General features: G+C 45.2%; 1 protein-coding gene and 1 non-coding gene across 3 annotated transcripts; one reads left to right on the forward strand and one right to left on the reverse strand.

Annotated features, from left to right (window-relative positions):
- Positions 1 to 18,567: 18,567 nt before the first annotated feature.
- Derl1 (derlin 1) lies at positions 18,568 to 48,416 on the reverse strand. 2 transcript variants are annotated; one of them, XM_004661360.3, is made up of 8 exons: positions 48,138 to 48,416; positions 34,517 to 34,628; positions 28,882 to 28,946; positions 27,547 to 27,573; positions 26,929 to 27,024; positions 25,823 to 25,875; positions 24,132 to 24,242; positions 18,568 to 20,759 (listed from the first exon to the last, which is right to left on the reverse strand). In XM_004661360.3, exons 1-8 carry the CDS (start codon positions 48,288 to 48,290, stop codon positions 20,621 to 20,623), a joined length of 756 nt encoding a protein of 251 aa, XP_004661417.1. In that variant the 5' UTR covers positions 48,291 to 48,416; the 3' UTR covers positions 18,568 to 20,620. The 2 variants fall into 2 exon arrangements, with proteins under 2 accessions (XP_004661417.1, XP_045000188.1); XM_045144253.1 differs by lacking the exon at positions 48,138 to 48,416 and adding an exon at positions 45,523 to 45,542.
- A 9,918-nt stretch (positions 48,417 to 58,334) lies between these two features.
- On the forward strand, positions 58,335 to 58,443 carry LOC123459038. The gene has a single exon (XR_006635968.1). It is a non-coding gene; the product is annotated as a U6 spliceosomal RNA (small nuclear RNA).
- Positions 58,444 to 72,089: the final 13,646 nt, after the last annotated feature.

Below are 72,089 nucleotides of genomic sequence, written 5' to 3' on the forward strand. Positions count from 1 at the left end.
TGGCACCAGGAGCCTGTAAATCAGTCTGGAGCTGGGCATGGGGCCAGCTACGTCTCTCTGGGGGGCAGAGAAAGTGCCCTCCACAACAGCCTTGTCGCTCTTCCCTTCCCTTATCGACACTTGCCTCCAGCTCCCTGAAAGTACCCCACAGCTTTTTTTAAAAATTAATTATTTATTCATTTGAGAGTGACAGAGAGAGAGAATGGGCGCGCCAGGGCCTCTCCAGCCACTGCAAAGAACTCCAGACACGTGCACCCCCATGCGCATCTGGCTAACGTGGGTCCTGGGGAATCAAGCCTTGAACCGGGGTCCTTAGGCTTCACAGGAAAGTGCTTAACCGCTAAGCCATCTCTCCAGCACCTCCCACACACACACACAGCTTTTTATTTCCAGACCTTTGCACACCACCCGAGTCACTTTTCCATCCTTGTGCCTTTACCTGGTTAACGTTTGCTCCTCTTTCAGGTCTCAGCCTAGAGACCTCAGCTTCCAGAAGTTTCCAGTTCCACCCAAAGTCCCAAATGAGTTCCTTCCTTCCAACTGCCACTGCTTCCTGTACTCCCCTCCAATGTCCCTGTAACACTAGACTGTAACCCCTCAACATACCCTGCATCTCCCACTAGGCCACATCTGTTTGTGACCTGTGTATACATGTGTGTATGTGTGTGTGCATGTGTGTGCATATACATGTAGGTGTACATGGTTGCACACACATGTGGCAGTCATAGGTTGACATCAGGTGTCTTCAACACTCTTTCCCTTTATTTACTGAGGCAGAAGCTGGGCATGGTGGCGCACGCCTTTAATCCCAGCACTTGGGAGGCAGAGGTAGGCGGATCACCATGAGTTCGAGGCTACTCTGAGACTACACAGTGAATTCCAGGTCAGCCTGGACTAGAGAGAGAAGCTACCTCAAAACAAAACAAAACAACAAATAAAAAACCTTCCTTTTTAGCCGGTTGTGGTGGCTCATGCCAGTAGGAAATTGTTGAAGAGGCAAAGGCAGGAGGATCGGGAGTTCAAGGCCAGCCTGGGCTACTAAGGCCGAGTCTCTCACTTGAACTCAGAGTTCACAGATTTGTCTAGTCTAGCTAGCCAGCTTTTCCCAGTGATGCCCGTCTAGCTCCTGAGTGCTGGTACTACAGGCAGGCTGCCACATCTTCCCCAGTGTTTGTATGGGTGCTGGGGGTCCAAACTCTGTTCCTTATGTTTGTGAAGCAAGTCCTTTAAAAAAAAAAAAAAGAAATATTTATTTATTTAAGAGAGAGAAGGAGAATGCACCAGGGCCTCTTGCCATTACCAATGAACTCCAGCTGCATGGGCCACTTTATGCATCTGGCTTCATGTGGGTGCTGGGGAATTAAACCTGGGCTGCAGATTATACAAGCAAGTGCCTTTAACTGCTGAGCCATCTCCCCAGCTCCAGGCCACATCTGTTCTTTTGTTTTGTTTTGTCTTATCTATATCTCTGGCACATAATCCAGAGCCATGCCTAAATAAGTGTGAAAAAGTGGGCTGGAGAGATGGCTTAGCGGTTAAGCGCTTGCCTGTGAAGCCTAAGGACCCCGGTTCGAGGCTCGGTTCCCCAGGTCCCACGTTAGCCAGATGCACAAGGGGGCGCACGCGTCTGGAGTTCGTTTGCAGTGGCTGGAAGCCCTGGCGCGCCCATTCTCTCTCTCTCCCTCTGTCTGTCTTTCTCTCTGTGTCTGTCACTCTCAAATAAATAAATAAAAAATGAACAAAAAATATTTTAAAAAAAAGTGTGAACAAGTGACTGCTCTCCCTCTCATAATCTACCCACTTTACAGATGAGGAAATTGAGAGCCAGAGAGGAAAAAAAATTACTTGAGAACGCATCCTAGGTCTACGGCCACACCACCCTGAACGTGCCTGATCCTGCCTGATCTGGGAAGCTAAGCACGGTTGGTTAGTACTTGGACGGGAGAATGCACGCTAGGAGGCAGTGGATGGGACTCCAGAGCTGTCTGACCCCAAGTTCAGCGTGTCTGCCAGCTCCCTTGCTCCTCCATCACATACTTAGGCCTCTGGCATCACTGAGTTGAGCCTGCCAGGCTCTGACCTGGGTGAGCTGTCACTGTTCGCAGCCTTCCAGTGACCTGCAAACCAAACCACGAGTGATCTTTGGGGATCGCCTGATCCTCCTCCTCCCCTGTGTGGGGTGACTGAACATGCTCCTGGTGTCAGTGTGTGCCCATCAGGAAAATAGGGAAGGGGTGATTAGGTGGTGCCAATGGAAGTGTCAGCCAAGACACATGCTCCTGAGCCCCAGTGACACTGCCACCAGAGGATGACTGCTCCCTGCTTCTGCCCTCTGGTCTCCTCTCACACCTGTGCTTGCTGTTTCCAAAACTCTACAGGCATATAGCTGACAAGGGAGTCTAGGAAATACACTTTCTTAACCATAGTGACAGAAAAAAATGTTTAGAGCCAGGCATGGTGGCAACATACCTTCAATCCCAGCACTCTGGAGGCAGAGGTAGGAGGATGGCCATGAGTCTGAGGTCATCTTGAGACTACATAGTGAATTCCAGGTCAGCCTGAACTAGAGTAAGACCCTACCTTGAAAAACCAAAAGTAAAAAATAAATAAAGAGAGAGAGAGAAAGAAAGAAAGAAGGAAAAGAAAAGATGTTTAGGGGCTAGAGAGATGGCTGAGCACTTAGGACACTTACCTGCAAAACCAAAGGAGCCAGATGCACAAAGTGGCATCTGGAGTTCATTTTCAGTGGTGGGAGGCACTGGTGTGCCCATTCCTTCTCCTATTCTCTCTCTGCTTACACATAAAAGTTTTTTTTTAAGTATACAAATCATGGGTGGGAGAGATGGTTAAAGCACTTGCCTTCAAAGCCTAACAACTGAGGTTCTATTCCCCAGAACCTACCTAAAGCCAGATGCACAATGTGGCGCATGCGCCTGGAGTTCATTTGCAGTGGCTGGAGGCCCTGGCACACCCATTCTCTCTCCCCGCCCCCTCCTTGCAAATAAGTAAATAAAATATTAATAAGTATACAAATCAGGAATATACAGTTCAATAAAGCTCCACAGAATGAGGCATCACACATATGAAAAACAGACCATTAAAGCCGGGAGTGGTGGCGCACGCCTTTAATCCCAGCACTTGGGAGGCAGAGGTAGGAGGATCGCTGTGAATTCGAGGCCACTGTGAGACTACATAGTGAATTCCAGGTCATCCTGGGCTAGAGTGAGATCCTACCTCGAAAAACAAAACAAAACAAAAAAACAGATCATTACCAGCACTCCTAATGGATGCCTATTGAAACTGTCCTTCTCTCTAAATATAATCACTAACTTGATTTCTAATGCCATAGATCCATTGTGCCTAGCCTCAAGTTTACGTCAGTGGAATCACACCATATGCATTCATTTGCATGTGGCCCCTTCTGCTCCATGTTGTCCCCGAGCTTTTCCAATGCTGCTACCTGTGGCAGCACTCTGATCATATTCCTAGATGTATGGGACTCCATTGTGTTTGTGTAAACAGGAATTTCATCGTTCTAGTATTGGTGGACACTGGGTTATTTCTAGTTTGGCATCATTGCAAGATGCCGCTGTCAGCGCTCTGATCCATGTCCCGTGTGCGTGTGCACATGCATACATACAGGTGCGTGTTCATGTGTGGTATGTATGTTGGGGTACATGTGCATGTGCCTGTATGTGAAGGACAGAGGACAACCTCAGGTGTTGTTCTTGAGGCACAATCTTTTTTTTTTTTTTTTTTTTTTTGGTTTTTCAAGGTAGGGTCTCACTCTAGCCCAGGCTGACCTGGAATTCACTATGGAGTCTCAGGGTGGCCTTGAACTCACGGTGATCCCCGTACCTCTGCCTCCCGAGTGCTGGGATTAAAAGCGTGCACCACCACGCCCAGCTACAATCGTTTTTAAGACAGGGTTTCTCAGAGGCCTGGAACTCGCCAATTAAGCCAGCAGTGGCTAGCCAGCAAGCCCCAGGGATCCACTTGCCTCAACCTCTCCAGCCCTGGTATTATAAATGCATGCCACCATCCTTGACTTTTTTTTTAATTACAATATTTTTTATTTGAGGGAAAGAAATAGAATGGGCACAGCAGGGCCTCCAGCCACTGCAAATGAACTCCAGATGCATGTGCCATCTTGTGCATCTGGCTTACATGAGTACTGGGGAATCAAACCTGGGTCCTTAGGCTTTGCAGGCAAGGGTCTTAACCAGTGAATTATCTCTCCAGCCCCCATTCTTGCCTTTTTAACATGGGCTGAGGATCAAACTCAGTTCCTTATGCTTGCAAAGCAAACATTTTACCAACTGAGCTGTCTCTCCAGTCTGTATACATCCTTTCTGATCACTGGAATGTGAAGAGGTCTTATGAAGAAAGGCAGAACCAGAGTTACCTTGATTCTTCTATCAAAAAAAAAGGATATTTTTTAAAATTTATTTTTATTTTTATTTAGTTATTAGAGACCGAGAGAGGGAGAAGGAGAGAGAATGGGTGCGTCAGGGCCTCTAGCCACTGCATACGAACTCCAGACACATGCGCCACCGTGTCCATCTGGCTTACATGGGACTTGGAGAATTGAACCTGGATCCTTAGGCTTTGCAAGCATGCACCTTAATTGCTAAGCATCTCTCCAGCCAACACCACCCGGCCCCGCCACAAAAAGATAATTTTTGAACAAATGTTCCCCCTGAGCTGGCTTTCAAGCAGGTAGAATTGCTGCTAATGGTGGAGTGGTGGTCCCCTGGGGCCACGTCAGAGCTAGGAGAGGCCACTCCTATTTCAATGCAGCCGGTTGTTGCATGATGAGCAGGGATTGTACCTCTCTGAGCCGGAGTCCTCTTCTGCAGCGAGACCACCCCCACAGGCTGGTGTGAAGGGCAGAACGAAGAGGCAGAGACAGATACTTGCTGCCCACAGTCGGGTCAGACACTTCCCAATGTTAGCTCACTGAGTTCTCACGGTCATCTCCTGAGCTGGGTCTTCTCCTCCTCCTTATAAAGCTGGGGAAGCGGTGCCCCTTCACAGGCAGTCACTGAGCTGCTCCAAAGACAGCGTCTGCTTTCCCCAGACCTGCCAGATGCCACTGGACTTGGGCTTTAGTACTGACTGATTAGAAATGCCATTGGTGGTCTTTGAGCCAAATATAACCACAGCCCCTCACAGGGGGATTGGTGAGGATTGAATAGGTGGTAAAGGGCAGGGGATCCTCTCAGGATGGTCAAAGGGTTTGTAGGCATTATCTGATCGAAGCCCCACACTGGCCTGCTTGTCTTCTAAGTCCAGCCCCTCAAGAGTGCTGGGAATGTGAAACTAAGAGGGTGGGGCTCGCCTTCACCCCTGTAGGCTGCGGCTCCTGTCCAGAGCAAGGCGTCCTGTGGGAAGGAACCCATCCACCCTGCAGATGGGAGAGGCGTGGCCTGTGCCCAAGTGCAGCCCCACAGCCCTCCAGCGAGCGTGCAGCGTGGGCACACAGAGCCCTGCGTAGTGGCCCCTCACCCTCACCCCCCATCAAGAAAGCCATTGTGAAATGCACACGTTCAGAATACTCGAAATGCTAAAAGACCGTGTTTCTCTTTCTCAAGAGCCTCTTTCTAATCACAAGAGGCCACTTCGGCTGAATGGGGGCCAGGAATGTTGATTAATGATTCTGTATTTCTCCCAAGAATTAGGGACGCGCAATCCTCCACACCTCCCTAGGTGCACAGTAATCAAGGCCAGGCTATGGTGAAGTTAGAGCTGTGACCGTTAACCTATGTGCAACAGCCTGCAGGGCCCAGTCCAGGGGTCACTGCCTGGACCCTGCTCCGAGTCCCTCTCTGTCAAGCCCAGTGCCCTCCCCTTCCATACAGGGCTGGCACTGGAGAGTTGGGGATGTCTGCCTAGGATTCAGCCCTGACTCCTTCTGATCACAGCCATGAGGCTTTGAATATTAATAAGATTCTACACTCCTCCGGTTAGTTCATCATAATAATCTTTTAAGAGCTTTGCTTTAACTCCCCTTCTCTGTGTGACAAAGTATTGTGTGGGTTTTCCCGGCTTTCCTCCCCCACCACTATCTCCAAAGGAAACTTTATCTTGCAATTTCAGTCCTGTGACCACGGCCTCCACTTCCTCCTGAGAGGGGTCCTCAAGCTGAAGGGGTGCACAACAGAGAGAACGGGCTGAGAGCTTCCAAACCAGTACAAAGTACAAGGACAAGGGGAGCAAAGCTGAGACTCAAATTTGGGTGCGTTTGTCTTCATAGGGGTGAGTCAGAAGTACAGCGGGGCCTCAAGTGGAAGGGGCAGGAGAATGGAGAAAAGCAGACCGGGAAGCCCAGCGGGGGGCGGGGGGGGCTAAGAAGACAACAGATGCTGACCACTGCCCGCCACTCTGAGGGGACACTGAGGCAGCCATTTTGGAGCCCTGTTAAATTATTAAATTTCTACTGCAGCTGAACATGTCTAATGTGTGACCCGACAATGCTCACTTCTAAGTTGAGCAAGTACAAACCCAGGAGATAGGCATCCCAAAAAGATGCGCACCAGAACGTTCATACAAACACTATGCGTCACATCACGAATTGTGTTTCGTCCACGTCATGGACTAGTACACAGCAACAAGAACGAAGGCCCTACAGCTATCCACGGCAGTGGGCATGACCCCCACGAGCATGACGGGAAATAGAAGCCAGACACATGAGGTATGGTTCCATCAACAGAACCCTCAGAAGCAGGCCAATACCCATCTAAGAGGCAGGACAGTGGCTCGCTCTGGGGGTGTTGGAGGAAGGCTCAAAGAAAGCGTTCAGGTCTCATTATGTCTATTCTAACAGGGGCAATAGTCACTTACAGAGTCATGTTCAGCTTATAAAAATTCACACTGTAGCCGGGCGTGGTGGGAGACAGAGGTAGGAGGATCGCCGTGAGTTCGAGGCCACCCTGAGACTACAGAATTCCAGGCCAGCCTGAGCTAGAGTGAGACCCTACCTCGGAAAACAAATTCACAACAAAAAAATTCACACTGTAGCTGGGTGTGGTACTGCATGTCTTCCATCCCAGCACTTAGGAGGCAGAAGTAGGTGGTGATTTTGAGGACAGCCTGGGACTACAGAGTGACTTTCTGGTTAGCCTGGGCTAGAGACCCTCGCTTGAAAAAGAAATGCCCACTTATGATTTTGACAGTTTTCTGAATGTACAGTATTTAATTCGTTTTTTGTTGATTTTTTAAAGCAACAGCATTGTGGCAGATCTGTTTCTTGGCTCTCTCCAAGCCGGGGTCTCAGCGGCTGGCTCATCGCCGCCCTGCTGGCTGGGCGCAGCGATGGGAATGGAACAGAGCTCTCTAGTCTTCATTCGGGGATCCCCCTGTGCACTGAGCAGGGTCACGTGTCTGGGCTTTCCTGCGCTTAGGACCAGGCACGGAGCACCGGGCAGAAATGGAGTGTTGGCGTGAACCACTTTCAGTCCGGCCTGTAAGATCTCCAACCTATTTCTCTATTCGTCCTCCTTTCCTCACCCTGCCCTTCACCTGCTAGTGGAGGGCTCGGGTCCTGAGAGATGGTGGGCTCCTGAGGGCTAACCCTGGCACAAAGCAAGTATTGAAAATCCCTGCACAAAGTGAGACTGTCGCCAGTCAGCGTCAGGTCACTGGGATGAACTTCCAAACCAGACCCAATTTATGGGAGGAACAGGATTTATTGAAGCTTACAGATCCCAGGAAAGTTCCGTAATGGTGAAAAAGAGAAAACCCACCACCAAAAGCAAGAGCAAAACCCGGCAGCCAAAGAGCGGGGAACCCAGGCCGAACTCAGACTGCTCCCTGCACACCTTAGGCTGGAATTCAAATAAACTTAAACTTTTTTAAAAAAAAATTTTAAATAAAAAATTCTGCATTCTGTGTTTTTGTCTCCTCCCCCCGCCCTCTCTCTCTCTCTGCTTGCAAATAAATAAAATATATATATATATATATATATTTTTTTTTTTTTTTTTTTTTTTTTTATTTATTTTTTTTAATTTAATTTATTAGTTTTCTTTTCAGCAAATACAGGCAGTTTGGTACCATTATTTAGGCTCATCTGTGATCTACCCCCTCCCATTAGACCCTCCTTATTATTGAAAATGGGTCGTGCATTGTGGAGTTAGCCCCCAGTTATTAGTATGATAAATGTCTCTGAAAATCATGACCCAACATGTAACTCTGACATTCTTTCCGCCCCCTCTTCCGCAAGATTTCCCTGAGCCATGTTGGGTTCATTTTTGGTCTGCTTCAGTGCTGAGGTGTTGGGGGCCTCTGAGGCTCTGGCTCTCTGATTTGGTAGGAGTTGATTTTTCTCTGAATTGATCTCCTTCCCCTTTGTGCTGGTATCCAGTTCACAGGAAAACATCACCCTTGCTTATTTCGCCAGTTGTCCTTAGTTTCAGTTGGGCCCCTTCTGAGGTATGTTGGGGCAGCTCTCTTCTTAGGATCTGCATCTATCTGGAAAAGAGAAGCAGATTCTCCAACGGAGAGTGAGTTAGCACCCAGAAAATTGAGATAACACTTACTTTTTTGATAGACAGTTTGATAGGTGTAGGCCCTCTTATACCCCGTGATTGATGGTAGCTTGATATTGTAGAGTGGGCTTGTGTTTGGGTATGGTTCTGACTTGTTTCCCAGCTCCAGCTAAGGGTCTAGTACCACTGAGTGGATCAGTTAGCCAAATCAAGAGCAATTGATTCCTCACCATGGCTGTGTACCACTATTGCACTTGTATGGGTATCACATCCGGTTAATTGTTGCTACTTAGGTTAAACAATGTGTTGCTTGGACAGATCTTGGTCACTTCCCCCAGTGGCCTATGTAGCGCCTTCTGGCACTAGACACACTGACTGTCTGGGGACTGACTCTCTCCTGGCTTCCAGCCATGTCATTCCATTTTACATGTCAGCTGCGTATGGAGTCTTCAGCAATAGGGTCTTACCACTGGCCTTTGGTGGGTCATCAATTACTCTGACAGAAGTCTGTCATTGTTTTGGGAAACCTTGTAGGTTTCTTTGATCAAAAGCTCATTGTGGATTGTAGGCCCAAGCTGGAAGTGGGGGTTACAGGTCAGTGTCCACTAAGAAATTGAGGAAAAAGATAACTAATATACAAGAGTTAGAGAGAAGAGAGATAGAGGGGAGAGGGGGAGAGGGAGAGAGGGAAGATGTAGGAGATTTAGGTCAGTCTTGATCCTACCCTCTCCAGTGTCTTGTGGTTCAGGTGTTTCCTGTAAGGGACTAGTGAAGGTTCAGTCATTTGGTCTGTCTTTTAGGAAGTAGAATTTTATGGTACCATTGCCGTTTGGGTCCGGATTACTGTTTTCTACCCTTTGATTCCCTCCCCGCCCTCCCATCCATCTTATTGTCTAGTCCATGAGGTACTTGCTGGGTATGTAAGGCATCTTGGGCAAATTCAGGTTAGGTGTTGCAGATGAGTGAGACTATGTGTCGATTTTTTTTCTGTGATTGGGTATGTTCGCTGAGAATGATCTGTTCCAGGTTCAACCATTTTTCCTCAAATTTCTTTATGTCGTTTTTTCTTACTGCTGTATAGAATTCCATTGTGTAGATATACCACATCTTTGTTATCCATTCTTCTAATGATGGACATCTGGGTTGATTCCAGCTTTTAGCTATTACGAATTGAGCTGCTACAAACATGGTAGAGCAAATCTCTCTGGCTTTTGGTTTGAAGGTTTTAGGGTACATGCCCAGTAATGGTATAACAAAGGCCCAAACAATATAGACTGGAAAAAAGATAGCATCTTCAACAAATGGTGCTGGACAAACTGGATAACCACATGCAGGAAACTAAAACTTGATCCACACATTTCACCATGCACAACACTCAAATCCAAATGGATCAAAGACCTCAACATAAGACCAGAAACTCGAAAACTACTGGAAGAAAATTTAGGAAGTACTTTCCATGATATAGGAATGGGAAAAGACTTCCTGAATAAAACCCCAGTGGCTCAAGTTCTTAAACAGTCACTCAACCATTGGGATCATATGAAGCTGAAGAGTTTCTTTACAGATAAGCATATAATAAACAAAGCCAATAGAATACCCACAGAGTGGGAGAAAATATTTGCAGGTTATCCAACTGATAGAGGCCTTATCTCTAGAATTTACAAAGAACTCAAAAGTCTAAACAATAAGAAGACAAATACCCCACTCACAAAATGGGGCACAGAGTTAAACAGGCAATTCACAGAGGAAGAGATACAAATGGCAAACACACACCTAAGAAAATGTTCATCATCCCTAATCATCAGAGAAATGCAAATTAAAACAACTATGAGATTCCACCTTACCCCAATAAGGATAGCCAACATCAAAAGGTCAAATGAAAATAAATGCTGGCGAGGATGTGGAGAAGCAGGGACACTCATTCACTGTTGGTGAGAATGCAGGATGGTACAGCCACTTTGGAAAGCAATATGGAGACTCCTGAAAAAGCTGACTATAGAAATACCAAATATATATATATATATTTTAAAGTTAATCTCAGGGCTAGGGAGATGGCTTAGCGGTTAAAGCATTTGCCTACAAAGCCAAAGGACCTCAGTTCAATTCCCCAGGAACCATATAAGGCAGATGCACAAGAGGGCACCGGCATCTGGAGTTTGTTTGCAGTGGCTGGAGGTCCTGGCGAACCCATTTTCTCTCTCCCTTTCTCTGCCTCTTGCTCTCTCTCTCAAATAAATAAAGTTAAAAAATAATTTTATTTTAAAAAAAGTTAAGCTCAGCGGTTAAGGTGCTTACCTGCAAAGCGTGATGATGGCCCAGGCTCAATTCCCCAGTACCCATGTAAAGTTAGAGGCACAAAGTGGTGCATGCATCTGGGAGTTCGTTTGCAGTGGCTGGCAGTCCTGGCATCCCCATTCTCAGTCTGTCTCTCTTCTATCTCTCTCTGTTTGCAAATAAATAAAAATATTCTGGTTCCAAGGCCAGGTGTGGTGGCCTATGCCTTTAATCCCAGCACTCAGAAGGCCAAGGTAGGAAGATTGCTGTGAGTATGAGACTAACCCTGAGACTTCATAGTGAATTCTAGATCAGCCAGGGCTACAGCAATATCCTATCTCAGAAAACCAAAAAATAAAATTAAAGATCTGGTTTTATAATGCTCTGCCTATGCCAATGTTTTATGACATAGCAGACCAATACTGGGATGCAGAGAAGCCTGGTGGTCTGCTTCTAAATGACTTAGAAGTTGTTCAAGGGGCTGGGGAGATGGCGCAGTGGTTAAAGGCACTCACTTGCAAAGTCAGCCCGCCCAGGTTTTACTCCTCAGTACCCACATAAAGCCAGATGATTTGCAGCAGCAAGAGGCCCTGGCACACCCATTTTCTCTGTCTGCTTGCAAATAAAAATAAAAAAACCTTCCAGATCCAGACACTGTGGTGCACATCTTTAATCCCAGCACTTAGGGGGCAAAGATAGGAGGATTGTGATGAGTCTGAGGCCACCCTGAGACTACATAGTGAATTCCAGGTCAGCCTGGGCTACAGTAAGACCCTACATTGAAAACAAGAAAACAAACAAACAAACAAAAAACAAAAATAAACCTTTTCAGGCAGCAAACAGGAGGCACATGCAGACCATCCTAGGATTGGTGTTCAGCTATTGCTGGGCAGGGTGGAGCATGAAGGGCCCAAATGAAGAGGAAGAGTCTGCTACCAATGTCCCTGCGAGGCAGACACACCTGGAGCTCTAGGGGAGAAAGGCCCCCAGGGGTACCTTGTACTGCAGGGGCTGACAATAGCTGAGTGTGCTGCAGTTTAGGTAAATGTGTGGTTTGAATAGAAAATGTCCACCAATAAGCTAGTGCTTGTGATTAAGTCTCATACTTGGTCCCCAGTTGATAGAGCTTTGGGAGGTGGAGCCTTACTGGAGGTGTGTCACTGGGGTGGGTCTTGAGGTTTCCTAGTCCAGCCCACCTGGCGTTCACAGCTAGCTCACTTTCTCCTTCCTCCGTGTTGCTGTAAAAAAAATGTGTCACCAAGCTGTCTGCTCCGGCCACATTCTCCCCACTATGATGAAACTTTCCCTCAAAACTGTAAGCTGGAGGGCAGGGGCTGGAGCGATGTCTCAGCAGTTAAGACACCTGCCTGCAATGCCAAATGACCCCAGCTCGATTCCCCAGCACCCACATAAAGCCAGATAGATGACATACAAAGTGGCACATTCATCTGGAGTTTGCATCTGCTGGTGGCCCTGACATGTTCTCTCTCTCTGTCTTCTATCTTTCTCTGCTTGCAAATAAATATTTGTTTTAAACTGTAAGCTTGAAATAAACACCACCCTCCCTTCCACAAGCTGCTTCTGGTTGGGTGTTTTGTCCCAGCAACAGGTGGAATATTTGTCAGCACCACCATGACAGATTCTCACAGTCCTGAAAACCAGAAGCTGAGTCCCAGGTGTCAGCAGAACCACTTTTCCTCCGGAGTGCTCACTGAGATTGTGTTTGTTGCTTCTTTCAGCTTCTAGAAGGCATTCTTTGGCTTGTGGCCACGCCCCACCAAACTCTACCTCCATCTTCACATCCTCTCCATTCCTTCTCTTCCATCTTCTAAGTCTCCCATGGGCCACCCATAAAATACCTGTCAGATAACAGTGACCTCATCTCAAAATCCTTCAGTTAATGACATCTGCATAGCTTTCCTTGATAACATCACATTCCTAGGTTCTTGGAATTAGGATGTATGTATGTGTGTGTGTGTGTGTATATACATACATGTATGTATGTATGTATATATATATATATGTATGTATATATGTGTGTGTGTGTATGTACACACACATACACATATATTTCAATGTCCCCACTGGGGAGGGGTATAACAGCATCTTGGCGAACATGTACATAAGGTTATAGCTTTTAATTTCTTTCACAGAATTCATTTGCCTCCATCACCTGGTAAACAACTTTGATAAACTTTTCTACAGTGGATAGGGCTGCCAAGTTCTTGTTTTGCTGAGCAGAGGTTTGAAGCCTGAGCTAAATCAACCTAGACATTAGGGGGCCTAGAAAGGTCACACAGAAGCCGGTCGTGGTGGCGCACGCCTTTATTCCCAACACTCGGGAGTCAGAGGTAGGAGAATCACCATGAGTTCAAGGCCACCCTGAGAATACAGAGTGAATTCCAGGGCTAGAGTGAGACCCTACCTCAAAAAACAAACAAACAAACAAACAAACAAAAACCACAGATCCATACTGGAAACAAACAGTGAAACGTATATTGCTAGCTAAAGACCTGGTTCAAGCTCAGGGGATAGGATGAAAGCTAACTATTGGGCTGGAGAGATGGCTTAGCGGTTAAGCGCTTGCCTGTGAAGCCTAAGGAACCCGGTTCGAGGCTCGATTCCCCAGGTCCCACGTTAGCCAGATGCACAAGGGGGCGCACGCGTCTGGAGTTCGTTTGCAGAGGCTGGAAGCCCTGGCACACCCATTGTCTCTCTCTCCCTCTATCTGTCTTTCTCTCTGTGTCTGTCGCTCTCAAATAAATAAATAAATAATTTATTTAAAAAAAAAAAAAAAGAAAAGAAAGTTAACTATTGTCTTACTTCCAGGCTGGAGCGAAGCAAAGCCACAGGCGCCTCCCGGGAGGCCAGGGCTGACATATGCAGCCCTAGTAGGGGATCTTTATGTGTCCGGCACCATTTCCTCCTCCTTCCAGCAAGAGCACTTTGATGGGCTTTTGGAAAATGGTCTCTCCCCCCACTGTGGATAGTTGGAACAGAACTGCCAGTCAGGGGTTTTTCCCGAATCCCTAGCCACAAGAAAAGTACAAGGTTCAATTTGGGCCAGTGAGACTGAGGAGTTGAATCCCCAAGGAGAAGCACTTGAACCCAATCAAGGATGAGCTAACGGGGTTGAGACCAATGCTTGCTCCTGGGTCCCTGGTTCCCCACGACTGTGAGAATTTCCAGCGGGTACCTAGAATCAATGAGTTCTTCTCTATTTCTCCAATTAGCTCTCTCTTGGTTTAACTTAGCCAGGCTCCTCCTATGTGACCATGAGGTCTCAGTATCTCCAGGAAGGGGTCCGGGCTTCTCTTACGCGACCACGAGGTCTCAGTATTTCCGGGAAGGGGTCCAGGCTCCTCTTGCGTGATTGCAAGGTCTCAGTATCTCCGGGAAGGTGTCCAGGCTCCCCCAGGGAGAACCCGGGGTAATGAAGACCATGCTCAGAGCTGGATTTACTACTTCTACAATCAAGACAAATACAGTCAAAGTGCAAAAGCTCCCTTAAAGTTAACAGTGATTGCCCTTCATTAACAAGGACACTCCCTCTCCCCATGGCAGTCTTTGAGAAGAGTCCAACATACTGAAAGATCAATTCATCAGGTGAAGGCTTCCAATGACAAACTGAGCACAATTTTTAATTTTTATTTATTTATTTGAGAGAGGTTAAGAGAGAGACAGAGAGAGAATGGGCACGCCAGGGCTTCCAGCCACTGCAAATGAACTCCAGATGCATGCGCCACCTTGTGCATCTGAGTGGATTCTGGGGAATCGGACCCGGGTACTTTGGCTCTGCAGGCAAGTACCTGAACTGCTAAGCCATCTCTCCAGCCCCAAACTGGGTGCTTTTGATAGTTCCTATACGACCCCTGCGTCTTCTGCCTGTTCAGTCCTGTAATCTCTGAGCATTTTCGTGCCCCCACCTTCCCGGGGTCTCTGTGGCCCCACAATGTGACAGAGGTTTCTTCTCCCTAATGTTTCTGTGCCAGTCTCAAGGGAACGCCTCAGAGAGAAAGCTGAGTTTACGGAACCTGCTCTGAACCTTTCCCCACGTTCTTGCTAACCTGCTGTCTGTGACATCTCCTTTGACCCCAGCCATCCCAAGTACTCACACTCCTCAGCACCTGGGAGACAGAAGCTGCTTTGTGGACTTACAGAACATTTGTTTGGGGGGTGGAGAGATGGCTTAGCAGTTAAGGCACTTGCCTGCAATGCCTGATGACCAAGGTTCCATTCCCCAGAACCCACGTAAGCCAGGTACACAAGGTGCATGTGTCTGGAGTTCGTTTGCAGTGGCTGGAGGCCCTGGCACGCCCATTCTATCTGGCCCCCTCTCTCTATATATATATTCTATTAAGTAAAATCTATACATTAAATAAAATATTAAATAGGAACATGTTTTGAATTTTGAGCCCATTCTTCCCAGTATCTCCAAATTCTTCTATTAGTTTGCATCGGAGGACTATGATTCCTTCACATGAACAAAACCTTTCAGTGCTCTTAAGAGACCAGACCTTTGATTTTCTTCTTAAATAATGCAGAATTTGTACCCAAGGTGCTACCCAGGAAGTTTCAGCTGAGTTGGAAAAAAAAAAAAAAAGGCACCTTGCATGTGGCAAGCCTGTGTTATGCCCTGGCATATAGCCATGAACACAAAGTCCCTGTCCTGATACAGATCATGGGAGAGAATGTAAGCAAACGACATGAGGAGTCTCACAAAGACAAGGCTAGGGTGCCAGTGACACATAACCTTGCCTGCAGACCTACACTCATGCCTCCTTGGCAAAAGGCTGTTTAAACCAGGTCCTTGGGGATGGCACAGAACCAAGAGAATTATCTTTCTCTCTCACCAGGGCCTTCTTCAGAGCTGTTCCTGTTTCCAGAAGAAATCAAGTTCTAAAAAACGTTCATTGGCAACTTGAATGATTTGGAGTTCATGATATAGTTTTTCCACAGAAATGCACTTACAAACTGGGTGTGGTAGCACATGCCTTTCACCCCAGCACTCGGGACAGAAGTAGGAGGATCTCTGTGAGTTCAAGGCCACCCTAAGACTACATAGTGAATTCCAGGTCAGCCTGAGCTAGAAGTGAGATCCTACCTCGAAAAACCAAAAAAAGAAAAGAAAAAAGGCTGGAGGGATGGCTTAGCATTTAAGACATCTGCAAAGCCAAAGGACCCAGGTTCAATTCCCCAGGACCCATGTTAGCCAGATGCACAAGAGGGCGCATGCATCTGGAGTTCATTTGCAGTGGCTGGAGCCCTGGCGTGCCCATTCTCTCTCTCTCCCCCTCTCTCCCTCTCTCTCTCTCTCTCTCTCTCCTTCTCTCTCTGACAAATGAATAAATAAAAATATTAATTTTTTTTAAAAAAAGAAAAAATAAGGACAAAAAAAAAAAAGGAAGAAATCCACTTACCAATGGTGGCTGTTTTCAGGCTGCTCTTCTAGCTTCTAATCCTCTACAATGCACTGTACCATAACTAGATCAGCCTGGCTTCTATGGGTCAAATACATGGAACCCTGATGTCCAACAGGAACCTTTGCCCATAGGCAACCCTCTTCCTCATGAAGTTCCATCAATTCTTGCCAGGCCCTTCTCCACCCAGCCCCCAGACACACTCCTGGACCACAGCGAGCAGCAGGAAACTTAGCCACTTTTATCTCCTCACCCAGACCCCCTATGCCCCAGTGGGTTACTTGTCAATAGTTCCCCACTAGCAGATTGAAGTTCAAACCACCACACAGAAGTTTTGTCCAGATCAAGGCCCCAGCTCACTTGCCAGCCTTTTTCTAGCCACTTCCTACCTGTACTGCCTGTACTGTGTGTTCAGCCATTCAATCTACTATTCCCCAAATTTCTTGTCCACTCCTCCTATTTCCTCGACAGAGAAGTTTCTCCCTACCTCAGCCTGAAACTACCCATCAATCTTCCAACAGGAAACTCCTCTGTATGGGCCACTGCAGAAGAGGAGGTGGGAGGAATGCAGAACTACAGGGTGGGAAGGTGGACTTGGCATTCAGACCCCACAGTGAATACTAAGAACCCCACTGAGGAGGGCCCTCAGCGGAATGAATGGGAGTGAGGGAGACAGAACATAACATATTCCCTGACAGGAACAGGACCAATCTGTAATATGTTCATATAGTAAAGTTTTCAGTTAAAAAGGAAAAATCAGGAGCCTTGTTAAGTGCAGCAGGTAACACATCAGTCTCATAAAAAGGAAAACTCTTCCGTACACAGTTCACGTGTGTGTGTACACGTATGAAGGTCAGAGGGCAACTTCCTGGCTTTCCTTTACTTAGGTGCTGTGGAATCGAAGTTGAACCCCAGCCAACAGGCTTTGCAAACAAAGGCTTTTACACTGAGCCATCTCCCCAGCCACCAAGACAAGTTTTAAACACTTCTGGCAGCTTGTTGAAAGGTTTTATAATTGTGTTTCTGTTAATAAATATGTGATTAACCACAGTGGGCCAAGTTCACTGCCTCACTAGAAAGCAAGCACCCAAAGGCAGACCGTGTCCTGCGGGCATCTGCAGAGGCCTCAACTGGGAGAGGAGCAGGGTCAGGCTCCTGGCTTGTCTTTGATACCTACTAGCTGCCTGGCCTTAATCTCTGAGTCCCAAGTTCCTGTATGTGGAAAAACAGGGAAAATAATGCCTATTTCACAGGTATTGGCCCCAAAGCCTACTGAATATCCAAATCACCAAGAACTTTAAGAACACGCAGAATGGGAATGAAAACAAGGTTATTTTCCTCTTTAAAAAAAAATCCCAAATGATTCTATCTAGTCAGATTAGAAAACAATACATTAGGAATCTAAATTATAGGGAGTACACCTGGGACTGGACACTGACATGTCAAAACAGCTGTGAGGGGAGAATGAGGCGAGATGAGGCTAACATGCTGGGGCATGCCCTGCTCTGAAACCACACAGCGGGACATCAGCCCTAGTCCCAGCCCCAGAACCACGCTGGAGAGAAAAGCAGCAAACTGCCAGCAGGCATCTTGCTTAGGCCAGTCTGCGATGACCCCACCAGGGCAGTGAGGGAAGAGTGCAGCCCCGCCGAGGGTAAGTTACTCAGCCCCGTTACCACTGAAAACCCACAGTGGGAAGGGAGCTCACTCACTGGGCAGCAAGCTGCAACTCTGCCTGTTATTCCATGGGTGTTACTCAAAGGGTAGCTCGCAACACCATGAGACTGTCAATGTGCTGTCATCCAAACAGGATCTTTCCTTCCTGTTGTTCCGTTAGTTCCCCAATTACTAAGAGGTGTGCACAGCTAGGAATGAGTGTATCTCAAGGACTGCTCGGTGCGCCCTCAGGACAACGCTCAGGAATGCCACAGCATTTGCTTTCTAACCTCTGTGCTTGTTACACAGGAAAGGACTAGACCATTCGATAGTTCCAAGCTTCCAGCCCACGGGAAAAAGCTAAAAAAATGCTGTGAAACACTAAACGGCCCCTACCCAAACATCCAAAGCACCCTGCTTCTCAAGCCAGAGATGGTGGTGTATGCATGTAGTCCCAGCACTTGGGAGGCTGAGGCAGAAAGATGACAAATTTGCAGGCAGCCTGGGCTACGTAGTGAGATCCAATCTCAACACACAACAGACACACAAATCAGAAGGGAAGGAGGCAGGAGGGGAAGAAGGGGGAAAATAACCCAGGAATTCAAAACAGTGACCAGAAAGGTCTGCTGTGTCCCTCTTACCACAGAAAAAATACTGCATACCTAACGTTCATTCAGCATAGACTGGTCATATAACAGACAGCAGCAATATATATGGAAACTTAACACAGATGACCTTCAAGTTGCACATTTTAATTTACAATTTTCACCAATAAAAAAGATTACAAAAAGGGAAGCTTGCTATACAAAATATGGACTTTTTTTTTCCATTCATAAGGAAAATCCATTGGTGTCTTACCTTGCCAGGTCAAAACTCAAACAGCTTGCTTTGGTAAAGTTATTCCAGAAAGACTGCTCATCTAGACAGGATCAATAAACTTATCAGCTCCCTAACTGCGTTTAAGAGACTCAGTGAGCACTTGTCTTGCGCTAGAAAGCTCTAAGTGGTGGCACACCTTCAGGAAGGCCAGTGCTCCCCGGGCAGCCAGGCGTGTGGAGCTCAGGAGAAGCTCCAGTCCCTGTGGCGCCCTCCTCTTCCACACAGGATAAGCCGCCACCTGTATGGTGAGGGCACATGCAGGGTGACAGGAAGAATGGCTTCTCGAATTTTACAAGCACATTTTATTTCATCCACAGGTCAACAGAACAGCCTGACCGTTTAGAGTCAGCCTCTCAACCTAACAGTTTATCATATAAATTAAATATGGAGAAGTACACGCAAACTTCATTAGAAACGAAGAGCTCATTTTCAAACGCCCATTCCGTAATATAACAAACATCACAGTTTTAATAAGTGAGGAAAGAAAAGTCATACTGTTAGGGCACGATTAAAGACCTGACCAAAATTTCAAAACCTTTAGTAGATGCTAAGCATTGCAGCCACTTCCCACGGCTCCCAGCAGTCCTCGTCCAGACCCAAGTGTAAGTAACTTGATGAGGCACCGTACGCAGCCTTCAGAAAACTTTATTTGGTGAAGGGCTGAGTTCTGGTGGCAAAAGCCCACCTATGAAAAGGGAGTTGTGGGCATTCAAGCTGGTCTGATTCACAAAGTGTATACATTCATGACTCAAAATAATAAAGATCTTCAGATATAAATTATTCTAAAGCCATTGCAACCCAAAATTATGTGTGACTCACTCAGATGTGCTTACATTAGCTTTAAAAATGATCTATGCATTAAGAGGAGCTGTAATTCCCTCACAATTAACTGAAGCACTAAACCAAAAAAGGACAGGGACAAAAAAGAGGGGGAGGAGCAAAAAGAGAGAAGAGAAAAAGTCTGAAGCTCTCCCCTCCACTAACTCAAGGGTCACACACATATCCAGAATGAGGCTGAAATAGAGTGAACCCCAGAGGCCTATCGCAGGGTACCTGTGTGGCCAGTGTGATCTGAAACCTTCTTTCACACCACCCCACAAGGGCCCTGGGTGTGTAAAACCAGTACACCCTACAGAGGAAATCAAAGGACCACATTTAAATGTCACCTCCATGAAGCAACTCCACTGTGGTTTTGATCACTTAGCTTGGGAAAAAAAGCTGCCTAGCAACAACCCTTGAGCCTCACCACCACCAGGTCAGGTCCTCACTGACTCAGTGGTGTTTTCTCATGACAGCATCTCAAGAGGAGGCAAGTGCTTGCAAGTGCTGCCAGGCTGGTACAGTCCCAGAGGCCAAGAAAGCTCTCCATGCACTGTTCAGTTCTTCCTACTGTTACAGTTCTGCTGAGAAAGGGGGAAACGACTGAGTAAACGAGTTCTTTGTGACCCAGCTTTGGCAAAAGTCAATAAATAAATTTGTCAAAGACAGAACTATTTTGTGGGGAGTTACTCTAGTTACAACTTTGGGGCTGGGAAAAGTTGGAGGGAGGCATGTGTGCAAGAAAGAGGCAAGATTCCTTTTGACAGGGTCTGGTTCCCCTACCCCAGACGCTCAGCTCATCATTCGGACGAAAAGGGAGAAAAAGAAGACACCAGACCAAGAGTCAGTGTTGCGATCTGCAGGGCGATACTTGTTCTCCACAGCGGTAAGGACTGAATGAGAATCATGAAACGTGAGGAACACTTGTATTTCCCTCAGGATTTAAAAAATGTTGTCTTGTTCAGAAAGACTACATTCAGTGTGGGTCAGGTCCAAAAGCAGCAGCAAGACCTCGGCCGTCAAGCACACCCAGCACTGGGAGGAACGGACTGCGCGGAGCGGCGGTGGGCAGGCCAGGGCCGCTCCTCACTGGTCTCCGAGCCGGAAGCCCTGGCCCCAGTTGTGTCTCCCACCTCCACCATTCTGATCAGCAGCTCGCCTCATGCTAGCAGGGGGCGCACCGAACCCCGACACCCCTCCTCTTCTGCTGGGCAGCCAGCGGTACCTGGGTGAGAGAGAAGAAATAAAGACAGGAGAACAAAGTCATTTTCACACCATCTCCCTGCCCTGGGGGCTCCCATAGCATCTGTCATGAGGAAAGAAGTCAGGGACAATGTCTTCTTAAACCTTACTTCTCAAAACTTAACACGAAACCTGACCACAGATGGCATTTGCTTTTCATGTTTCTTAACTTTATCAAGCTTTCACTTACGTTCGCACTCTCAACATTTTCTGTGTTTTTTTTTTTCACTGATTATAAAAGTAATTCATGCACAGCAATATGGAAACAAACAAATATGCCCACAATCCCAACAGCTAGAAAGAAGCACTGCTAGATCCACAATGGATCTACATACGGGTCAAGGTGAACCAAAGGATACAAATAAACTCACCTTCAGAACAAATCCACAGGCAGCACGTCTGAGCCATGCACCTCATTTCCACCTACTCTCAAGCACAGTCTGTCAAGGACGCTTGGGGCAGAGACTTTCTATCTTGGAGTTCTGAGTGATTTCTAAAGTTTACTAGTCATGCCTTCCAATTACTTCTTCCTATCTCTGATGATAGCAAACCGAGGCCCAACTACAGTAAATGATCTCTTACCTGGTAAATTAATAATTTAGGAGTCTTAGGACAGTTAAGAAAACTTCACCCAAGTCTTGCTCTCAATAATATTTTCCAACTATTTTCTTCCTTGTCTGCATCACTAGTAAACTAATAATGCATGTAAGCCTATTCTACTTATCAGATCCTGAAGTTTAAAATTGTGCTGCAAGACATGAACTGATGCCCCTGTTTAAATCCTTCTTTGGTGCTCAGAACAAGCTGTGACAGGTGACACCCCATAAGAGCACCTGACAAGCACAACCTTACACTAAGGCAGCTATACTGTGACCTCACCGCCAAGGAGCACTTAAGCTACCACTATCCCCCCCCCCACCTGCTTTTTCCTATTGTTTAACAGCTCTGAGAGTTGAATCCAGGGTCTCAAGAGCGTTAGGAATGCACTAACCACTAAGCAACACCTGCGGGCCTGTGTCTAAGAGTTGTCTTGAAGACAGAGTCTAGGTTACCGAGGTGAGTCTTAAACTTGGGAGCCCCCTGTCTCAGCGATTACAGGTGTCCACCCAGCTAGTAGCACCCTTAGTTTACAAACAAGAAAACTGAGGCAAAATTGTATGACGCTCTTCAAAAGTGACAGTCAGAATTCAACAAGCCAGCACCCTGTACTCCTGACTTCACTACAGAACTGCTGCTGGGAAAGCACAGAAGTTAGTGACTGGCAGCAATCCGCTTCACTCCTAATACTTTCAGACTCCTTCCCCGAAAAGACAGTGACCACTTCAAATGGAAGGTTAACTGGATAGAGGAAAAGATGGAGCTGCATTTTCAATGCAATGCACAATACTGACAGACCATCTTAGATTTCTATAGCTTAGCTCTTCCCTTTTAAATAATATACAGTCAAGTGTGGTGGCACACACCTGTAATCCCAGCACTCAGGAGGCTGAGACAAGAGGATGACAAATCCTCAGCCAGCAGAAAATCCTGCTCCCCTCTCCTCAAAAAACAAACAAACAAAAAACTATAGTATTTTCTATATACATAATTCACACTTTAAAGTCTCCCATGGGCTGAGGAGATGCCTTAGTGGTTAAGGCACTTGCCTGCAAAGCCAAAGGACCTAAGTTCAATTCCCCAGGACCCATGTAAGCCAGATGCACAAGGGGGTGCATGCGTAGGGAGTTCATTTGCAGAGGCTAGAGGCCATGACATGCCCATTCTCTGTCTGTCTGTCTGTCTGTCTGTCTGTCTCTCTCTCTCTCTCTCTGCTTCTCTCAAATAAATTAATTTAATTTGATTAAAGTATTTAAACAAATAAATAAAAATGAAGTCTTCCACAAGTGCGCCCCTGACCTAGGTGGGACGGAGGAGAGCACTATCCGAGTGTGACTGTTCCCACTGACCCACGGAAAGCAAACGACAGAACTGCTGAACGTTAAAAGGCACAAGATGCAAGAGGGCCGTTTTACTGTTTTCAAAGCTCTTCAATGCAAGTGATTACTGCATATCCCCAACATGAGATTAAGTGTGACTGTCAGACAGGCTGTGACACCCAGATGGTAATTAACTGGTCCCCTCTCCAACAGCCCCTCGCTGTACTGACAGAACGGCCATGCTGCTTACACACTCAAGTGTGAGCGGCTCCGCTCGGCCACCATCCTCCCCTCAACATCAGGCGCATGGCCTTTATTAAGTCCCACTGCACTCCCAGCCACGTGCCATGCCGCATCCAGTCCTGAGGCCGAGGCAGCTCCTCCTCAGACTTGGATGACCAGTATCAAAAGTGGTACATGAGGGCTGGAGAGCTGGCTTAGCAGTTAAGGCGCTTGCCTATGAAGCCTAGGACCCAAGGTCGACTGCCAGATTCCACGTAAGCCAGATGCACAAGGTCACACATGCACAAGGTGGTGCATGTATCTGGAGTTCCATTATAGTGGATGGAGGCCCTGGCATGACAATTCATTCTCTCTCTCATTCTTGCTCTCTCTCTCAGAAGGGGGGAGCTGAAAGGGGGAGGGGAGAGGAGAGGGGAGAAGGGGAGGAGAAGGGAAGAGGGGAGGAAGAGGGGGAGGGGGAGAAGGAGAAGGAGAAGCAGCGTCACACGAGGGGAACGGCATTCAAACCCCATGAGCCGCTGCCGCCAGCCTCTTCATCTCCGCCAGCCTTACAAGCACAGGGACACGCCCCCAGGAGGTTGGGAGCACACAAACCTCATTTTACCTTTGTCTCTCATTACAACTCGGAAAGGTCTACAACATGTCTACTCTGTTATGTTCAATATACAAATTTGAGCCCAGTATGGCAACAGCACATCTATAATCCCAGCATCTGAGACTAAAGCAGGAGGATGAAGAGCTTAAGGGCAACCTGAGCTACATAGCAAGACCCTATGTCTTCAAATAGACCAAAACAAAAATCTCTTTTTGGTTGTTTTAAAATTGCAATCAATGAGCTCTATCCTCAGCCAACACCATGCATAAAGCTGACATTCCAAGAAGGGACATGCTAGCACCCTCCACTCCGCCTGTCCCTCTGCCCACTGCTCGGCATCTGCAGTGGTTTTAGCTACTTCAGCCTGTTTAGCACGGCTGATCCCCCTCCCGTGACAGATGGGCATAGCCAAGGGCGCCAAGCTAGAAGAAGTCAGGAAGGGTCAATCCCTGACTTCCAGTGACAGTAGACCAGGTCCTTCACGAGCTCACACTTCACCACTGCAGAGGGAGCTCAGCTGTCTCCTCATGGCTCTGCGAGCAGGATCCACAGGAGACCACAGGACAGCACAAAGTTCGATCAGAGGAGAAACAATACTTACAAAAACTGAGGCGTGGACAGAAAATTCCTTCCTCCCAAATCCATTGGGTATCTGAACATTAGGAAGAAATAAAGATGTCCAACAAGGTTTCCAATTAGCTCATTGATCACCCTGCAAAGAGAGAGTCAAAGCAGTTAAAAGGCATGCAAGCGAAACAGTGAGATGCACCATGTTTTAACTGACAGCATGGGGAAGCGAGGCTTCGCCCACTAGTCCCTTCCCTGCCAGCGCCAGCTCTACAACCGGCCCTGTCACGACCCCAGTGACAAATGCATTCTCAGGAAGAGGGACTATCAGGCCTGATGAACCAATGAGGCCGCCGCTCTCCCAGGCCAGTGGCCCCAACTCTCTTTCAAGCTGCACCCCATCCTCAAAATGCTACTCTTTCTCTTTTAATTTTTTGTTTGTTTATTTTTACTTATTTGAGAGTGACAGAGAGAGAGGCAGACAGAGAGAGAATGGGCGCGCCAGGGCCTCCAGCCATGTGCACCCCCTTGTGCATCTGGCTAACGTGGGTCCTAGGGAATCGAGCCTCGAACCAGGGTTCTCAGGCTTCACAGGCAAGCGCTTAACCACTAAGCCATCTCTCCAGCCTCAAAATACTACTCTTGTTCCCGTCAACGTCAGGACCTGGGGAAGCTCCAAAGCAAGCTTGAGTCTTTTCAGTTACAAACCCATGTCTATAAAACAGGACAAGAGTAGAGAAGTGAGGGAAGGATGGACAGTGTCTGTTCTCCTGTTCCTAGGGCCATTAAAAGTGACTCTCTTGCCTCTGGTATCCCTGAGGGTAAGAGACACAGAAACGGCTTAGGAAAGCTGACCTTCACCCTGTGTCCTAAAACACCATCCTTCAGGTCCAGGGCTTACACAGAAGTCAGCTCAAGACTTAACAGATCCACCACTGCTATTACACAGCTTTCTTTATCTTCACCTGCAACAGGATTCTTGCCAAGCAAATTAGCATCTGCAGCTCTCTCAGACTGGGCCCTACCAAGCTCAAAACACATTATGCTCTAGTTTTAAGTTTTTGCTCAATTCACACACTCCTTCCTAGCAACATACAGAAGTCAGGACCACATGGGGTAAGTATGTCACCTATAAGAAGACTTCGTACTATCAAAATCTATTAAACTCTTGAAAATATTCTGTAGTATAAGAAATGGTAGTCTTAGAATAATAGTACATCTTGGATATAAGAAATAGTTTCCCATGTTCCAGTTGTAATTCCAGACCAGGAGAGCAGAAATTTGGCCTTCACCAAACTATTTCCAAAACTCCTTTCTGAGCTGAGAATCTCTATTTCTATGATTGTGTGACATTTCCAAGGCACTCTGGAAATGCCTTACAAATAAAAGATAGCAATTTTCTAGACAGCTCTTATAGGAGTCAACACAAACTAGGTCTTCACTTGCTCAGTCTGGATACTGAATCCAGAAATACGTATTTATTCAAATAAATATATGCAGAAGCGCACTGTGTCTAATGATGTGTTAACACAATTAAAACCACTCAATGTGAAAGGTGTTAAAAGCCTGCAATTTAGCCAATTACATCAAGGGGTCATTGTTCTATGAGGCCAAACACATCAATATTGAGACTTTAGCATTTTTAAAGGATTAGAGAAAAAAGATAAAAATTAATGGAGTTTCCCAAAGATCAATTTCCAGATAAACCAATCGAATATAACTTACGAGCCTCCGATGATATAGTTGAATCCAAGGATAACCCAGGGTAAATAGCAGGCCTAGGAAAAAGCAGACACAAATGTGAACTGCTACACCTGGGGGCTGAGAATGGGAAAGGACAGACTAATCAGGGATTTCTACAAACCTTTTAGGTCACGGCCAAGTTTCCCAGATCGATCTAGCACCATCTAACACTCAACACTTCCTACCCTAAACCACGCTTGTCTGTGTATCTTTAAGTGCAGTTATTATCCATAGTTCAAATGCAATGCACACCCTGCTGAGAGTGTGCCAAGAGCTTCAGAATGGAGACAAGTGTCCTATGAATGCTACTGAAGACATCACCCAAAGCAGAGTTGTCCTAACACTCCAACCAGCAAACTGTCACAAATAACTAACTTGAATTTTATTCTCACTATGTATCAATGCTTTGAACCAATCCCCTCCCAAGTACAACGGCTCTCCAGATGAATATGACATCTGAGCCCAGTACCATAGTCAAGATCTCACTCTGAAGGCTAGAAATGTTGCCAAGGAAATTCACCAATTAGTAAAAAGGAGGTTACACGTGAATAGCTTTAGGGATAAATGAGGTCAGTACTGTGATAACACCAAGCACTGTAGAAGTCCAGAGCCACGACTACCTCCAGGCAGGAGACTCACATAATACAGTTCTACAATGGGTAGAATCTACACGAGGAAAGCAGATGATAAGGAGGAAAATGTGGTATCAGGTGCTGTCAGAAGGCACTGTCTTAGCTAAAGGGTTAAGTACCTAACAAGGCATGCAGTGATTACAGACTGCATGTGGCAGAATTCCTGCTTGCATTCTCTTCATGTGTCTGTCTGTCTCTCTCTCTCTCACCACCCCACCCCCCCACACACACACATACACACACGATCACCCTGAGTAGCCTGAGGTTTGGGGGGTGGGGAAGTAACAACACTCAGCAAAGGACTCTGGGTTGGCAGGGAGCTGGCAGGAGGGACCGCAGGGGCTTGCCCGTGGTACACTGCTCTGCAGTGACCTCTTCTGGCAGAGTCAGAAAGTGTATCTTTGGGCTGAAAAAGGATTTCCACAGATAAATGAAAAAGTTTTACCCACTAAATACCTTAAATCGCGTTCCAAACCAGAACGATACGATCATGTCTCTGTTGAGCTGCGCCCAGACATAAAGCACCGACATAACCAGAGGGATCATCAGTAACTGCAAGAGAAGTCACGAGTGAAACGCGCCGCTCTTCAGAGGCTTGGCTGAGTGGTGACGCCCTTTACTCTCTCCTCCAAGGAATTATAAATAGTCCTATTATTTATCACACGATGAATAAAAATCCTACACTGAATACAACTGTGTTATTTTTAGATGCATTCGGAAATATCAGTTCAAGCTATTATTCGCAAAAATAGGCTTTTCTTAACCACATGATCTCCATTTTTAAAGGATACATACATAGCCTTACACATGCCTAGAAGATATTGTATAACTATTATTTTTTGTGTTCAAACAGAATACTTAACACAGAAATGAACAAAAAAAGCACTAATTTCACTAACTCACGTGCGAGCTTGAAAGGTTTAACTGACATGACATTCAAAACTACAGCTATCATTCTTGAAATTCAAGATAGCAGATAACCAACCACAAAGTGAATACAATCTCAACTTCTATTAAAGGCTATTAACTCTTAAGTCTGAAACACAGAAGGGCAGGTAGTTTAAAATAACTTACCTGCATATCCATTGCTAAGCCAGTGATCTTGGTTTGTAAAGTTAAAGATCAGAAACCAAAGTATTCTGTACCTGTCAGGGTCAATCTGGTTATTTCTCCCCCACCACCACTGGAAGTTAATTTCATTCCAGTGTTCCAAAGGAAAACACTTTTCTGTCATTCAGATTACTCAGACATTGGAAAACACAGAGGCACTAATCACTGATCATGAATATTCCATTAGGCTGCACTGTACTAGCAGGAGATGTAGAATTAACAGCCTCAGCAAGACTCACTTAGTCGCCTGGTGGCCTCTTTGTGGTGCCCTGACACATGTTAGCATCTCCCCCTTCCAGAAGAGGATGGAGATGCCTGTGTCTCTGAAAGAAATAACGGCTCCACACACAGCATGGATGAAATCCATTTTCTGAGCTGCTCTCATCAGTTCTAAGAGCCACCAGTTGGAGGGGGGCTAACAACAGTGGTTCACCAAAAAAAAAAAAAAAAAAAAAAAAAAAAGAGCAGAGATACAGACTGTGCCCAGAGTGGGGCACCTTGTGGAGGAACCAAATTACTACTTAGGACCCCAAAAGGATTTTGAAAGCAGCCTCTTAGTATGTAATCTCTTTGTGCTTCAGTCCACAAGCTGTCCTCCAGGAGAAAGAGAACCAGGAGAGGAGTAGGGAGCAGTAATAAAACTCAATTAAACGGGGAGTGGGGCAGGGGGAACCCACAGAGAAAATGGTGAGAGAATGCAGCGCTTAAAGTCTGTACGGTTACAATAGCTTCTTCAGGCTTAACAGTTAAGGCACTTGCCTGCAAAGCCAAAGGATACAGGTTCAAGTCCCCAGGACCCATGTAGGCCAGATGCAAAGTTTCCAGCTGCTGGAGGCCCTGGTGTGCCCATTCTCTATCTGCCTCTCCTGCCTCTTTCAAATAAATAAACAAACAATTTGGAAAGTGGGGGGATTATCATGGTCTAATGTCTGCAATTATGGAAGTTGTCAATAAAAAAAGATCAAAACAATAAAAATAAACTAGATGTGGTGGCACACACCTTTAATCCCAGGACTTGGGAGGCAGAGGTAGGAGGATCATCATGAGTTCGAGGCTACCCTGAGACTGCATAGTGGATTCCAGGTCAGCCTGAACTAGAGTGAAACCCTACCTCAAAAAAACAAAATAAAAATAAAAATAAGATTAAATATTAGAAGAAAAGAATCTCAAACACTTATTAGCTATAGTTGAAAGGGTAACCTGTGAATTGAAATTTTTATAGATTACTAGTTCCCCAAACCTGAAGGAAAAAAGAGAGAAAACAGGTTCATTTGGGCCCAAAATAATACTGAAGGATACGACGATGCAAATCCAGTTAAAAAGAAGCATGAATAAATAGTCGGCTGGCCTCCCATCAAAAGCTCCTAGAAATAAAAATAAGCCAAATGACATAGTTTAGAATTTTGGAAGTCTGTAAAAGAAACACACTTCAAAAAACTATACAGAAAATCAAACCATGAATATTGTAAAAGTCACTCCTCTCAAGAAAAATGAATTTTTATAAACACCTAATAAACCATAGCAATAAAACCCCAAGCCAAAGGCACCTGAGTAAGGTTAATTTATATTCTCCCAACTTCCAGAAAGCCACACACTCTGCCTGCTGTGGGCTAACAGACTCAAGGAGGGATGGCCAATTGCAGAGCTACAGAGCCCATCCCAGACTCCAGGGAGGACTCTTCAATCCCCGCCCAGCCTTCCTTCAGGGCTCTAATGGATACACTTGGGATACTGGTTAATTCCTGTCTCCGGCCTGTAGTCACAAGCTTGTCAAGAAGGAGTCTGCTCTGCCTTCCACTCGGTCTCCTACAGCGTGACTATGCCAGGAGCTTAGGATTATTATGACAGTAAGGACAGCCACTGTAGCTGTTGTTAGTGCTTCTACTCTGAGAAGCTGCACCCTCTGTTTTCCACAGCTTTGCATCCAAGCAAGGGAAAACACTGGAAAGCAGGGTGTAAAAGGGAAGCCAAACCTTTCCTCGGCCTCTGACGCTCTCTCCTTACACTGCACCTGTGAGGTGCAACAGAGGCAGGTCTGGGGTTCCCTGTAAGTCTGAAGCAGGGTAAAGCCTAACTGCCAGCTCACCACTCTTCATACACCACTGGCTAGGCTGCTGTTACTAGGCAGGTTACCCCAAAGTAGCCAAGCTCTACTCTGAGGGCAATTCCGAACACCTTCACTCAGAAGACTTGAGGAGAAACAGGGAAAGGAGAAGACATGACTATGAAGTCACTCAGGCTCAGAGCTGCTTTCCTTCTGCCACACACTACCACAGGGATGCGACACGGGGGTGGGGAGGATCCCTGCAAGTCTCTTCTCGTCTCCTTTATCTCGTTACCTCAGAGGCACACTTGAGCCAGTGTTAAGGATGTTTAATACTAGAGGATCACTGTGATGAATCAGGGCTGAGAGTTAACAAAACTTAACAGTTGTGCTTCTTTGGTGTGGCTCTGGCTTTGTGATTTCTGAGGATTCTTTAGGCTGATGCTTAAGACTATGTAATCACATAAACTATAGTGCTACTTTATCTGGCATGGCTGCAACAGGGAATTTACGATTGACTCAATTTGTATGTAGCCCTACAGTTCAAACAGAAATTTCTTAAGCCAACGCTGCTACATATTTAACAATTCAGCCAGGCAGGAAAATTTGTAGGTGGTATATTAACTTGAGGATACAGGGTGGAGAGAAAATGAAGAATCAGGAAACCTGGCTCCCACTCACAGCTGTGTTATTTCAAATAGCTTTGTGACCTTTGAGATACCTAACAACTACTTTAGACAAGTGTTCTTGTCTGTGAAGTGAAAGGGTTAAACAGAATCATCTCAGGGCTGGAGAGATGGCTTAGTGGTTAAGGCGCTTGGCTGCAAAGCCAAAGGACTCAGGTTCGACTACCCAGGACCCACATAAGCCAGATGCACAAGGGACACATGCATCTGGAGTTCATTTGCAGTGGTTGGAGGTCCTGGCATGCCCATTCTCTCCCTCTCTCTCTCTCTTTCTCTCTCTCTCTCTCTCTCCGTCTGTTTCTGTATCTCTCCCAAATTAATAAATAAAATATTTTAAAAAATGAACAATCTCAAAAATTCCTCTCTAAACTGGGCATGGTGGTAGTTGGGTGACTGAGGCAGGAGAATGATGAGTTCAACAGCTATATGAGGAGTTTAAAGCCAGCCTGTGCTACATGAGATCCTATCTCAAAAGAGAAAAAAAAAAAAAAAAACCTTCCTCTACAGTAACATTCACAGCAGCATTATTCAATAAGACCCAAGAAATGATCCCAAGTCAAGTGTGGTCTAATCCACATAACAGGATGCATGTGACAAAAAGAAAGAAGATACAATACAGCTACAAGCTGTGAAGAGACTTTAAAACCATATCATGCTAAGTGACAGAAGCCGGTCCCCAAAGATCATATGACATGGTTCCATTGATAAGAAATTGGAAACGGGGGCTAGAGAGATGGCCTAGCAGTTAAGCGCTTGCCTGTGAAGCCTAAGGACCCCGGTTCAAGGCTCAGTTCCCCAGGACTCACATTAGCCAGATGCACAAGGGGGCGCACACATCTGGAGTTTGTTTGCAGTGGCTGGAAGCCCTGGAGTGCCCATTCATTCTTTCTCTCTCTCTCTCTCTCTCATTCTTTCTCGCTCTCTCTCTCTCTCTCTCTCCCTTCCTCCCTCCCTGCCTCTTTCTCTGTCTGTTGCTCTCAAATAAATAAAAATGAACAAAAAAAAAAATAAAAAAAAAAGAAATTGGAAATAGGCACATCTAAAGAGGCACAGGCAGAAGTTAGTCACTTCCTACATGATGCAGGGCAGAAGGGTTGAATGAGCATGGGGAATGACCACTAATAGGTATAGTTTCCTTTAGAGGAGAGGAAGACTCAACAATTCTGTGTACACCCTAAAAGCCCTTTAAACTTAGGTGGGGGGGTTGTATGGGATAAGAACTGCCATCACTCCTTGGTGTCCAGGGCATCTGTGAGATGAAAGGGTTAAACAGAATCTGTAAATGTTCACATCCTTTCCATCAAATGGTCTAGCTTTGCACAGAGCCTGCATGTATACTCTCAGATACATTAAGTGTCCCTACAGATTACTGATAATACCCAATTCGATGTAAATGCTATGTAAACAACGGCTGCCATAATACATGGCTAGGAAATAATGACAAGAAACAGATCTGTACAGAAGCAGCATTTTCTATTTGCAGTTGATTGAATCTGAAGATGTGGAACCTGCAGATACAGAGGGGCGACTATGTACCCCACATGCCCCTCAGTGTCAGCATGATCAATGGCCTCATCATCATCTCACAGACTTCTTACATACTAGTCATGTAGAGCAATGTAACAAATTAGCTTGTATTACCTGACCAACTTAATAAAGATGGGTAAACAGATTGAAGAAGCAAGAGATGATAAAAGTTAACATTGATCACAAACTATCACAATTTAGATTTAACTTAAAAATACTATTAGTGGGCTGGAGAGATGGCTTAGCGATTAAGGCATTTGCCTGCAAAGCCAAAGGATACCGGTTCAACTCTCCATGACCCACATAAGCCAGATGCACAAGGGGCAATGCAACTGGAGTTTGTTAGCAGTGGCTGAAGGCCCTGGTGCACCCATTCATCCCCCCCCCTCTCTCTCACTCTCTCTCTCTCTGCCTCTTTCTCTCTCTCAAATAAATAAATAATATTTTTTAATTTTTTTAAAAAAATACTGTTAGATAGATCTTTTAAGGCCTTATTTCAGAAACTTAGAGAAGTATTTATGAGTGAAATAATCATACTTGGCATTCTGATTCAAACAACTGAGGGTAAACAAGACTTGTTTTGAGACAACTATTAGAGGCGGGTGACAGTCACATAGGCATTCACACTACACACTACTTGGATAACTACTGAAGACATGGCAAGTGAAAGAAGCTGGTCAGGAAGGTCAAAGGAACTGGTCCACACAGGCAAATCTACACACAATGGTGACTAATGGCAGAGGACTGGGGTGGAAGAGAGATGCATAGCAATTCCCTTGGGTTTACTGGGGGTGGGGGATGATGATGAAAACACTCGGGACCTGTAGAGGAAGCTGTGTAACATTATGAATGTACTAAAAACCATTGTTAATTTTATACTTTAAAATGGCTAAAATGAGGGGCTGGAGAGATGGCGTAGCAATTAAGGTGCTTGCCTACGAAGCCTAAGGACCCAGGTTCCATTCCCCAATACCCACCCACGTAAGCCAGATGCACAAGGTGGCACATGTATCTGGAGCTCATTTGCAGTGGCTAGAGGCCCTGGCATGTCCATTCTCTCTCTTGATCTCTCTCTACTGCCTCTCTCTTTCTTCCTCTCTCAGAATAAGTATTTTTAAATGGCTAAAATGAATTTCATGCAAATTTTTCTCAAGAAAAATAATAAGGCTCCATTAACTTTTTTTCTTTGTTTTTGTATATGTTTGAGGCTTCTCTATAATAACCTAGCTGGTTGTATGACCTAGCTGATCAGGGATCTTTCACACTTCATCTAGAATTCACTACATTGATATACAAAATAAAAATTACTGTAACAACTCAATCATCTGCTGAGTTATACTGACAGGCAGAATGCTGAGTGATCGGCACCATCGGGAACTGGACGAGAGGGTTGAGAAGCACACGTCTGGGAGGCCCAAGGGCAGCGCCATGCAGTGGAGAGAGGCCTAGCTGTCAGTTCCACTTCAGCCAAGCCACTAGACTTCCTTGAATCCTCTGCTCTTCATCTCACAGAAAACTCACAGAAAGATCTAGGAGGCTCCTAACAGTAACAGTCTGTGACCCCACCCTATGCTTCCATTTTGTATTAATACAATTTCTTTCTTTCTTTAAAAAAAACTCACACATGTCAACATAAGAAAAAGCTCTATTTGGTACCAAATGCCCATCTGTGCAGCTATGAGATTGACTCATTATTTTCAAATGTATAAGCAGACTTAAGATTTAAGGGTGACTCAAAATCCTCTAACCTGAACTAAGTAATAAGTAAGTACCAGCAGGTTTATGAAATCTCTAAAGTTAACAAAAGTTCTAAAAATACTTTAATCTTAACAAACATACACTCATATTTTGACACACAGTATCAATTTATTGATTCTTAACATAAGAAAACTTACAACAGCACAGTAAGGTTTTGAAGAAAATAATTCAACGAGCTACTTTTAAGAAAATATTTTTTGCTTATCCAGTATATATCATACAAATAGACATATTTAATGTGCTATCACATTATCAAATCTTGACTATACATTTTAATTGAGTGTTTTAATTACAGAGAATGAGTCTAGGCTTTTAACTGCATAAAGTAGTGCCTTTCCATATCAATCTAAGAGATATATACACTTCATCTCACTCTTGCAGTCAAGGATAAGGACTGCTCTGAGACAGAAATAGTGAGACCACCAAATTACATGAGATACACACAGCCCATCCACTAAGGTAATGGGAAGGTAAAAAAATTTGATCTACCTTTTTTTCCATCTATAAAATGATAACACTGCTATACTTTATACCTCATGTTGTAATTTAAAACCTAAGTGCTGGGCTGGAGAGATGTCTTAGCAGTTAAGGTGTTTGTCTGCAAAGCCAAAGGACCCCATAAGCCAATGCACAAGGTGGCACATGTGTCTGGCGTTCATTTGCAGTGGCTGAAGGCCCTGGTGCACCCATTCTCTTTCTCTATCTGCCTCTTTACCTCTCTCTCTCTTTCTCAAGTAAATAAATAAAATTTAAAAAATAAAAACCTAAGTGCTTAGAACAGTCATGAGTGAGTATGTATTATCACTATACCATTTCTTTATATAATGCCAGTGGCCCTCAAAATCCTTCCAAGTAATTAAATATATGAATTAGTAAATTATACGAGAAACATTAGTTAAAATAATGATGGAAAACATACCTGCTTCAAGTCGTGTAGAATACTGATATAAGAAATATAAATTGACCAAATAAAGAAATCCAGTTCCTGGACCCACAGGGAAATAAAAGGTGGCAGTGAATGGTCTCCATATCTGTTCAGATCAAAGCAAACACGGCTGTTAGTTCCTCTAACTAGGTTTATCCATTTTTCTATTAACTAAACAAAACTAACCCTTGCAACTCAGTGTGAGCTACCAAAGTGATACCATCAACATGAACCAAGCAAACTAGAGTTTGAAAAGTGCCTGCCAACTGAAGCAACATCAATTTGCAGATCACTTGACTAAGAGCATCACAAAATAAGCAATAAACACTTCTAAACATGTTGCAACAAATCAGTATTATGTAAATATGCAGTTAGCTTTTATTCAGCTCAGGCATGGAGCTAGGCCTATGATAAGGTGTCCTGTCTAAACAGAAATGGGGGATGGAAAGATGGCTCCCCAGTTAAAGGTGCTTCCTTGCAAAGCTTGCCCATCTGGGTTGGCCCAGGGTTCAATTCCCCAGCACCCATGTAAAGCCAGATGCACAAAGTGGCACACATGTCTGGAGGTAGTTTGCAGCAGCAAGAGCAAGAGGCCCTGGCATACCCACTCATTCTCACTCTCTACAGCACCCTCTCCTCACAAGCAAATATTTTTCTTTTTACTCTTTTTTTAATTTTAGAGAGAGAGAGAGAATTAGTACACCAGGGCCTCAGCCACTATAATGGAACACCAGACACTTGCGCCACCTAGTGGGCATGTGCAACCTTGCACTTGCCTCACCTTTGTGTGTCTGGCCTAAATTGTATCTGGAGAGTCAAACATGGGTCCTTAGGCTTTGCAGACAAGAGCCTTAACTGCTAAGCCATTTCTCCAGCCCTAAAAATATTTTTTAAAAAGTAAGGGGGTTCCTGGTCCTCAAGTTCCAAGTTCCTTTTCCAGCAACAACTGGTTAGTTTCCTGTTTCTTTTTTGCAGGGGAGGTACTGTGGGTTGAATACAGGGCCCTGCACATGACAGACAAGCCCTCGACTATTACGACACATCCCCGCCCTTATTTTGGGGCCCAAATAGTCCTTGAATTTGCAACCCTCCTGCCAACCAGGGAACTGGTATTGCAGACCTGTGCCACCAGGACAGCTTTTCCCCCCACCTTTGCTGTTGTGGCTGATCTGCGTGTGTATGGTGCCCGTATGCATATTCATGTGTGTGTGCATGCACATGTGTGTAAGCACCTGTGGAGGCCGCAGGTCAATGTTGGGCATTGTCCTTGACCACTCTGCGTTTTTGTAAGACAGGGTCTCTCACTGAAGCTCATGGATTCAGCTAGACTAGCTGGCCAGTGTGCCCCAAGGCCCCCTCTACACCTCCTCCCCAGCACTGGGAGGCAGGCATGCAGCTACCACCCCAGCTTTCATGTGGGCTTTGGGGAGCCAAACTCAGGTCACCATGCTTGGCCACAAGCACTGTATCAAGTGAGCCATTTCCCCCATCACACTGCTGTTAGATTTTTGGTATTGGGGTTTTACTTGGGGACGGGGTGCTTTTGCTTGTTTGTTTTGGGGGATTGGATTTTATTTTTTTCCCAAGGCAGGGTCCCACTCTACCCCAGTCTGATCTGGTACTCACTCTGTAGTCCCAGGCTGGTCTCAAAACTCACAGTGATGCTCTTACCTCTGAGTGCACCACGACGCCTGGCTATGCTACTGGTTTTCTGAGACTGGGTCTCAAAGCCCAGGCTGGCCCTGAACTCATCATCCCCCGTGTCCGTCCCGGAATGCCAGGATCAAAGGTGTGCACCACACCTGGGCCACTGCTCATCTTTCTCCACGCTACATTATGCCGTGCCGGCTTATGCCTCCACTCCCTTGCACAGACATTTTTACTAGCTTCAGAGTTTCTCTTATGAGAATATCCACACTTCATTTAAACTGTAAGGATCCCACAATGAATGTTCTCGTATAACACACACACACACACACACACACACACACACACACACACACACACACACACAAAGTGCCTGTGGTTCAATCTGTCAGATCAACACACATATGCATGTATTTTGGTAGGCACTGCCAAATGTCTACAGAAATGTTTCATCAATTTATACTTCCTCCGAAAATGTAAATGAGCAACGTCTTCCTCTACACATACTCAACACTGAGGATATTTCAGTTTCACTAATCTGAAATTTTTTATTTGCCTTGAAAAAGCTGAGCATCTTTTATGTTTTAAAGAATTTAGTATATCCTTTTTATCTGTTTTCCTGACAGATTTATTTCTCTATTATTAGACTTAAGCTTTTACAGTATTTTTGCTGTACTCTGGGACACAAAAGTTTAATGTGTCAGTAGTGCATACATCGCTATGGTGCTTATAAGAGTTTTCCCAAGATTTTCTCCCGGAATAGAAACAAGTTCGGATCCAGTGCAGTGCTCCTACAGCACAGCTAAGGAATGAGGAAGAGAGCCAACTCACATTGCTACATGGTCCCTCAGTTTTCCCATCCTCATATATAAAACAACCTGCATTTTCTATGAAATACTACTTTCCCTGAATATTCCCTTTTATATTTTAAGGCCTTTTAGTCGACATCATCTGTAATTTACTCTTGTACCAAGTTATTTTCACCTCTAGTTTAATATATTCTGAAAAATGATAAAGGCAAACAGCTAACCAGTCTCCATTCCTCCATTCCCTTTATCTTCCACAGACACTTTGCTTGGCTAGTCTCCATATTTCCTTTTTCTAAGTAAATTAGAAGCAACATCTTTATTATGTATCAATGCAATATTGACATAATCCCTAGCCAAGAAACTTTTCATAGCTTTTTATAGTTTTCTGCAGAGCTATTCCCAACAACCAAAGCTGTAGATAACATTTGAAAAATAAGCCTCTTGGCCTTCCTAACAAGCATACAACTCTATCTGTAAATACACTTTAGTATCTTATCTAATTCCCTGACTAGCACCTCCAGAGCCGTATTAGGTAATAGTGAAGCAATGGTTTCTTGGACTTTTACAAACACCAGCATGGCTCAGGCTAGGAAGCCGTGTGTCTTTCAGCACCCTACAATGTGCCAAGCATGTGTGAAAGGCATGGCTTTCCCGGGCATGGTGGCACACGCCTTTAATCCCAGTACTCAGGAAGCTGAAGTAGAGGATCACCAAGAGTTTGAGGCCAGCCTAGAGTGAGACCCTGCCGCAAAAAATCAAACTAAGCCGGGCGTGGTGGTACACACCTTTAATCCCAGCACTTGGGAGGCACAGTAGGAGGATCACCACGAGTTCAAGGCCACCCTGAGACTCCATAGTGAGTTCGAGGTCAGCATGGACTAGAGTGAACCTCTACCTCAAAAAAAAAAAAAAAAAAAAAAAAACCCTAAATAAGTAACTAATAATAACATGGCTTCTATCAATAATGGAAAAGACTGTCAAAAGAAGCAAGCAAACCAGCATGGGGGCGTACACCTTCAATCCCAGCACTCGAGAGGCAGGGGTAGGAGGACTGCTGTGAGGTCAAGGCCACCCGGAGACTACATCATAGTAACTTCCAGGTCAGTCTGGGCTAGAGCGAGACCCTACCTAAAAAAAAAAAAAAAAAAAAAAAAAAGGAAGAATTGGCAGAACAAAGGGAAAATGTACTCTTGGCATGAAGCTCCCAAGAACCAACTGAAAAGCCCAGTAAACATGTGGGTGTGGGGAAAGGAGGACTCCAGTCATGGGCCTGCCAGACAGAGCTGCCAAGTCACACCCCCATCACTGGACATGAACCCACAGAGCTTCATTCTCTGTGGGGAAATGCACCACACACACCACATGGTGACCCTCCAAGAGCTCTGTATTAAACCGGTAACAGAAAGCAGGTTAAAATTCAGCTGAATTCACTCACAACTCCATCAGAAAACAACACTCTAATGATAAGAACACTGCACATGATGATATGGTAAGACTGGATTTAAGTTTATGTTCACAAATTACCACCTCTTATTCTCATTTCAAGTATAAGAGGGAATAACATACCAACACATACTTCGTTTTGGTAGACTTTTTTGTTTTGTGTGGGGGCTACTATGGATTAAACCCTGGGCCTGGGGCATACTAGGCAAGCACTTCTAACCTGAGCTGTATATTATGCCAGGCGTGGTAGCACACGCCTTTAATGCCAGCACTCAGGAGGCAGAGGCAGGAGGATCACTGTGAGTTCAAGGCCAGCCTGTGACTAGAGAGTGAGATCCAGTTTCACCCTGAGATAGAGTGAAACCCTACCTCAATAAAACAAGAACTACAACAGAAAAGTGATTTTGTACACATTCCTAATACTTTCCAGGTACAGTGGTGCACACCTTTAGTCCCAGCATTCAGGATGCTGAGGTAGGAGGATTACCAGCCTGGGGCTTCACAGGGAGTTCCTGATCAACCTGGGCTAGAGTGAGATCCTGCTTTGAAAAAAAAAAAAAAAATTAAAAAAAAAATCCCTAGTACTTGATTAATAGCTTCTGAAAAAAATGAATTAACTGGTGTCCTACTGAGATTATTTACAAGCACTGATACAGGAAATGGGTTTTATAGATGAGGAAAAAGCAGGATAAAAGGTTAATACCTAGTAACTGGTGGAACTAGAATCCTGACTCTCAAATTGCTGAATCAAACCCTTACCTTGACAATGCTTCTTATAAGTGGTGTCAGCATTACAATTAGTAAAAATTTTCAATACATTATATTTGTATAATCCTTTAATGAACTGAGAGAAAACCAGTAAATTCATTCTTGTTTGAGATAAACAATAAATAACACAAACTGCCTTGCCTATAAGAAATACTCAAAGTAAAGAACAGAACCAAGTCCCTAGCCTTGGGACCCTATGTGTCTGGACCTCTGAGCTGGCTGGCTTTCCTCGTCTACCCAGTGACATCTGTCCTAGGACTCCAGCCTTCCTTACTTGACAGGACCTGTAAAAGGCTGAACTGAGAAAGTAAAGATTAAAAAGGTATTATCTTCTTTTAATGTACATCTGAATGTCTGTTATTATCACACTCTTTCAGAAAACACCCAGTGACCTGGTTTCCACAAATTCATGTTTCAACTACTCCCATATCCCTGTAATTTACTCAAAGCCCGATTTTTAGAGATGAAAGTTCTGTTGTTTTTTTTTTTTCCTGACTACATTTTCTCTAATGCTGATGACACACCTCTATTTTTAGCCACAGTGTGCACCTGTTCTTTAGAAATCAGTGTCTGTCAAAATACCTCACTTCTCTCCCTGTTTATTAAGCTTACCCTTGAGTTATACTTGCTTTCATTGATCTAGGAGACTTTATATTATTTTAAAATTATAATTTTAAACCACTAAGAGTCTCTTCAGAAGGATACAGTGTATGGTATTTCTGAACTCTATGTAAGCCTCTTTTTGTTCTCTGACTGACATGTCAATAGGGCAAAAAACAACTGGTTTGACTTGCAGGCCCAGGAGTACAAAGACGCAGCGAGGAAAGTCAAAGGAGCAGTGAGTGGACCAGGACTGCGGGCCTCACTCCTGCCCTCAGTCCTGATCCACTCACTGCTCCTTTGACTCAATGGGGAGCATGCCCCTTTACTCCACAACATCCCAAGCTGTGCTTTGTGTGGGGGGAGGGGGGAGCAATCTTGTGTGTGTGTGTGTGTGTGTGTGTGTGTGTGTGTGTGTCTGTGAGAGAGAGAAAGAGAGAGAGAGAGAGATGGGGTCTTGCTACATAGCCCATTCATCATGGTAACCTCCTGCCTCAGCCTCCCTGGTACTAGAACTTCAGGCATGTACCGGCTCATCAAGCTATAAAAAGCTGATCCCTAACATTAGGCCTCAAGTTCTGACATATAAGCCCTTCAAAAAGACCTTTGTTTTTTTTTTTGAGGAGGAAAAGATGATGACACCAAAATAAAAGACTGATTGGAAGAGGGAAGAGATTTGATGGAGGCTGGATTTGAGAGGGGGGAAGGGGAGTGGAGGGAAGGGATTATCATGGTTTTATTGTCTATACTTATAGAAGCTGTTAATAAAAAGTTTAAAAAGATAGCAAATAAACTAAATCTTAAAAATACTATTTTTAAAAATATTTTATGTATCTACTTGCAAGTAGAAAAAGAGAGAGAGAGAAAGAAGGAGAGAGAGATTAGGAACACCAGGGCCACCAGCCACTGTAAAAGAACTCCAGATGCATGCACCATTTTGTGCATCTGGCTTTACATGGATACAAGGCAAGTACCTTAACTGCTGAGCCATCTCTCCAGCCTTAAAATCTATTATTCTTCAGTGAATGGTCCAACACCTTGTTAAGGAATAGGTTGCCGGGCTACAAAGATGGCTTAGCAGTTAAGGCACCTGCCTGCCTGTGAAGCCTAAGGATCAAACAAGAAAGATAACAAAAATACCTTTGTGTTGAAGGCTGATGTTATTAGCAAACTGTGGCCTTTCTTTATTCTCTTTCTCGCTTTTTTAAAAAACATACTAGATAGACAAGAAAACAATTCTTCCAGACATTCAATATCGATTTAGGACATTTAACAAAACTACTCCACCAATTCTACTCCTCTCTACTCAAGAGAAAAGCATAGCTCTGTTCATCAAGAAGAATATACTGGGCTGGAGAGATAGATGGCTGAGCAGTTAAGGCACTTCCCTGCAAAGCCTAAGGAGCCAGGTTCAGTACCCCAGTACCCATGTAAGCCAGATGCACAGGGTACACATGCTTCTGGAGTTCATTTGCAGTGGCTAGAGGTCTTGGCATGTGCTCGCTCACGCGATCTCTCTCTCTCTCTCTCCCTCCCTCCCTCCCTCCCCCCCCTCTCTCTCCCCCTCTCTCTCAAATAAATAAATAAATAAATAAATAAGAAGCACATGCTATACTTTTCACAGTAGCACTGTAGGTAATAGTCCAAACTGGAAACTGCCCCAAAGACTAACAGTAAGGTAGGTAAATAAATTGTGGGACATTCAAACAGTGGAACAAGGATGAATAATCAATAACCACATGCAAAACTGTGGTGGATGACTCAACCACACACTGTTGATAAAAGAGGCTAAATTCAAGGCTATACATTGCATAACTCCATGTACAGAAATATAATACTTGGCCAAAAAAAAAATCTGTGATAATTAAAAATCAAGATACAACTGGAGAGATGGCTTAGCAGTTAAGGCGCTTGCCTGCGAAGGCTAAGGACCAATGTTTGATCTCTTTCCAAATCCCATGTAAGTCAGACAGAACAAAGGTGAGGCAAGTGCAAGGCCACACAGTCCCACTGCGTCTGGAGTTCAATTTCAGTGGATGAGGCCCTGGCACACCAATTCTCTCTCTAAAAAAAAAAAAATCAAGGTAATAGTGACCCTTGGAGGGATGGTGACCAGGAGGAAGGAGTAAGGAAGGTTTTAAGGTGCTGATACTGTTCTATTTTTGAAACAGGATGCTGAGTACATAAATGTACTGAGGTTCTGAAAATTCAACAAGCTATGGACAGACATATACTTTCCTGCTTGCAAGCTGAACTCTTAAAAGTTTAAAAAAAAAAAAGCCATGAAAAGCCAGGTGTGGTGGCACACACCTTTAATCCCAGCACTCAGGAGGCAGAGGTAGGAGGATCACCATGAGTTCAAGGCCACCCTGAGAATACATAGTGAATTCCAAGTCAGTCTGAGCTAGAGTGAGACCCTACCTTCGGGGTGGGGTGGGGGGAGCCATGATTTAACGTCAACCTTATCTACAGACCAGAGCAGAACTGCCTCACATAAAGAACTGCTAAGAAAAGATTTTCAACTGTTTAGGCTAAAAAGCTACCTACTAGAGTTTAAGCCCAAACCTTGACACTACTTCCACATTCAGCCTATAGTCCAGGTAGACATGAATCATCTTCCTCAAATACTCAACCCTCAAGGGTTATCGTCCCTAGGCTAAATGTGGCCATGTAAGTAAAGCCTGGCAAACAGAAGCGCCTGCAATCACAGGGGTAGCTGTGGCTGGTGCCATTTCTTATTCCTAGAAACAAATTTAGAGAAGCTAACAGCTCACATCTTCCCATGAAGAGTTAGGGTATCTTTGTTTCATTTTTCTTGACATAGGGTCTAACTGTAGAGCCAAGACTGGTAAGGAACTTGCTATGTGGCCCAGTCTGGCCTCCACCTGCCCAGTGTTGGGATTCTAGGTGAGTATTACCATACCCAGAAAGTTGGGGTTCTTTTATATGAATTTAAAAACAGAAATGGGAGCTGGAGAGATGGCTTAGTGGTTAAGGCTCTTGCCTACAAAGCTGAAGAACCTCAGTTTGATTCTCCAGGACCCATGTAAACCAGATGCATGTGTCTGGAGTTCAAGTACAGTGTGCCAATTCTCTCTCTCTCTCTCTGATTTAAAAAAAAAAAAAAGCAGTTTTAAAAAACAGAAATATAACAGTAGTTACATTTCTAATTTAACTGAAATTCAGACTGGGAACACAGCTCAGTGGGTAGAACGCTTGCCTCACAAGCCTGAGCACCTGAGCTTGATCCTCAGAACTCACATGACAATGCTGGTGGTGGTGACACCAGTGACCAGAGTGCCGGGGAGGCAGAGACAAGCAGAGCCCCGGGCTCACTGACCAGCCAGTCCAGCCTAATTGTCAAGCTCCAGGCCAACGGCAGACTTTGTCTCAGAAAAGGGCAGATGATGTTTTTGAAGATTAACACCCAAGCTTGTCCTCTGGCCTATACACACACCCACACCCCCCCACACAAAAACACAATTAATTGGCTGGAGATGTAGCAATTGGCAGCTTGCTTTCCTAGCTTGCACAAGGTCCTGGGTTCGATCCTTAGCCTCACATGAATGAGGCATGGTGACATATGCCAATAATCCTAGCACTCAGGAGGTGGAAGCTGGAGGATGAACTCAAGGTCAACGTTAGCTACACAGCACCTCTGAAGTCATCCTAGGCTACGTGAGGCCTTGTCTAAAAAAAAAAAAAAAAAAAAAAAAAACTGGGGCTGGGGAGATGGCTTAGCAGTTAAGGCACTTGCCTACAAAGCCAAAGAACCTCAGTTTGATTCCCCAGGACCCATGTAAACCAGATGCATGTGTCTGGAGTTCATTCACAGCAGCTGGAGGCCCTGGCATGCCCATTCTCTGTCTGTCTGTCTCTCTCTCGCAAATAAACAAATAAATGACAGAAATTTTTTTTTAATGAAAATGAAAATTTATCCATGGAGAGAAATAAAGCCAAAAATGTAACAATTACTGCTAAAAACAGGCAACTACTTTTGAGTAGCTTGCTTCCCAAGCTACTTCCTGGGCATTATACAAACAGCAGTCTGTGTATTCTACTTAACATAGGGATGAAATGAATAACATGCCTCCTCAATTTGAAGGCATTTGCTTTTGCATTTTTGAAGCTAGGACTTATAATAAAAACAATTTAACCTAACTTCTACCCCTTCCCTTCCATGCAAGTATTAAGCTGATAGAGCACCAAAGAGTCGATGGATTCTGACTGACTGCTAATCTGGCATTGTAGCATTTCCACTGTAGGTGAGGACACTGCGCCTCAGTGAGCTAAGCACCTTGTCTCGGGGCACACAGCAGTAAGGGTCTGAGCCAGGCCATGACACTATGACTCAACTACTTGAAATCTTAAGTCTCCCCACTATAAATGACTCAAATATTTAAAATCCTATGGTCTTGTTACTTTAACAGAAAAGGAAAAATAGCCAGGCATGTTGATATACACCTTTAATGTCAGCGCACTCAGGAAGCAGAGGTAGGAGGATTGCTGTGAGTTTGAGGCTAGCCAGAGACTACAACAGTGAATTCCAGGTCAGCCTGAGCTAGAACAGCCAAAAGAAAAGAAGAAAAGGAAAGATACTTTTCTACAAGTAATTTAGAAGAAATTACCTTCCTTTGCTAGCCACTTAACTTTGGGGAGTGGGGTAAATACGATGCAAAAGAGTTAAAATAACAACTTGGACCTATCTTTGACTCAGTGAAATACTCTAACTGCAGTTGTCTATAAAATGAAATGGGTTAAACACTTAGAATGATTGTGGAACACAAATGAGATAACATATAGAAAAAGCACAATACAGATATAAAGAAATGAAGTTATTTTATCAGATAGAGAGGGGAAGCAATGTCATAGTGTGGGCACCCATGGGAAACAGAATCTCAGAAAACACTGGAGCAGTGGGAAATTGCCACCTCTCTAGTGATCAGGGTCCAATGTAAAGACATTCTGTCGTTGAGAACTATGTGACAGAGTTAGTATGAAGGCCTAGGAATAGGGAGAAACTTTGCACACTCACTGTGTTTTGACCTAGCCAAAATGGAGAAATAATACTTTAAACTTCACAGTTCTAAACCATCAAATTACACAGAAGTTGCAAACAGGAAAAATCGCCTTTGTCATTTCCAACTGTGATGCACAATTCTACTTTTCCTGAAGCCCATAAGGCGGAGCTTCCAGAGGCCGCTCCTCACGGTGAGAGCACCTCTCTTGTCTTCAGCCACCAGCCCTGCAGATGCAGATGTCCTGCGGCTGAGCCACTTGCAAATGAGTTCCTCCAGGTGGGTCTGAGAGCTAAATATACCCAGAATGAGCCAGAGGCCAAGTGACAGGAAGAGACAAGGCGTAGCTATTGGTCTCTCCACACACAACAGTCAGCACGGGCCGGGGCCTGCCAGCAGCAGCAGCTTCCAGTCCCAAGATAACAAGCCTGGCAGACACAATACCAGAAAGTGGGGAGTCATGGAGGGTGTGACATAACTAATGTCTCTTATTTAGCATTATACACCCGCAGCCTATTGGAAAGGCATTTTGTGTCAATTATTCTACCAGTCTGACTACACAACTGAGCAGTCAGATTTTGCAAGAAGGGTCAAAGGACAGTTTTGACCAAATTACCTTTCATAAAATGTTTACAGCCTCTGCTCCCCATGCACACACATCACCCAACATGCCACCAGGCACAAGGTGCACAAGCACTTGCCAGTATGTACTTACCAGGGCAAGTAGCAGAAAGCAGTACACGAGGCTGGCTGTGCTCCACAATCAGGTCCTTATATCCATCCAACTGCCACCAGATCTCTACTTGGATACCAAAAACATCTCTCAACACCTAACAACTCTGGCCACAGCATAACCCTTCATCATACTTCCCACCAAACCTGGGCCTCATTACATTCCCAACCTCAGTAAAGGCCCGTACCACCCACCACCCACTCTGTTTTCCTGTGAACACAGTAGTACCTTGAGTCTTCTTTCCTTCACCCACTGACCGTTCATACTCAGCCACTGGCAATCTTATCCATGCAAACTGCCAATCTATATCCACAGCCATCCTCGTCCAAACCACCATCCTAACTTGTGTCTATTTGATCCCATTACCCAACCCTTCCCCACAAAGCAAGTCCAATTCCACACAGAAGGCAAGGGAACCTATCAGTTCTTTGTTCAAAAGCCTCCCAGGCTCCACAGTGCTTTCACAAAATTCAGTGGGGCTGGAAGATGGTTCAGTGGTTAAGGAACTTGCTTGCAATGCCTGATGACCCAGGTTCAATTTCCCAGTACCCACATAAAACCAAATGTACAACGTGGCACATGCATCTAGAATTCTTTTGCAGTGGCAAAAGGCCATACATGCCCATTCTCTCCTTCCTTCTCTCTGTGTTTGCACAAAAATAAACATTTTTTAAATGAAGTTCAATGGCAGAATATTTATCTGCTTAGCATGCACAAGACCCTGAGTTTGAGCATCGATGCACAAAAAATTAAAATTTAAGCTGGAGAGATCACCCAATCAGTAAAGCACTTGCCAAAAGTTCAAATACAACACCTATGTAAATACTGGGGTGAGTGTGGTGGTCCACTTGTAATCCCAGTGCTTGAGTGTGGAGACAGGGGGTCCCTGGGGCAAGCTAGCTGGTGAGACTGGCCCAAGTAGTGAGCCCTGAGTTCAAGTGCAAGATCCTGTCTTAATACGGCAGAGAGCAATCAAGGACACTTGAGGGCTGGAGAGATGGCTTAGTGGTTAAGGCGCTTCCCTGCAAAGCCAAATGACCCAGGCTCGATTCCCCAGGACCCACGTAAGCCGGATACACAAGGTAGTGCATGTATCTGAAGTTCGTGTGCAGTGGCTGGAGGCCCTGATGCGCCCATTCTCTCTCTCTCAAATAAGAAAAGAAGGAAAGACACTCAATCTCAACCTCTAGTCTCCACACATAGATGCAAGAACATCAGATACATATACACACACACCCCAAAAATTAAAATTCAAAGCTCTTAAAGTGAACTACAAAGCCTTCTATGATTCAGTACCAACCTATTTTTCTACTTTTTTTTTTAATGAGAGGGAAAGAATTGGCACACTAGGGCCTTTAGCCATTCAAATGAACTCCAGACACACGTGCCACCTTGTGCATCTGGCTTACGTGGATATGGGAAGTCAAACATGGATGCTTAGGCTTCACAGGCAAGCACCTTAACTACTAAGCCGTCTCCCCAACCCTATTTTTTCTACTTTTGATTTCTCATGCTCACCCCTTCTAGCAATGGAGTTGCTATTTACTTCGAATACAAAGAAGGAAAGATTTGGTTTTGGCCATGGTCAAGTTTGACTGACATGCCTACTTTCATACCAAGTTCCACCAGTCTGATGAATATACAAATTTGGAAATCAGGAGACAGGCCTGGACCAGGGATATATGTATATTACAGTCTTTGTTCATGTATTTAAAGTCACAAGGATGAAAGAGATCACTTAGGGTGAGAGTGTCTACAAAAAGAGTCCTGTAAAGTGACTCCTGGGCACATTCCAACATTTTCAGTCAGGAAAATGAGAAACTGGGGAAGGAGACTAGAAAATGACACACTGAAAAGGGGAAAGAAAAAGTCAAGTAGTTTGTTGCAATCTATGTCAAATCTTGGAATCTGACCTGCCAGTGATTTACATTTGAACCCAGAGACTAAAGATGACTAAAGATAATGTTACTGGAAATTAGCATCTTAAACTTTAAGTATTGTAAACTGTTTTCCTTCATCCGTCAGGGAAAAAAAATGTAAAACGCCTTCCACTTCTTAAGTAGTTTACTCATTCGCTCATACATTCAATAACTACATGCCAGATACAGCCTGGAGAAATGCCAGTAAATGAAACTCATTCTTTGCACCTCTGACCTTAAACCACTGCCATAGAGCAGACAGGAAAAACCAACATCAAAGCAACTCAGCCAGTAGTTGGCCAAGTAGACACCACCGATTAAGCTGACACCTCACCACCCACGATGAGGGACAGAGGGCGGACAGAAGAAGGCACCACTCTAGGTGGACCCAAACTGCTTAATGGAATGACAACGATCTCTGGTCAGAAATCGGGAAGCACCATCTACTTAAGCAGATGAGGCCGGTCCCTTCCCAGCAGACCAAACCACGGTCTCCAGATGCACGCTCCACAAGCCAGACCAACTCCGGGAAGCACAGGGCTCCCACCCTAAACCGCTGAAGCCGAACGTACTGCAAATCCCATCAGCCCTGGCGCGCCCGCAACCCCGCCGGCCGCGCTCCTGCGCCGCGGGGAAGCCTGGAACCTGTAGTCTCCAATGCCCGACGCCAGCCAGTACCTGGAAACGATAGAGGAAGGCTTCGGGCCAGAGGAAAAAGTAGGCCGGGCTGATAAGACCAAGCTTGCCGACCAGAGGGACCGCGACGGTGGCGGCGAACCAGTAGCGCGTGATGGGCGGGATGCTCCTGAACCAGTCCCCGATGTCCGACATCTTCGCCCGTCGGGTGCCCTGGCTGCACTCGGCCGCCCACCTGCCCCTGCCAACTCCCGCCCGCGCTCCTCCGCCCGCTCGCTCGCTCGGCGGGCCGGTGGACTGTGCACGGGCGGAAGCCACCGGAGCCGCCGTGCACAAGGCGGAGACCCGCGGACGTGGCGCCACCGAATTCGGACAAGCGAGGCAGCGCTCACAAGCGGAACTTCCCCTTCCGGTGGCCGCGGAGCACGTGACCAGAAGAGCGCTTGCTTTTAAAGGGCCAGCGCTCATTTTCACTACTGAGCCGGGTCTGGGTCATCGTTGGGCGGGGGCCACGCGGGAGGGGGCGGGGCCAATAGGGACGAGGCGGGGCCACGCGGGAATGGACCTCGCACGGAATGACTGGTGGAAAACAGTGGTTGCCAAGAGCAACGGCGAGAGCCCCAGCCAATGGTGAAGCCTGAAGCCCTTCGTCCCAGGTCTCTCTTGAGTTGGAATCCGAGTGGTTTCTCGTGGAGCGTATTTAAAGGGGAAGGGGGAGCGAGAAGCCGACAGTTCCTCTGAGGTCACTCGATCACGAGGTGTCAGTCAGGAGCTTATGCAGCTGCGACTACCAACACTGTTGTACCAACTCTCGTGGACCTTACATCTTCAGCACAGATAATCAACAAAGGAGTGATGACGTAAGAAAATTTCAGAGAAGGTTAAGGAAAATAACGTGGGATGATGGAGCAGAGAGTAGGAATGAAAGAGCATGAGAAGGGATGGCTACTGCATTGGAATGGCCACACTAAAATTTGTAAGAGGGGACTGGAGAGATGGCTTAGCAGTTAACACGCTTGCTTGCGAAGCCTAAGGACCTAGGTTCGATTCCCTAGTACCCATGTAAAAGCCGGGTGCACAAGGTGGCGCATGTGTCTGGAGTTCATTTGCAGTGGCTAAAGGCCCTGGCACGACCGGTGTCTCTTTCCATATCCACCTATCTGTCTATCACTGATCTCTAGCTGTAGCTAACACACTTTCTCTCTCCCTCTCTGTCTCTTTCTCTCTCTCTCGCATAATAAGCTCTTTTTAAAAATTTGTAACCCTAACCCTAACCCTAGCATCCCAGCACAGGCAGAGTTATAGGATCCCTGTAAGTTCGAGCCACGCATACCTAGACACCCAAAGAAAGACGGAAAGTAATTTGGATATAAAGTAAAAGCTACTTCGTTGTATAAATAACAGTTTGGGGAGATACTGCCTGTTCCCACCTTGTCCCCACCACAACCATTTTATATTCATTTACAATGCACGAGAGAAACAAGTTCTCCAACTTATGTTGAAGGCATATGAAAAGGTGCTCTGCTGAGTTTATCAGTTAAATTAATGAGTAAAGAGCGTGCAAACACATGTGCACACACACAAACACAAATCACACAACTTGTTTTTTGTTTTGTTTTGTTTTTCAGGTAAGGTCTCACTCTAGCTCAAGCTGACCTGGAATTCATTATGTAGTCTCAGTGTGGCCTTGAACTCATGGTGATCCTCCTATGCCACCTTGAAAAAAAAACACAAAACCTTGAAGGATAAAAAAAGAAGAAAGCTGGGCTTCGTGGTGCATGCCTTTAATCCCAGCACTAGGAAGGCAGAGTAAGACCCTACCTCTAAAACCAAAAAAAGAAAGAGGAGAAAGAGGAGAAGGAAGGAAGACATTTAATTAAATTTTATTTATTTACAATCAGTAATAAGACAGTTGGAGTCAGAGATTCTGTCATGACAGTCATATAGGAACACCATCCAAGGGGGATGCCTACTGTGTTAATGGAAACTTTCTTCAAAAAGTTCAAAGCGGGGGCTGGAGAGATGGCTTAGCGGTTAAGCACTTGCCTGTGAAGCCTAAGGACTCCGGTTCAAGGCTTGATTCCCCAGTATCCATGTAAGTCACATACAGAAGGTGGCACATGCATCTGCAGTTTGTTTGCAGTGGCTGGAGGCCAATTCCCCCCCCCCCCTTTGCTTCTTTCTCTTTCTGTTGCTCTCAAATAAATAAACCCAAAAAAAAAAAAAATGCTTAAAAAAAAGTTCAAAGCAGGTGCCGACCCAGCTTCCCACCCCAGGTTCTGGGATACCCCATCTACCAAGCCATGCTCTCCATCACAGACACCCAGAAAATTAGAATGGGACTGATAGGATTTGGAGTGTTTCTCTTGTTCTTTGGGATGATTCTTTTCTTTGTCAAAGCACTACTGGCCATTGGAAATGTTTTGCTTGTAGATGGCTTGGCTTTTGTAATTGGATTAGAAAGAACATTCTTCCAGAAACACAAATGAAAGCTACAGAGGTTTTTCTGGGCAGTGTGCTTGTAGTCCTTATTGGTTGGCGTGGCAGACAGCTTCAGGTTCGCTGAAATGAACTTCCAGGCCAGGCACAGTTACGGGGAAAGGGATTTTTTTTTTTTTTTCCAGTTTTTCCAGGCAGGGTCTCACTCTGGCCCAGGCTGACCTGGGATTCACTATGGAGTCTCTGGGTGGCCTTGAACTCATGGTGATCCTCCTACCTCTGCCTCCCAAGAGCTGGGATTAAAGGTGTGCGCCACCACGCCCAGCTAGGGGGAAGGGATTTTTATTGAAGCTTACAGATCCAAGGGAAGTGTCATAATGGCAGAAGAAGCTGATCTGCTTTCACAGGTCCAGGCAGAGAGAGAGAAAGAGAAAAGCCACAAGCCAAAAGCCAGCTCCCACTTCAGGAACTCCAGGGGGAACTCAGGCCCTCTGCATATCTTTAGATTGGAATCTGAAATCCACCACCACACCTGAGGGCTGGACCCTAAGACCTACCTCCTCCAGCCAGGTGGCTGCAGATCCAAACTACAAACTAATAAAATACTGAATATATTGGAGGCTATCTATTCAAACTACCACAGTTGGCCTTTGATAGGCATAATCTTCAGAATTTATGGATTCTCTCTCGTTCAGAGGCTTCTTCCCAGTGGTGGTTGGCTTCATTCAAAAAGTACCTGTTCTCGGGCTGGAGAGATGGCTTAGTGGTTAAGTGCTTGCCTGTGAAGCCTAAGGACCCCAGTTCGAGGCTCGGTTCCCCAGGTCCCACGTTAGCCAGATGCACAAGGGGGCGCACGCATCTGGAGTTCGTTTGCAGAGGCTGGAAGCCCTGGCGCGCCCATTCTCTCTCTCTCCCTCTGTCTTTCTCTCTGTGTCTGTCGCTCTCAAATAAATAAATAAATAAAATTTTTTTTTTAAAAAAAGTACCTGTTCTTGGATCCATCTTTTTTATTATTTTTTAATTAGTTTTCTATTCAGCAAATACAGGCAGTTTGGTACCATTATTAGGCTCATCCATGGCCTACCCCCTCCCCATTGGCCCCTCCTTGTTGATGTATGTGGGTCATGCATTGTGGAGTTAGCCCACAGTTATTGGTACGATAAATGTCTCTGCATATCATGACCCAACATGTGGCTCTGACATTCTTTCTGCCCCCTCTTCCACAAAATTTCCCTGAGCCATGTTGGGTTCATTTTTGGTCTGCTTCAGTGATGACGTGTTGGGGGCCTCTGGGGCTCTGGCTCTCTGATTTGGTAGGAGTTGATTTTTCTCTGTGTTGGTCTCCTTCCCCCTTGTGCTGATATCTAGTTCATCAGGAAAACAGCACCCTTGCTTGTTTTGCCAATTTTCCTTAGTTTCAGCTGGGGCCCCTTTGAGGTATGATGGGGTGGCTCTCTCCTTAGGATCTGCATCTATCTTTCTTTCCCTGGGATTTGCAGCGCAGCTAGGCAGTCGCCATCTTGGCCGGAAGTCTCTTGGATCCCTCTTAAATTTACCTGGAATTAGGACTCCGGTGAAACCACAGAGGAACTGGTGAGATGAGCAAGAGCGCTGCTTCAATGGCAAGCCTGACAACCAGTGCCAAGGTGATGGAGACAGACACTGAGGATACTCCAGATGTACCAAGGCAGAAATCCAGAACCTGCTGAGAGCTCAACACGAAAGGAGACTTAAAACACACCCATCAGGAGCCGGGCGTGGTGGCACACGCCTTTAATCAGGAGGCAGATGTAGGAGGATCACCATGAGTTCGAGGCCACCCTGAGACTATGTAGTTAATTCCAGGTCAGCCTGGACTAGAGTGAAACCTTGCCTTGAAAAACCAAAAAAAAACCAACACCCATCAGGTCTCAGGGAATATTGTGGGAGAGGAGGTGAAAACAATGTAAGAGCCACAGGGTAGAAGGGAATGTCCAGTAACCACCCCCCTTAAAATGACTAACTAATGCTCTTACATCTCATAACCCACAACCCTAGGGAGAATACCAGCAATCCCACTGAGGAGGGCCTCCTATGGAATGGGGGCAGGGAGGAGGAACATGATGGTGCTAACACATGATGCATCCATACGAAGTTTCTACTTAATAAAAATAAACTTACCTGGCATTAGATCATTTATAATAAAGTTGGAGAAAGCAACATTATAGTATAACAAGTAAATTTGAAGACTCACTCAAATACTGTATTATTTATAAAATGCTTTCAAAGAATATGTATTCAGCACAAAAAGTTAAATTACATGAAATAGCTTGTCATGTTGTCTACAGACACTTAAAACATGTAGCTACAAAGTGTCACAAGAACACAAGGTAGAATAGGCACACAAGATGGTATATGTGTCTGGAGTTTGCAGTGGCTGGAGGTCCTGCTGTGCCGATTCTCTCTTTTTTTTTTTAATAATTTTTTTGTTTATTTTAATTTATTTATTTGAGAATAACAGAGTGAGAGAAAGAGAGAGAGAGAATGGGCATGCCAGGGCCTCCAGCCACTGCAAACAAACTCCAGACACGTGCGCCCCCTTGTGCATCTGGCTAACGTGGGTCCTGGGGAATTGAGCCTTGAACGGGGGTCCTTAGGCTTCACAGGCAAGCACTTGACCTCGAAGCCATCTCTCCAGCCCTCTCTTTCTTATACAAATAAAAATAAATTTAAATTTAAAAACATTTTAAATGTCACTGTAGGGGCTGGAGAGATGGCTTAGCAGTTAAGGCGTTTGCCTACAAAGCCAAAAGACCCAGGTTCAATTCCCCTGTACTCATGTAAAGCCAGATGCACAAGGTAGCACGTGCATCTGAAGTTTGTCTGCAGTGGCTAAAAGCCCTGGCATGCCCATTCACTCTCTCTGTTAAATAAATAAATAAATAAAATATTTTTTAAAAAGTCACTGTTATGGCCAAGATGCTTCCAGGTGCACTGGATCGGAAACGAATGCATGACTTGAATTGAACTATGTTGTTTTAATGTATGAAACCCAAGGGGGAAAAATGTTCAAAGCATGTTGTAAATGTGGAATTAACCTTATGTGAACAAACAGGCAGGTTGGGTAGCCCCACCCTGAAGCTGAAGGCTCGGTGTCAGGCGTAACAATATCACTGTCATTCCCAGCACAAAGTCTTGTCTTTTAGCCACAGTACTGGCAAAATTTCAAACTCCAGCTGGGGTTTTGGGGAAAAGAGGGTTACTGTGCAGCATATAAAGTATTAGTTATTCTTGATGTAATTGTGTAGGAGTGTGCATGTGTGTGTGTGTGTGTGTGTGTGTGTGTCCTAAATAAAGACAGCCTGTTAAGAAATCAGTCTGGGCTCCATTCCTTCCTCTGTTGTTGACCAACTGGGTAACACTGGCAAGTCACTCACTTCTTAGCTGACTCATCCAAATGGGAAAAAATATTATGTGCTGTACCTACAGGAAGGTTGTTTGTTTGAATGAGTTCCCAAGTTTAGGACATATGCTTTGCATATATCGACCACTTCTCACACTGACCCCCATGGCTAAGTACTATTCTTATGAAAACTGAAAAATAGATTGAGTTCTCCAAGGTCACATGAGAAGTAAATTGTGATTCAAATCTATGAAGCCAGGTATGGTAGCTCCCAGCACTCAGAACACTGAGGCAGAAGGACTGCCTGGGTTACAGAATGAGATCTAGTTTCAAAAACCCAAAGCACAAAGGGGAAAGTTGGGGAGGGGGGTGGTCATTACCATGGGATGTTGTTTACAATCATGGAAGTTGTTAAAAAAAAAAAAAAGCAGGGCTGGAGAGATGGCGTAGCGGTTAAGCGCTTGCCTGTGAAGCCTAAGGACCCCGGTTCGAGGCTCGGTTCCCCAGGTCCCACGTTAGCCAGATGCACAAGGGGGTACACGCGTCTGGAGTTTGTTTGCAGAGGCTGGAAGCCCTGGCGCGCCCATTCTCTCTCTCTCCCTCTACCTGTCTTTCTCTGTGTCTGTCGCTCTCAAATAAGTAAATAAAAAGAAAATTAAAAAAAAAAAAAAAAGCAAATCCATATAAAGCTGACTCTAGGGCCCATTTTTTTCTTCACCACTTTGCTTTGCATCCACCATAAATGGAAAGGTTTTTTATAAATGCCAAAGCATCTCATAAGTATTAGTTTTACTCTATTAACTGACACAAGAAACCCGTGTATGGGAGGCACTTGATGTCTCACAGATAAGCCAGGCTGGCTCTAGGAAGTGTTGGGAAGAAAACAGTTTCTCCATCAGCCATGGTGGCACACAGCTATGATTCCAGGACTCAGGAAACAGAGGCAAGATGATTACAAGTTTGAAAACAGTCTGATCTATATAGTGGTACCCTTTTCAACAATTAAAAAGAGAATGAAAATAATTGCATTATTATCCAACTTTGCCTAATCTACAAGCCAAAATATTTAGAATAACACAAATCCAAGCCTTAATTACTGATATCACCGTTTATAGTCATCAACTTATAGCTTACACTCACAATCAGACAATAGTTAATGATACTCATTTGAGGTATGCCATGAGGAAGTTTTATAAGCATCTAAAATGCCTGTTTCTAAATCCTGTTTCATTTATTCAACAATGTTTTTTTCCCAAAGTGTGCTATGTACCAAACACTCTTCTAGGCAGTGAGCCAACTTGACAATTACTTCTGCCCTCTTGGAGGCTATCTTCTAGAAGAGGCAGAGAGGTAACTATAGGAAATGTATAGGAGGGAACTGATAACTAACACAAGTAAAGACAAACAGAAGGAAGCTTGGACTTGGCCAGGATTTCTGCAGACACTGGGGTCATGGCCTCGAGGTGGTAAAATAGGCCATGTAGATGTCTTGAGGGCAGTCAGTTAGGGGGGAGAGCAAAGATCTTGAGGTTGAGCTGGGGTGGGGTGCAGCTAGCATGAAGGCTAGAAACACAAGGACTCAATGTGGCTGAGCGGATGAAGGTAGGAAAGATTAAGAAGGAAGCCAGGGCCAGGCGCGGTGGCACTCGGGAGGCAGAGGTAGGAGGATCACCATGAGTTCGAGGCTGTCCTGAGACTACATAATGAGTTCCAGGTCAGCCTGCGCGAGAGTGAAAACCCTACCTCGGGGGAAAGGGAGAAGAAGGAAGCCAGGCATTGGTGGCACATGCTTTTAATCCCAGCATTTGGGAGGCAGAGGTAGGAGAATTACAAAGAGTTGGAGGCCATCCTGAAACCACAGTGTGAATTCTAGATCAGCCTGGACTAAAGCAAGACCCTACCTTGAAAAACCAAACGAAAAAAAAAGAGGTATATGGCTAGTTCTAGGATAGCCTGGTTAACATAAAGAGATCCTGTCTCAAAAGCCAAAACAAAACAGCTTGTAACAGTATAAAAATAGTGAAGCCGGGGCTGGAGAGATGGCTTAGCGGTTAAACACTTGCCTGTGAAGCCTAAGGACCCCAGTTTGAGGCTCGATTCCCCAGGACCCACGTTAGCCAGATGTACATGGGGACACACACATCTTGAGTTCACTTACAGTGGCTGAAGATCCTGGCACACCCAATCTCTCCTTCTCTCTCCATCTGCCTCTTTCTCTCTCTGTCTGTCGCTCTGAAATAAATAAATAAAAATTAGCAAAAAAAAAAATTTTAGTGTTGTGAAACTGGACATGGTGGCTCATGCCTTTAATCCCAGCCCTTGGGAGGCAGAGGTAGGAGGATTGCCATAAATTTGAGACCACCCTGAGGCTCCACGGTGACTTGCAAGTCAGCCTGGGCTAGAGTGAGACCCTACCTTGAAAAAAAAAAAAAAACCAGTAGACAGAAAAACATGCAGCTGTAAACTAAATGTAAGGAAGCACCTTCAGGAGACATATGAAGGGAATGTTCTCAGTTCAGCATTATAAACAAGATTTTCACTTACAAAAATATCTTGTAAATGGGCTGGAGAGATGGTTTAGCGATTAAGACACTTGCTAGCAAAACCAAAGGACCCATTTCCATTCCCCAGTACCCATGTAAAGCCAGATGCACAAAGTGGTATATGTCTGGAGTTTGTTTGCAGTGGCTAGACATCCATTCTCTATCTGCCTCTTTTTCTCTCTCTCAAATAAATAAATAAATAAATACGTAAATTGCTGGGCATGGTAGCACATGCCTTTAATCCCAGCACTCGGGAGGAAGAGGTAGAAGGATCACCATGAGTTCGAGGCCACCCTGAGACTACATAGTGAGTTCCAGGTCAGCCTGGGCTAGAGTGAGACCCTACCTTGAAAAACCAAAACAAAAAAAAATAATAATAATAAGTAAAACTTAAAAATATTTTTAAAAGAATGTCTTGTAAACTTGCCAAAAAGTGCCAGACCAACTTACATATTTACACACATGTACCTGTTCCCCCAGTTTCCTGCTCTAAAGTTGTGCCCTGTAGTCACACAACTCCAAAGAACCCTGTTGTAGGTTGTGTTTCTCAGAGATATATTAGAATCCTAACCCAAGTACACGTGAATGGGGCCTTATATGCAAACAAAGCCTTTGCAGATGTAATCCAGACAGAATGAGGTCATTTTGGATTCGGGTAATCCCCCATCCAATGACAAGTGTCATTATAGAGAGAAGAAACAGGGCCAGAGAGATGGTTCAGCTGTTAAAGATACTTGTTTGCAAAGCCTGACAGTCCAAGTTTGCTTCTCTGGTACCCATAGAAAGCTAGATACACAAAGTGGCACATATGTCTGGAGTTTATTTGATGTGGCAAAGAGACCCTGGTATGCCCATTCCCTCCCTTTCTCTTTCTCACTCTTTTTCTCCCTGCAAATACATAAAAATATTTTTAAATTTTTGTTTATTTATTTATTTGAGAACACCAGAGAGAGAGAGAGAGAGAGAGAGAGGCAGATAGAGATAGAAAGACAGAGACAGAGAATGGGCATGCCAGGGCCTCTAGCCACTACAAACGAACTCCAGACACATGCATCCCCTTGTGCATCTGGCTAACGTGGGTCCTTGGGAATCAAGCCTCAAATCAGGGTTCGTAAGTTTCACAGGCAAGCGCTTAACCGCTAAGCCATCTCTCCAGCCCCTAAAAATATTTTTTTAAAAAATAAGATATATGGCTGGAGAGATGGCTTAGCGGTTAAGCGCTTGCCTGTGAAGCCTAAGGGCCCAGATTTGATTCCCCAGATCCCACATGAGCCAGATGCACATGGTTGCACATGTGTCTGGAGTTCATTTGCACTGGTTAGAGGGCCTGGTGTACCCATTCTCTCTCCCTCTCTCTCTCTCTCTCTCTCTCTTCCTTTTCTCCTCCCTCTGTCCCCTCTCTAATAAATAAATAATAAAATATTTTAAAATAAAATAATAACATACAAAGAGGAGGCAGAGACACACCCTAAGGTCCTGTAGAGACAGAGGCAGACACAAACATGATGTATTTACACAGGAAGGAATTGCCAACAACCGGAAGGACGGGGTTGGAACCAACTCTCTTTTGGTGCCTCAGTAGGAACCAACCCAGCTTCCAACTCCAGTTCTTACCTTCAGAAATGTGAGAACACATGTCTCTTGTTCAAAGCCATGTAGTTTATGCTGCCTTGTTATCACAGAACCAGGAAGCCAAAATACCCCCTCACAGAATAGCACACTGCTAAACACCTGTCTTTGGATCTTCCTTTTGCACCATTCAGACATCCCTCAGCAGGGGACTGGAGTGTAGGCTCCGGGATTGAAGGTGCTTGCTTGCAAAGCTTGCCGGCCTGGGCTTGATTCCCCAGCACCCACACAAGGTTAAATGTGCTGGTGCTCGCTCCAGCAGCACATATTACTAAAATTGGAGCGATGCAGATCTAGATTAGCATGGCCCCTGAGCAAGGATGACACGCAAATTCGCGAAGCATTCCATATTTTTTCGCACTTCACCAGGGCCTAGCTGAAACCACAGAGGAATTGGGGAAGTGCTTCTTTCTCAGTGAACCTGATAATCAGCACAAGGCTGAAGGAGACAGACACTGGAGACACTCAATACCCACCAAAGTAGAAATCCAGAGGCTCCTAAGAGCCCATCACTGAGGTAGACTTAAAACACATCCAACATGGCTCAGGGAATTTTGTGGAAGAGTGGGTGGAAAGATGGTTAGAGCCCCAGGTTTGGATATTTTGCACAGAAACATTGCTTCTTCCCCATAACTGATGGCTGCCCCCACAATGCACAACCCACAATCCCCATAGGGATGACCTGCATCCCCTGTGAGGATGGTCTCTTGGTGGGGGAGTCCACAACTAAAAAAATAATAATAATTTTAAAAAAAAGTTGCCAGGTGTGGTGGTGCACAGCTTTAATCCCAGCACCTGGGAGGCAGAGATAGGAAGATTGCCCTGAGTTCAAGGCCACCCTGAGACGACATAGTGAATTCCAGGTCAGCCTGAGCTAGAGTGAGACCCTACCTCAAAAAACCAAAAGAACAAAAATAAAAAAAGTTAAATGTGCTTGGCAAGAGACCCTGTTATATATGCAGGCGCGTGCACGTGCGCACGCGCACACATACACACACACACACACACACACACACACACACATAAATGAATAAATAAAATGATTTTTAAAAAGAAAGCCAATATCCCTGTGCAGAGCTTTCCCAGAACTCCTTCATCTACACACCAACAACCCATCACTTTCATCCCTTCACATGGTTGCCTTTTTCTCACTGACCTGTCATTTCCTAACAGCTTATTATAACCATTTTCTTGTTTGCTGCCTGTCTAACCAGAAAGCAAGCTCCACGCAAGCGCAACTTTGTCCCCTCCTATCACTGTACCCCGTGACCAGCTTGTACACAGCAGAGCTCAGTGAACAGTATTAACTAAGAATGCTTGCAGGGCTGGAGTGATGGCTTAGTGGTTAAGCGCTTGCCTATGAAGCCTAAATAAGGATGCCAGTTCGAGGCTCGATTCCCCAGGACCCACGTTAGCCAGATGCACAAGGGGGCGCATGCGTCTGGAGTTCCTTTGCAGTGGCTGGAAGCCCTGGCGCACCCATTCTCTCTCTGTCTCTCTCTCTGCCTCTTTCTGTTACTCTCAAATAAATAAATAAAAATAAACAAAATTTTAAAAAATAAAGTTTGTTTTTTTTTTTAAAAAAAGAATGCTTGCAGTCCAGAAGACAGAGAAAAACAGAGCCATCTGAGATGTCCTGGTGAGCATTGCATGTGCAGCGTCCCTTAGTCCCAGGGCATCGTTGCTGTTGGCGTGTACACGTGCATATACTTGACTGGCAAGACACCTGAGCCCACAGTTCTACATCTGTCATGCTTGTTTGAAGGCAATACAAATAGGCTGAGCATGCATTTAGGGAGCACTGAGAGAATCTGACGTCTTGTACATGCTGTCAAATGCAATCGGGGCATAGAGGGCAATGTGTTGGGAAGAGAAGCGGTCCATACTAAACAGCCAGGAGGTGCCTATGTGAGGTTATATGCAGAGCTTCTCAGCAGCGACACCGTTCAGACTTTGAGTTGGTTATCTCTTTGCCTGTGAGAGTCTGTCCTGTGCTTTGGGACCACCCCTTGACTCACAGCATCCTTGAGTCACAAGAGCAGCACCCTTCCCAGTTATAACAAGCAGAAGCGTGGCAGACACTGTCAGTGTCCTGGGGTGGGATGTAAAATCCCCTCATGTTGAGATCCACTGGATTATATGCAATGCTTATCCATTGCTCCCCTCCTCCTTTTGCTATTGCCTATATATCCCAACACACACACACACACACCCTACACTAACCTGTCCCTAATACAGGATGGTTTATTCCTGTGTAGATTCCTTCCCGATGTGCACCTGAGATTTCCTGTTTGTCATCTGTGGCCAACAACTAACCTCAAACAAAACCAGTCTCAGCTGGGCAGGTGGCTCAGGTCCAAAATCCCAGCAGTCAGGGGCTGAGGCAGGAGGAACACTGAGAGTTTGAGACCAGCTTGGGCTACAGAGCTAATTCTTATCCAAAGTCAAATCTCTCAGGATTCGGGCACTTTTGTAGTTCCTTGCTACAACGCTGCTGCCTTTACCAACATGATCCCTCAGCCCATGCCATATAAGCTGGAATACTGAACATTTATACACCTGGGCGTGTCCTATCGGGACATTCCTGTCTGAGAAGCCAGCATCATGCACAAGAAACTCAGGCTGGAGTACGGAATGACGGGAGAGCACATGGAGAAGGACATGGTGGCTGAGCAGCCAGGTTGGATGCTCTAGGCCCAGCCAAGCTTCAACTAAATGCAGGCCTGGGTGGCCTGAGCTCAGCGGGTGAAGCAGAACTGCTCGGCTGAGCCTAGTCAATTGGCTGGATTGTGAGGAAAAGAAAAATATGAAAGTAAGGATGTTTATTACACAGCCATGGACAATTAAAACATGACCAGACATCTAAACTGATGAAAGGAAGTAAGCCAGGACGTGTTATAACCAGCTTCTACCAGCTCACAAAAGCTAATGCAAAAATTTTAAGGAATTTTCTGAGTCAATGATTCAACACAGCTGTTATTAAAATTGAAATTATTTAAGCTCATATCAAAATAAATTATAGCTATAAAAGGTAATAAGTATAGCTTAATGATTACACTACTTATTACTATTAATAGCAAAATGTATTTTACTGTTCTTTAACTTATGTCTGTTGTACCTATACTGGAGATATTCAGCTAGGCTATTACCTCAGTCTAATTCTGTAGTCAAGGATGTCACATTGACAGTTTGAACTTGGTCATAATATGAGTATTGACACCATAGAAACTGCCAAACTATGTATGCCAGGGCTTTTTAAAAATTAATTACTTATTTATCTTTTTTTTTTTTTTTCGAGGTAGTGTCTCACTCTAGCCCAGGCTGACCTGGTATTCACTCTGTATTCTCAGGGAGGCCTCAAACTCACAGTGATCCTCCTACCTCTACCTCCCCAGTGCTGGGATTAAAAATGTATGCCACCACGTCCAGCTAGAAATATATTTATTTATTTGCAGGGAGAGATACAAAGACAGAGGGAGAGTGGGAGGGAAGGGGAGAATGGGTTGCCAGACCCTCTAGCCACTATAAACGAACTGCAGATGCATGCACTACTTTGTGCATCTGGCTTATGTGGATCCTGGGGAATCAAACCAGGGTCCTTTGGCTTTGCGGGCAAACACCTTAACCACTAAGGCATCTTCTCCAGCCTTGTTTGTTTGTTTTTCCATTAAGAGAGCCAGTGGTGGAGCTGGCTCAGTGGGTAAAGGGCTTGGCATGCAGGTGTAAGGAGCAGAGGTGAGCATGGAGGCTGCCTGTGATCCCAACACTTGGGACACAGTGACAGAGGATCTAAATTCACCTCGCTAAACAGGGGAGCCCTGGGCTCAGGTTAAGAGACCCTGCCTCAGTAAATAAAGAGAAGAGAGCTAGAGGAAGACACTTGATATCAACCTCTGGCCACCATATGAATGTGCACGTGAGCATGCATATAAACACACATAGCTACCCATGTATGTGCAAAAAAAGGGGGAGGGGGAAGAAGCCATGTGTGGTGGCATACAATTTTAATCCCAGAACTTGGGAGACAGAGGTAGGAGGTCACCATGAGTTCAAGGCTAACCTGGAACTACAGGTCAGCATGGGTTATAGTAAGACCCTACCTCAAAAAAGGGGTGGGAGGAGAGAATTGTTAAACTTTTAAAAGCACATCACTGGTACCCTTCTAAAAGGGGATTTCTTTCATTAAAAATTTTTTTGAGGGCTGGAGAGATGGCTTAGCGGTTAAGCGCTCGCCTGTGAAGCCTATGGACCCCGGTTCGAGGCTTGGTTCCCCAGGTCCCACGTTAGCCAGATGCACAAGGGGGCACACTGGAGTTCGTTTGCAGTGGCTGGAAGCCCTGGCGTGCCCATTCTCTCTCTCTCTCTCCATCTGTCTTTCTCTCTGTGTCTGTCGCTCTCAAATAATAAATAAATTTTTAAAAAATGAACAAAAAAATTTTTTGAGCCGGGTGTGGTGGCATGTAAGCCAGATGCACAAGGTGGCACTTGCATTTTGGGTTCTTCTGCAGTAGCTAGAGGCCCTGGTGTGCCCATTCTCCCTCTTTCATAAATAAACAAATATGTAATTTTAAAATAAGAGCCTCTATAGGATTTAAAAATAAAAAGTGAGACCAAAAAAGCAAACTCAGGGCTGGAAGACAGCTCAGCATGAAAGAGCACTTACTGCACCAGCATGAGGACCTAAGTTCAGTTCCTCAGCACCCACATAAAAAGTGGGGCATGGAAAAAAAATAAAATAAAATAAAAAGTTGGGCATGGTAACACATGGCCCCAGTGATGAGTGAGTGGGTACAGAGACAGGAGGATCATTGAAGCTTCCTGATTAGCCAGTCTAACCAAAACTATGGGGGGCTCAGGGTTCATTTGGAGACCCCGTCTCAGGTGAATATGGTGAATGGGTGAAAAGGCACCTGCTGTCTTCATCAGTCCTCTGCACATATGCACACAGGATGTGCACATGTGACACCCATGTGCATATGCCATGCACATGTGCATACAACCATACTACACAAACACACACACACAAAAGTCCCTAAAAAGTGAAAAGCAGCTAATACACACGTGGCACAAGTAGCAGCCAATGTGGGTTCTGTTGCCTACTTCCCACGGCCCACACCTATCTCTATACATAGATTCTATACAGGGTTAGGGAGGGGGTCCCAGCTACTGGAGCTGAACTCTACTAACAAAGACAATGGTTAAAGCAAAGGCCCCAGTGTGCGTATTCGAGATGCTTCTCTTTTCTTACTGAGAAAGGTGTGTGAGGTATTCCTCAAACTTATCAAGACAGTGAAATCAAATACTGGGCCGGAGAGATGGCTCCGTGGTTAAGGTGCTTGTTTGCAAAGCCTAAGGACCTGGATTCAATGCCCCAGTATCCACATCAAGCCAGATTCACAAAGTGGTATAAGCATCTGGATTGTGTTTGCAGTTGCTAGAGGCCCTGACACGCCGATCTCCCCACCACCCCCCTCTCAAATAGAAAAATGAAAACCAAATACTTTAGGAAGATGGTTTTGGCCAGGTGTGATGGTATACACCTTTAATCCCAGCCCAGCACTTGGGAGACAGAGGTAGAAGGATTGCCATGAGTTCAAGGCCAGCCTGAGACTACACAGTGAATTCCAGATCAGCCTGGGCCAGACCCTATCTCAACAACACATACACACAGAGATGGTTTTCACTGCTGAGGAAGGCTACTCAGAAAATGAAGGGGGTCTGAACAGTGAGTTCAGATGTGATGAAGCTTCAGAAAGAAATGTTAGATGCTGCTTCCTTTCGGGTCATCCTTCTGTGGGTTGATGGATTCTCTCCACACAATGCTCTGGGTGGGAGCCGAAAGAACTTGATGCCACCAAGGGGCACTTTAATAGACAATAAACGCTTAGCTCAATCAGTTTGTCCTCCTCCCTTGCAGCAATTAAAGGCATTTTACTCCGAGTTTACCAGCATCCTGCTGAGCTTGATTGATAGCTTGCCCTCTGAGCCCACAGATGCTATTAGGAGTTGTGTGAATCAAGGTTAATTAGTCAGTGTTGTTGGAAACAGTCCCAAGATCTTCAGACTCCACAGCCCTCTGCCCAGGGAGAGCCTAGGATAGGGCAGTGCTGCAGAATAGAATGGTGAAAGTTTTAACTTACCAGACAGAATTTGCCCAGCTTGGTGTATGGCAATCATAGCACCGTCAGAATTAATTTCTCTGGAGCTGGAGAGATGGCTTAGTAGTTAACATGCTTGCCTGCGAAGCCTAAGGACCCATGTTCAACTCTCCAGGTCCCACATTAGCCAGACACACAAAGGTGAGGCAAGCGCAAGGTCGCACATGACCACTAGGTGGCGAAAGCATCTGGAGTTCAATTGCACTGGCTTGCAAATAACCTGTATGCATATCCATGCATGTGTATAGTGGTGCACATGCATGTGTGTGCACATGCCTTGCACACGTTCCAAGAGGACAGCCTTGGGTGTTGTTCCTCAGGCACTGTCTACATTTTTTTTTAATTAATTAATTTATTTATTTGAGAGCGACAGACACAGAGAGAAAGGCAGATAGAGGGAGAGAGAGAGAATGGGCGCGCCAGGGCTTCCAGCCTCTGCAAACGAACTCCAGACGCGTGCGCCCCCTTGTGCATCTGGCTAACGTGGGACCTGGGGAACCGAGCCTCGAACCGGGGTCCTTAGGCTTCACAGGCAAGCGCTTAACCGCTAAGCCATCTCTCCAGCCCTGTCTACATTTTTTAAGACAGCATCTCTCAATGGCCTGGAGGTCACCAAGTAGGCTAGCTAGCAAGCCCCAGGGACCTCCTGTCTCCAACTCCCCAGTGCAAAGGCTACATGTGCATACCACCACACCCAGGGTTTGAGGCAGAGTTTCACGCTAGCCCAGGCTGACCTGAAATTCACTCTGTAGTCGCAAGCTGGCCTCGAACTCCAGACGATCCTCCTACCCCTGCATCCCGAGTACTGGGATTAAAGGTGTGTGCTAGCCGGGCATGGTGGTGCGCACCTTTAATCTCAGCACTCAGAGGCAGAGGTAGGAGGATCATCAGGAGTTTGAGGCCAGTCCGAAACTACAGAGTGAATTCCAGGTCAGCCTGAGTTACAGTGAGACCCTACCTTGAAAAACAAACAAACAAAACAAGAAAGAAAGAAAGAGCTGGGCAGAGTGTGGTGACAGACTTTTTTTTTTTTTTTTTTCCTGGAGGTAGGGTCTCTCTCTAGCCCAGGCTGACCTGGAATTCACTCTGGAGTCTCAGGGTGGCCTCAAACTCACAACGATCCTCCTGCCTCTGCTTCCTGAGTGCTGGGATTAAAGGTATGCACCACCCTGCCTGGCTCTTTTCTTTTTTTTTTTTTTCTCAATTTTTAAAAAAAAATTTTATTAGCATTTTCCATGATTATAAAAAAATATCCCATGGTAATTCTCTCCCTCCCCCGCACACTTTCCTTTTTCTCAATTTTTATTAACATTTTCCATGATTATAAGAAATATCCCATGCTAATACCCTCCCACCCCTCTTTTTCTTTTTTAACATGGGTTGTAAGGATTGAAATTAGGTCTTCATGCTGTGAGACAAGCACAATCTCAATTAAATTATCTACCCAACCCACAAGTACTTTGTTGTTTTGTTTTTGTTTTCGAGATAGTGTCTCACTCTAGTTCAGGCTGACCTAGAATGCACTATGTAGTCTCAGGATGGCCTCGAACTCTCAGTGATCCTCCTACCTCTGCCTCCTGAGTGCTGGGATTAAAGGCATGTGCCACCACACCCGGCTTTTTTTTTTTTTTTAAACGAACTTGCCAACAAATTGGGAATAATGAAATCACCTCTTCCCTAAAATGGAATGTTACACGGTGTGCCTCAGGCCCATGTGGTTGTAGCTGTCCTGGCTTCTTTGGACAGCTGTGGATGTGGCAGAGGTCGGTCACATTATCCCCCCTCCTCTCTGTCCTACGGAAGGGGCGGTAAAGACTGGAAAATGCTGGTACAGCCCATTCTGTCGTGGAACAGGGAGCTCTTCTCTCAAGTCTCCTCCCTCTAGTCTGGCGGAAGCCTTTTGGAAACCCTAATCTACATTCGCACTTTTCTTAGGGTAGTGGACGTGAACTTGCTGCCTGTGGAGATCAACGTCACATCCCAGCCCACCGGTGACCCAGTACCATTTCAGCCGTGTGTGTAAGATCTTTGCATTACACATCAAACACTGCCTTGGTTGCTTTTATGTATGTTTTATGAGAACACCTAGACATGAATATTTATTTAAGCAGCTTGGCAGCACATCTATTTTTTTTTCTCTCTCTCTGACTCATATCGACTGAGGAGATTCCCCACGTCACTATTGTCCTGCAATGGCTTCTGCCTCTCTCTCCTCTCTTGCACAAGGGCATGGGCTGAGTCGTCTAGGAGGTGGACGCCATTGCCCGGGTTTGCATCAGTTAGCAGCATGCCACGCACTTCTGCCGTTCTGATGAAATGCAGCTGCTGCTTGTGCAATGTCAGCCCTCTTACACGCTCTGTCGCGAGCCCTAGCAGCCTGGCCCAAGTCCTTCCCCTGTGACTGACTTGGCCACTCTACAATGCTCTGTGCTTAGGACACCAGCTCCGCCCCTCCTCTGCTTTTTTCTGTGTCGAGTCTCAAACTCTTCCCAGGCAGGAGGTGCATCCAGAAGCAAGGACTTTCCCTAGAGCCGTTCAGCATGCGATCCAAACTCCTTAGACCTGCAGACTGCATGCTTCATATGCTTGCTTTTACCTGTGAAGCACTCTTATACTCCTGACGTTTACCCACATAGTAATAGTCATAGTTGTTACTATTTTGATGACATTGATGATTTCTTTTTTTATTTTATTTTTTATTTATTTTTTATTTTTTTATTTATTTGTTTGAGAGCAACAGACACAGAGAGAAAGACAGATAGAGGGAGAGAGAGAGAACGGGCGCGCCAGGGCTTCCAGCCTCTGCAAACGAACTCCAGACGCATGCGCCCCCTTGTGCATCTGGCTAACATGCGACCTGGGGAACCGAGCCTCGAACCGGGGTCCTTAGGCTTCACAGGCAAGTGCTTAACCGCTAAGCCATCTCTCCAGCCCTCTTTTTTTATTTTTATTTATTTTTTGGTTTTGGTTTTTCAAGGTAGAGTCTCACTCTAGGCTCAGGCTGACCTGGAATTCACTATGTACTCTAAGGGTGCCCTTGAACTCTTGGCGATCCTTCTACCTCTGCCTCCTGAGTGCTGGGATTAAAGGTGTGTGCCTCCATACCTGGCTAATTTGGTTTATTTATTTATTTCAGAGAGAGAGAAATAGGTAGGTAGAGAGAAAGAGCAAAAGGGTGCACCAGGGCCTTTGACCACTGCAAATAAACTCTAGATGCATGCACCCCCTTGTGCATGTGGCTTACATAGGTCCTGGAGAACCAAACCTGGGTCCTTTAGCTTTGCAGGCAAGCGCCTTAACTGCTAAGCCTTCTCTCCAGCCCTGGCACTGATGACTTCTAAGTGCCAAGCACTTCTTCCTTTGTTTCCATAACTGATGTAGAGTCTCACTAGCCCACTTAAATAAAGAAGTAATGGAGGGTGGGCATGGTGGTGCACACCTCTAATCTCAGCTGTTGGGAGGCAGAGGTATGAGGACTGCTGTGAGTTCGAGGCCACCCTAAGACTACATAGTGAATTCCAGGTCAGCCTGGGCTAGAGTGAGACCCTACCTCAAAAAACAAAAAAGAAAAAGAAGTAATGGGAGGTGAGAAGCAGGAAGATGATGAGTTCAAAGTCATTCTCAACTACATAGTAAGTTTGAGGCCAGCCAGAGCTACATAAGACCCTAATCAAAAAGCCAAATAAAGGGAGGTAGGGCTGGAGAGATGGCTTAGCAGTTAAAGTACTTGCCTGCAAAGCCAAAGGACCTCAGTTTGATTCCCCAGAACCCCCCATGTAAGCCAGATGCACAAGGTGGCACAGGCATCTGGAGTTTGTTTGCAGTGGCTGGAGGCCCTGGTGTGCCCATATTCTCTCTCTCTCCCCCTCTCTCCTTTTCTCTCTCAAATAAATAAATATTTTTTTGAAAAGGAACATATGATAAAAAGAAATGCAATCAGAGCTAGACTAAAGATCACCAACAGAGTAAAAGAGTGCTTGCCTGGCAGAAGCAACACTGAGTTTATACAAAGCCCTGCAAAAATAATTGTTTAAAAAAAGGGAAAAAAATCAAATGTACTATTTATTTTACTGGTGGAATCATAATTTCTCAAAAATAATAAATAAATAAACAGTAGAACAGAGCCTGGGAGATGACTGAATGGTTAAAGGTACTTGCTTGTAAAGTCTGACAACGCAGTTCAGGTCCCTAGACATCCACATAGAGCTGGACAGGAATTTGATTGTGGCAGCAAGAGACTCTGGTGCAGCCAGGCGTGATGGCACACCTGTTCTAATCCCAGCATCCATGAGGCTGAGGCAGAAGGATTACCATGAGTCGAGCCAGCCTAGATTACAGAGTGAATTCCAGGCCAGCCTGGGCTAGAGTGAGATCTTGCTTCAAAAAAACAAAACAACAACAACAACAAAAACCCTTGTATTTATTCACAGATTATAGTAACAGGACATTGAGAGATCTTGCTGGAAGCCAGCTCCCTGCTGGCTAGCTCTCATAGTGCTGGAAATTCCTATGTGAGTTGCTGGGGAAGAATGATCACCAGCAGGGTGAACAAACAGGGGATCAGGGGATCTTGCAAGCTACAAAAATAAACCAGCCAGGAAACATGTATACAATCCTGCAAAAGTGGCACACAGGCTATGAGGTTGACCAACTGCTCTGTCATTCAATATGGGCCTGTGGTAGTTTGAATAGATGGCCCCCAATATATTCAGTGTTTTATTAGTTTGTAATCTGCATCTGCATCCACCTGGCTGGAGGCAGTGTCACTGGGATGATCTTAAGGTATGGTGGTGGATTTGAGATTTCAATCTAAAGATATGCAAAGTGTGCCCAGCTGGAGTTCCTGAAGTGTGCTATGCTGTGTGGCTTTTGGCTTCTGCTTCTCTCTGTGTCTGTTTGGACCTGTGAAGGCAGGCCAGCTTCTGCCATTATGAAGCTTCCACTGGATCTGTAAGCTTCAATATATCCCTTCCTCCACAACTGTGCCTGGTCTGAAAGTTCATCTCAGCGAACCTGAAGCTGTCTGCTACAGAGGCCCACTCACTGGGAGGGAATTCATACCAGGCACTGATAAGCAAACTTGGAAGGTCATAGACTCTAGAGGAAAGTTTCCATTGTTCTTTGGTTAAAGAAAAGGTTATGCCCATCAAAGACTTCTCTCTCTCTCTCTCTCTCTCTCTCTCTCTCTCTCTCTCTCTCTGTGTGTGTGTGTGTGTGTGTGTGTGTGTGTGTGTCTTTTTATCTCTCTCTGCTTGCAAATAAATAAAATATAAATTTTACAAAAGTCTTCTCAATGTCTATTTTACCCTTGGATCCATGCTGTTTCTACTTTTGGTTAGAGAATCTTTTGTTTGTTTGTTTGTTTGTTTGTTTTTGTTTTGTTTTTGTAGGTAGGGTTTCACTGTAGTCCAGGCCGACCTTTAATCCACGATGTAGTCTCAGGCTGGCCTCAAACTCATGGCCATCTTCCTACCTCTGCCTCCTGAGTGCTAGGATTAAAGGCATGTGCCACCATGTCTAGCAAGAATCTGCTTTTTACAGATAGCAGCAAATACTGGGGAGAACCAAGACACATCAGAATAATAAAAAAAGAAACCTGACTGCTTAGCATGAGATGAGTCACCTCTGTCACACCTTCTGGGGCCAAGGAAACATTACAGAAGAAGTGGTGGATTAAATACGAGTGCTGCCCTCACTGCTAGCCTGACAACCTCCTCCAAAGAGATAGCAGTATACAATGGGGACAGTCAAAACACATCAAAACAGAAAATCAGAGGCTGCTGAGAGCTCAACACTAAAGGAGACTTATAACATGCCCTCCAAGGCTCAGGAAACATTTTGGAAGAGGGGACAGAAAGAATGTAAGACCTATAGGATGGGAAGGTGTACTTTGAGGTACTGCACCCCCAGAGGCTGACTGGTACATTCATGACCTCACAGTGAATAGCAATAACCATATGGAGGGGTGCTCTTACTGGAATGGGATTGGACGTGAGAGAACATAATAGTAACACCCGATGGTAATATGACCAAAATGCAATATGGTTATACAACAAAGTTCTCAACTGAAAAAAAAAAGAAGAGGGGCTAGAGAGATGGCTCAGTGATTAATGCACTTGTCTGTGAAGCCTAAAGACCCAGGGTAAATTCCCCAGAACCCACATAAGCCAATGCACATGGTGGCACATAATAAGCCACTATGTAGCAGTGAAAATGATGAATTACTTGTGTCCCAACAACACACTAAATCTCAAAATAATAATCTCAGACTCATGGTATATGAAAGAAACCAGACTTGGAGGGTGTTGCAGTAAGCCTTGCATTGCTGGCAGAAAGCACCTGACCAAGGGCAGCTTGTGGGAGGAAAGGGTTTATTTCAAGGGAAAGCTCCATGATGGCAGAGAAAAACATGGTACGAACAGAAGCTGAACATCACTTCCTGGCCGATGTCAGGTGGACAATAGCAGCAAGAGAGTATGCCAAACACTGGCAAGGTGCAGCTGGCTGTCACACACATAAAGCACGCTTATGCATAGTAGCTTAATTTGTAATAGTTTCATGGTGAATACTTATGCCAAAACTTATAAAATCATATACTTTAATATGTCAATAAACTTACAGGCATGTTGAACCTTCTGACATCACAACATGATGTTGTGACATTGATGCAAGATTTTAGGGTTCAGGAGGAGTCTCCCAAACTTATGAACCCAAATTTTGGGTCCTTATCCGATTTTTTTAACAAAGAATTTGATTAAAAAGCAGACTCAATCTGGCAGGCATGGTGGTGCATGCCTTTAATCCCAGCACTAAGGAGGCAGAGGTAGGAGGGTCGTCATGAGTTCAAGGCCACTCTGAGAGTACATAGTGAATTACAGGTCAGCCTGAGCTAGAGTGAGACCCTACCTCGAAGAAAAAAAAAATAAAGGCAAACTCAAGCCAGGCGTGGTGGCACATGCCTTTAATTCCAGCACTTGGGAGGCAGAGATAGGATTGCCAGGAGTTTGAGGTCATCCTGAGACTACATAGTGAATTCCAGGTCAGCCTAGGCTACAGCAAGACCCTACCTCAAAAAACCAAAAAAGACTCAAGAAGGATAAATTACGAATTGCTGAGCTTATTTAGGGAGAAATCATAAATTGTGGGGTTTATTTAAGGGAAATTGAGGTCTAGAAAGAGGCTGGAGAAAAGCCACAAACATGCAGAAGATAGAACCTAGGAGATTATGTAGGGAGATTTAGAAGAAACACACACTAGTGTGGAAGGCACGGCATCCACAATGAGCCTCCCCATGGAAGAAAGTTAAGAGTAAGTGGTGATGGCTTAAGAATAGGAGAACGTGGGCTGGAGAGATGGCTTAGCGGTTAAGCGCTTGCCTGTGAAGCCTAAGGACCCCGGTTCGAGGCTCGCTTCCCCAGGTCCCACATTAGCCAGATGCACAAGGGGGCGCACGCGTCTGGAGTTCGTTTGCAGAGGCTGGAAGCCCTGGCGGGCCCATTCTCTTTCTCTCTCCCTCTGTCTGTCTTTCTCTCTGTGTCTGTCGCTCTCAAATAAATTAATTAATTTAAAAAAAAAAAAAAGAATAGGAGAAAGTACCAAAGCAGAGACCAGAAAATTCAGATGAGAAATAGGTAAAGAGAGTTATGCCCATGGTTACCCTGAGTTTTGAGAAATTACACAGATAGCAAGCCCAGCGTTTAGAGGAAATACCAAATTGGTAGATTTAGAGTGTAGATGAAATCCACGCACCGTAGACTCAAAGATTAGAGAAATCTCACACATGTTATTAAAGTGAGACATTACCTCAAAACATAAAGCAGATAGAAAACATGCAGAAAATTAC

Source organism: Jaculus jaculus, chromosome 2 (genome assembly GCF_020740685.1).
Source record: "Jaculus jaculus isolate mJacJac1 chromosome 2, mJacJac1.mat.Y.cur, whole genome shotgun sequence".
NCBI classification, from domain to species: Eukaryota; Metazoa; Chordata; class Mammalia; order Rodentia; family Dipodidae; genus Jaculus; species Jaculus jaculus.

Excerpts from the sequence above, each read along its gene's own strand:
- Derl1 (XM_004661360.3), bottom strand. The coding sequence starts at position 48,290 with ATGTCGGACATCGGGGACTGGTTCAGGAGCATCCCGCCCATCACGCGC. Across the intron at positions 28,947-34,516 it reads TTCTACACGACTTGAAGCAG|GAGCTTTTGATGGGAGGCCA; the intron begins GTATGTTTTCCA and ends TTTTATTTCTAG. Across the intron at positions 27,574-28,881 it reads TTAACTGGATTTGCATCGTC|ATCACTGGCTTAGCAATGGA; the intron begins GTATCCTTCAGT and ends TTACAAACCAAG.